General features: G+C 33.3%; 7 protein-coding genes and 1 long non-coding RNA gene across 11 annotated transcripts in view; 6 read left to right on the forward strand and 2 right to left on the reverse strand.

Annotated features, from left to right (window-relative positions):
- LOC102668040 (uncharacterized) overlaps positions 1–1,756 on the forward strand; it is a 1,939-nt gene extending 183 nt beyond the window's left edge. Inside the window, exons 1-3 of the long non-coding RNA XR_419939.4 lie at positions 1–158; positions 296–357; positions 688–1,756. The exon at positions 1–158 is cut by the window's left edge and continues 183 nt beyond it. This is a non-coding gene — a long non-coding RNA (uncharacterized lncRNA). The remainder of the gene's footprint in view (positions 159–295; positions 358–687) is intronic.
- A 3,833-nt stretch (positions 1,757–5,589) lies between these two features.
- On the reverse strand, positions 5,590–7,947 carry PUR3 (glycinamide ribonucleotide transformylase). Its single transcript, NM_001251130.1, has 7 exons — positions 7,820–7,947; positions 7,045–7,587; positions 6,674–6,776; positions 6,415–6,591; positions 6,186–6,312; positions 5,853–5,980; positions 5,590–5,737 (listed from the first exon to the last, which is right to left on the reverse strand). The coding sequence occupies exons 2-6, from the start codon at positions 7,460–7,462 to the stop codon at positions 5,867–5,869; spliced, it is 939 nt and encodes a 312-aa protein (NP_001238059.1). The 5' UTR covers positions 7,463–7,587; positions 7,820–7,947; the 3' UTR covers positions 5,590–5,737; positions 5,853–5,866.
- Positions 7,948–10,574: 2,627 nt separating this feature from the next.
- On the reverse strand, positions 10,575–17,679 carry LOC100808073 (probable zinc metalloprotease EGY1, chloroplastic). Its single transcript, XM_003553996.5, has 10 exons — positions 17,041–17,679; positions 15,913–16,374; positions 15,601–15,741; positions 14,773–14,874; positions 14,299–14,510; positions 13,365–13,415; positions 13,147–13,216; positions 11,263–11,331; positions 10,917–10,967; positions 10,575–10,810 (listed from the first exon to the last, which is right to left on the reverse strand). The coding sequence occupies exons 1-10, from the start codon at positions 17,413–17,415 to the stop codon at positions 10,652–10,654; spliced, it is 1,692 nt and encodes a 563-aa protein (XP_003554044.1). The 5' UTR covers positions 17,416–17,679; the 3' UTR covers positions 10,575–10,651.
- A 9,500-nt stretch (positions 17,680–27,179) lies between these two features.
- Positions 27,180–32,683, forward strand: LOC100808605 (uncharacterized). Its single transcript, XM_003553997.5, has 10 exons — positions 27,180–27,506; positions 27,690–27,912; positions 28,347–28,504; positions 28,627–28,772; positions 28,892–28,954; positions 29,051–29,143; positions 29,833–29,997; positions 30,755–30,846; positions 31,509–31,675; positions 32,168–32,683. The coding sequence occupies exons 1-10, from the start codon at positions 27,416–27,418 to the stop codon at positions 32,482–32,484; spliced, it is 1,515 nt and encodes a 504-aa protein (XP_003554045.1). The 5' UTR covers positions 27,180–27,415; the 3' UTR covers positions 32,485–32,683.
- Positions 32,684–33,405: 722 nt separating this feature from the next.
- Positions 33,406–36,779, forward strand: LOC100809143 (50S ribosomal protein L25). 2 transcript variants are annotated; one of them, XM_003553998.4, is made up of 3 exons: positions 33,406–33,957; positions 34,125–34,254; positions 36,144–36,779. In XM_003553998.4, exons 1-3 carry the CDS (start codon positions 33,535–33,537, stop codon positions 36,362–36,364), a joined length of 774 nt encoding a protein of 257 aa, XP_003554046.1. In that variant the 5' UTR covers positions 33,406–33,534; the 3' UTR covers positions 36,365–36,779. The 2 variants fall into 2 exon arrangements, with proteins under 2 accessions (XP_003554046.1, XP_006604259.1); XM_006604196.4 differs by having other exon boundaries at positions 33,438–33,936.
- Positions 36,780–42,700: 5,921 nt separating this feature from the next.
- Positions 42,701–47,365, forward strand: LOC100809683 (BTB/POZ and MATH domain-containing protein 4). 2 transcript variants are annotated; one of them, XM_006604197.4, is made up of 5 exons: positions 42,701–43,510; positions 44,458–44,803; positions 44,941–45,220; positions 46,304–46,587; positions 46,943–47,365. In XM_006604197.4, the coding sequence occupies exons 1-4, from the start codon at positions 43,113–43,115 to the stop codon at positions 46,576–46,578; spliced, it is 1,299 nt and encodes a 432-aa protein (XP_006604260.1). In that variant the 5' UTR covers positions 42,701–43,112; the 3' UTR covers positions 46,579–46,587; positions 46,943–47,365. The 2 variants fall into 2 exon arrangements, with proteins under 2 accessions (XP_006604260.1, XP_003554047.1); XM_003553999.5 differs by having other exon boundaries at positions 46,304–46,582.
- A 1,575-nt stretch (positions 47,366–48,940) lies between these two features.
- On the forward strand, positions 48,941–51,053 carry LOC102666810 (uncharacterized). Its single transcript, XM_006605133.1, has 2 exons — positions 48,941–49,759; positions 49,941–51,053. Exons 1-2 carry the CDS (start codon positions 48,941–48,943, stop codon positions 51,051–51,053), a joined length of 1,932 nt encoding a protein of 643 aa, XP_006605196.1.
- Positions 51,054–52,921: 1,868 nt separating this feature from the next.
- On the forward strand, positions 52,922–60,410 carry LOC100810218 (cationic amino acid transporter 4, vacuolar). Of its 2 annotated transcripts, XM_003554000.5 has the most exons (14): positions 52,923–53,298; positions 54,047–54,248; positions 54,486–54,570; positions 55,474–55,614; positions 55,702–55,820; positions 55,911–56,007; positions 56,542–56,714; positions 56,812–56,878; positions 57,835–57,993; positions 58,097–58,346; positions 58,878–58,986; positions 59,238–59,350; positions 59,912–59,987; positions 60,077–60,410. In XM_003554000.5, exons 1-14 carry the CDS (start codon positions 53,136–53,138, stop codon positions 60,231–60,233), a joined length of 1,911 nt encoding a protein of 636 aa, XP_003554048.1. In that variant the 5' UTR covers positions 52,923–53,135; the 3' UTR covers positions 60,234–60,410. The 2 variants fall into 2 exon arrangements, 1 of the variants encoding a protein (XP_003554048.1); XR_001386630.3 differs by lacking the exon at positions 60,077–60,410 and having other exon boundaries at positions 52,922–53,298; positions 58,878–59,094.
- Positions 60,411–60,948: the final 538 nt, after the last annotated feature.

Below are 60,948 nucleotides of genomic sequence, written 5' to 3' on the forward strand. Positions count from 1 at the left end.
CCATTTTAGTTGCAGAAGATGAAGAAGAAGAGCAACAATGGAGAAATGGTGTCAGTTCAGTGTTGACAAAGTAGCTAAAGTGATAGAGCACAAAATAAGGAAGAGTCCAAAAATCAGATGATGATGATGATGGGGAACGATTGTACAAAGATCTAACGGTATCAACAATTCATTCTAATATAGTTATCCTCAATTCATCATTCCGTTTTTGCCTTCTATATAAATCAGTTAATTTTTTTTCTAATTTGCCTTTTTATCTCTCTCACACACACATATTTACCCCTTGGACTTTCAGTGGGACACTTATAGGAAGGCACTTGAGTCTTGCTTGAGTGTATAGAAGTTTGAAAGCATATGGTAAACAACTTTCTTTTGCAAATGATAACACCCATGTCTCTATTGAGTGAAAATGCATTCTTATTTTGTTTGCACTGAGTTCTTCCATTAAAATGCATTGCTTACTGGTTAATATTTAGACAACTTGATTCTTAAAATTTTAAAATAAAATGGCACCCATATACGTTCAATCTTGATTTGTACATGTTTGCATCAAGATTTCTAGATTATTTTTCGGTTAGGCTCATTCTAATTCATGATTTTAATTCTGGGTTAGTTGTAGGGAAATCCTGTGTACTAATTATAAATTCCTATGTTGTGAATTGCTTTCTCTCTATCTTATCAATTTAGGCATGGCAGAGAACGCTGAAATCCAATTGGAAGCCCAACCTTGTCTGAAAATTCAGTGAACACCACCATGACTGAGGTAAGGAATCATGTCTTAAATTTAGGTGTGGAATCATGTCTTAAATTTAGGTGTGGGCTATTTATTTATTTTGTATATCTATTCCCATGGTAACTACACACTCTTCCTTTGTACGGTTAATTTTTTTTCTTTAGAGAAGTCATCTCTATTGACTATTTAGGCTATATCTTTTATGTGTGTTCCCCCTATATTTCATTGTTAATGAGAGGAAGTGTACTGACAGATATGGCTGATAAATTGAGTTTGAATTCAGAAGTAAAGCCATTTAGGATGTTAGCTTTTAAGGGAAACCCAAAATCAAGTGGAAAGTCCATTTTCCATATTCATGAGATGCAAGTGAATTAGGAAGTCACATTACAAACTGACTACAGTGAGGGATGGATAGAATGAGTATCTGTCCAAGCAAATGCACCTTTATTTGTCTTGGGGCTGTTGATAAAAATCTGCTGCATAATAGTGTCAGTTTAAAGGGTTTTCCATTGTACGTGTTGTTTTCAATTCTTGATGTTTGTATGATTGGTATAACTTTGTTTCAAACTACATGTTTCTTTCATTATTTGTCACTTTTGTATTTTGCTTCAGGCTTCAGTCCTATGAAGAATAACTACAAGGTTTTAAGAGCAAATATGCAAGAAACTTTATTTTCCAAGATCAGCATATAGTTTAATAATATTTCACTCATTTTCATTCGTATTTCTCTAGACATACGTGTATCACATGAATCTATAAATTTGTTAATATCCTTGCAGAGTTGCAGGCATCTAAACCTTCTTAATTAGACACAGTTAGAATCATTTAGAAGTAACTCAGATGATGATGCAAGTGAAGATTATTCCTGTTATTAAAAGTTCATTTCTTTTTCTTAACTGCGACTATATATATTGCATGCACTTAGACAAATTTGTAAAAGACAGGCAAAAGGATTCATTAGTAATTGACCTTGGTAAGTTACATTTGAATTTGCAGCCTTGACATGTAAGATAGTCATTTTCCATTACCAACTACATGCAAGGTGAAAGATTCTTTTATATATATATATATATATATATATATATATATATAGGGTGAAACTTATTCTAATTGTATTTAATTTGTATAAAGTTACCACATAAGATTGTATCCTATGTGTTATTTTATCTGATTTGAATACAAAGCTTAAGGCCAAGGTCCAATTTTTGCGATTTCAATTGCAAAGATGTCTGCACACTCTTGTTTTTTTTAGACTTATTTTTATATTTCTTGTACATTTTCTCTCTGTTATTTTTTTTCATCAACTTATCTTGCTTTGTAATAGACAAAAATTTCACATAATTAAAATTATATAGACCTTCAAAGTAAAAATATAAATAGAAAGAGAAAAAGAAAAATTAATAAATCCAACATGTAATACAATAAGAAATAAAAAAGAAACATATGAAGAAATATAGGATGAATTTAAAAACATCAACGAGCGGTTGGTTAAATAAAGAAATTGTTCCTGTACTAAAAGATGAAAGCACCCGTACCCAGAAAAGAAGAAAAAAACATGATTAGAACAAAAATGCATTTGAAATTATTAACTCTTTTTTTTTTAATTTTTTGTAAAAACTGAGATAATAAACAAAAGATCATATGTTGACATACCATGTTACCATAATAAACAAAGAGTCATAATTAGTAAAAAAATATATTTATACATAAACATCTATTCTGAAAACATATTAAATTAAAATATGCACATCAATGTACATGGGAGAAATTATTATAATGCAAAAACTTTAACGCTATAAAATGTGAGAAAAATAAAATGTGCAGACACACAAAAGCTGCGCCTGTATTTCTGTTAATAATAATAATAATAATAATAATCTATAACAATATATAATGTAATCAGACAAATTAGAAGTTAAGATATGATAGAATATGACAACAGACTATGATATAATATATAAGAAAAGAGTAAGATAAGCTTTAATATATCAACAGACTATGATATAATATATAAGACTCCATGGACTTAGTTTAAAAATTATTAGTATGTATAATTAATTAAATAGTAAATAATTAATGTATTTGATATGCAAGATGGTTGTTATACTGTTAGTTTTTTCTTTTTTTGAAACAAAGAGACTTTATTACCCCCTTCAAATACTAGTCAATAATACAAGTAGGATGTGTCTCAAAATCTTGAAAGCTAGTGTAACTTCTAGAAGCCCGAGCTAATAAGTGAGCTATTAGATTTGTTTGCCTTGGAGTGAAGCAAACTTTGTAAAGCAGTGAGGATTTCAACAAGGATTTACCGTGCCTTATTATTTCTCCAAACCCGGAGCTATCTATATGCTCCTTATTGACACTATTCGATATTCTTTGGCAGTTCACTTCAATTTCAACGTTGTGGGGGCATTTATTCTTAAGCCACTCTAAAGCACCCGCGAGGGCGATAGCTTCCCCTTCATGCACAACTGGGATAAAGTTCCTGGTTTCTGTCCTAGCGCAGACAAAGCGCCCATTTACGTCCCTAACACAAAAACGGCTGTTGCTATCGGCATCAAGCATAATTGCTTGTACATAGAGCACAACAGCGTGATTCTCATTTTGTTATTCAGTAAAATTGATATGGATCTAATAAGTCAATTATGTTTTAAAATAAATAATGTTATGTAACACAAAATTTTTTAATGTATATTTAAATGTGCATATAAATTTAAATAATAAATTTTGTGACAATTAATTTTGATCTAATAATTAATTTGTTTATTTATATAAATTGTAAATAAAAATCATAAGTTTATTAATATAAATTTACTAATATATTTTTTTGACTTTATTACAATTAATTTTGATAAATAAAAATTATAGGTTTCATAAAAATTCATATATGTAAACATATTAATTATTAGATCAAAATTAATTGTCTCAAAATTATTATTTAAATTTACATGTACATTTAATATACATTACACGTGCATTTATTATTAATTAGTTGACTAGAACGTCATAATAATAACACAAAAGTCACATATTTAATCTATACTTTGTTGTGCTGGATGTACCAACAATTGAGCTGGATAAGCCTAGCAACAACCCTCAAAAACCCATGCCCATGGACCCCTCATCAACAAAGAAGGCTGCATAAACATTACATTTCATGTACCCGTTTTGAGGTGGCTTCCGCTTCACACCAAAATGACAATGACTCCCGCACTTCGTTGCTGTACACAGCTGGGACAAAACTTCCTTTGCACACACAACCACCTGCTCAAATTAGGAGTCATTTGTCTTCTCCCACAAACAAGTATTTCTATCCTTCCATTGACTCCACAACCAAGGTTTTTAAAATTAGATCCATCATTGAATCGAAGAAGGTATGGTGGTTCTCTCCATTGGAACAATAGGGCAGTTATGCTCATTACTAAACTTGTTGAAGAGATAAAATAAAAGTTTCCAGAATTGTTCGTCGAAATCATTAGAATTAGAATAATAATATAAGAATACTCCCTTATATGTTTAAGAGCATACAAGCTCAACGACAATGAAGGCATACAAATTTGCATAAAATGACATGAAAAATTGCTGTTAAATAAAAATTGGTTAATATATATTTTTTATTCTTATAAAATTAACAAAGTTGAGGGCGAGCCCTGGTGCAGCGGTAAAGTTGTGCCTTGGTGACCTGTTGGTCATGGATTCGAATCCGAAAACAGCCTCTTTGGGTTTATGTCCCTAAGAAAAAAAGTGTATGTTTTCTGTCTTTGTAAAATTGAAATATATTTGCAGGAACTAGGTTTCAGTTAACCAAGCCTAGCTCTAAGCCAAACAACACATATTTCAATTTTACAAAACTAAAAACAAGAAAAAAAGTTTGTAGGGATCCAAAACGTGCATTCAGTAATGCGACTCATATCGGCAGTTATAAACCACCAGAAAGTGTTTAACGAACCATTTAAACTGTATTGAACCAATTTCTAGCAGTTTAAACCACGAGAAACAGCGTGTCGCATCTCAATCTACACTTTAAAATGCATGTCTCTCCTTGCCAAAACCAACAACACAAATTCATGGGACTAATTTTGCCAAGATATTCCAAAGTCGGTAGTATCTTAGACTCTATTTCATTTTCCAAGGCTATAAAATTGTTTGCAATGTCTGATTTAGTGGTAAAGTGTAAAATTTATTAGTTGTTTTGTGGAGAACATTTCAATTTTACAAAGATAGGAAACGTACAAATTTTTTTACAAAAACTGAACTTTACCAATTTTAAAGGGAAAAAAACTATTTAGATCTAAATCCCTTTTAGATTTTTCATTCGGTTATTCTTAGTTTTCTTGTGCCTCTGATTATTATAGGCTACTATTAGCATTTTCACATTACCAAACCATCTTCCTATGATCACTTACAAGTTACAATTTAGACGAGTTAACGTTTACCTTGGCTCTTTGTACTCGGATTTAATAGTCTTATTTAGCATTTTGTTTTTAAGAAAATGAAAAAATAACCTTGAATGACAACCTTCCACATTATGAATCAGTTTAATTAAAGTAGTACGAAAATACTTGTAAATAAATGGGTAGCAAAGGACAGGAGCATAGCAGAGAAGCTTTGGCATTCAGAGACAGTTCCATTTGCTTTATACTCGACAGACTCAGTGATTATAAATTAGGATAAAATGTCTAACGGCACATCAAAATTCTTATCCAAATAGTACAGTAGATAATTTCTTTATTATGGAGCGCAATCATGATACGTTAATGGAATCTTGTGAGGGGAATGAAAGACTCCAAAATATGATCAGTGACCAGATTTTAAAATCCACTGAGAGCATATTAACAGTTTGTGCAGAACAGATCAAGAGAAAAGTTTGTGACTTCCTGGTTATAACATTCTTGGATATGTGACATCATGAGTGCACCAGAAATTACCTAATAATTACAATTCATTAACTGTATTTGGGGTGAATGCGAAAATTTCATATGCAAAATCTCCAACCAAAATCCCCTACAACAGAAACAAAAGTCCTATCAGATGCAAGGCTTCATCATAATAAAAAGATGAAGTGGAATATACAAATATTTTTACGACATTCAAAGAAGTTTAATAGTTAATATAATACCATATAAATGATAATCAGCGAAACTCATTGGGGTTTTCTTTGCTTTGGATGAGAGGAACACCATCTTGCCTCCAAACCACACGTTCTTCGCATAAAGCCTCCACCACCTCCACATATAATTGGTGCTCCTAAATTTGGAAATAAAAATAAACAGTAATCAATTCAATCCATCTTGACAGTCTGTCAGGTTGCTAGCCTTTTGCAAAGATGTCAAGGTTCACGAATGCTTCATATCACAAATATATTTGTTGAATTTCATTCAGGATTAAAATTATTCAATAGTTTAAAATGCCACCATTTTTTGAAGCTGATTAAAGATATAGTCTGTATTACCTCTTTGAGAACCCTTGCAGCCAGCTCTTCTACAGTATCATTGGCAAGCACAGGGACAACACGCTGTGCAAGGATACGCCCTGTATCATAGTGTTCATCAACAAAATGAATGGTAGGACCTGAAAACCTAACCAACATAGAAAAATAAAACACTGATTACTAATCAAGAACCAACTACAACAATGTTTCACTGAAAAAACATGCTTCAGATATTTCAATAGAAGTAAACCTTGCTCCAGAAGCAATTACTGCTTTGTGCACTTTCATGCCATAGAATCCCTTGCCTCCAAAAGCTGGAAGAAGTGATGGATGAATGTTGAATATAGATCTTTTGTAAGCTCGGATCAATTCCACTGGTATAAGTTTGAGGTATCCAGCTAAAAGAATAAAATCAACCTCAAATTTCCTGATTAAAAAATGGATTATATGTTAATAATGTAACCACGTAAAGTTAAATACAATTGCAGAAAATGAAGGAAGCATCTGACCTTAGTGTATCAACAAGGTCACTTGGATTAGATTCATCCTTTGATATATGGTACAGTATAACTGGGATACCATTATTTCTTGCATACTCCGCACCTCCACAATCTGGTATTAATATAAAAGAAAGACAGAACAAAGGAACTTTTAGTAGACAAAGGCTCAAAATAAAAAGGTAAATCAAAACATAGTCCAAACATCTCATGTCACACAAAGAAGCTTGCTTCTTCTAGCCATGAGAATAGTAAATATGATCCTTGAAGGCATGCAATCTTAATCCAGTGACTAATATCAACTAAGCAAGAATTTAGCTAAGCAAAATGATGACAGAAAAGGGCAAACATGAAAGTAAACGGGTAGTAAGATAGAGCATTACCACTTTTATTTGTGACCAACACAAGAACATCTCCATGAAGTGATCCCCTTTTGGAGGCCTCATGAATTGCTCTGAAGTTGGATCCTCCACCAGAAACGAAAACTGCTAGCTTTTTCCTTCGCACGGTGACCTGAGCCCTCACCTCATGGCCCTCCTTTGGTTCTGCAGTGCTGCTGCTGCTGCTGCTGCACCATATCCTCTTGCAAGAACTAGAACACACTTCTTTGTGCACAATGCTGATAGGATGGAAAGCTCCACTAGGAACATTGAGATTCTGAGATTGACTAGAAGGATACAACGATGAAGAAGGTAAACGAGGGAACTTTGGAGAGAATTGTTGTTTCACAATTGGAATAGATGGCACTGAAGATGGTTTTGGACAGAATCTGGAAAGAATCTGTTGAGCTTCCATGGACATTTTAATTTGAACAAAAAATCGCAAATCTTAGATTAGTACAATTTCGTTGAAGGGGCCAAAAGGAACGAACAACACAGCGAGCTCTTCAAGATGTTGATGGTGTCCTTGTGTCAAGTTTGTCGAAACTTCCAAAGCATCACAAAGAAAATAGGATCAATTAGTAACTATTGACGGGTAAAAAAAAAGTCAAAAGAAACATAAAACCACACAAGCAATCACAACAACTAAACCCAAAACAATAATTCTCAAAAACTGAACAACAGAAGCACAAATCAGAAACACAATCCCAAATAACAGAAGCACAGTACCAAAATAGACAGCAACAATTATCAAAAACTGAACAACAGAAGCACAAACCTTAACAGTTTCGATCTATAGAGGATTCAGGCTGTGCTTGCATATGAAGCGAGTGGCGTATCGGAGAATGAAAAGTTAATGAGTGAAGTGTTGTGAACGAAGAAGCACACTCTGGGGCTGGGGTCAGCATTCGAAGATGCCTTGAAAGAATCCAGCTTTCACGTGTTCACCACCTATTTGAAAGAATGTTTGAGAAAAGGACAAGTGTTGTCGATTTGAACGAGAGAAAGGGTTCGAATTGTGGAGTGGTATATACAGAGAGAGAGAAAAAATGATATGATAATCATTAAAATTGTTAACTAAATCAGAAAATGTTAATTTATTTTAATTATAAAATGTCATGTATCTTTTTATAATCTTTAATTTATTGTGATAAAATTTATTAAAATAAAATTTAATTTTTAATTATTTTTTGTGATAAAAATATTAAGATAAAAAATTATTGAGATAATATATTTTATTTTTATTTTGCATATTTATTGTTTTCAAATTAAGATATGAATGAATCTTAGCTTAATTGCATATTTCACTATTCAACTTCAATTATTTTATGAATTTTATCACTCACTTTTTTAATGTAAATTTTATTATCCAAATTTTTAATTTTACACATTTTATCGTCATTGACACGTCAAAAAAAATTAAAGAAAAAAAAAATAAAATCACATCTTTTTATTGTCAGCACAATAATAAAATACACAGAAATAAAAAATTTGAATAATAAAATTCATGAAAAAGTTAAGCATAAAAAATTGCAATTAAGTCATGAATCTTTCAGTATCAACTAAACAATTCAATCTATCATTTTAAAAATCTTTAGTTCTAAATTTAATTTAAATATTTTTTAAGAAATTATTAGTAATTAATAACAATATCACAATATTAAAAATGGCCACGTTGATGAAATGCTCACATTCTAATTTTATTTCTTATTTGAATTTTGACGAGACTCAAGAAGCAATCAGGTTTTTAAAAAAGCAATTAATGTGTTTAGAAATTATATTCTAAAAATAATTTAAGAGAATTAATCTTTGCTTGCATAAAAAAAGTAAAAATACTTTTAAAGGACACATATAAATATACCAGTTTAATTAGAATTGCTTATAGTATAAAATATTCAATCATGTTAAGAATACATTGTCAATTAATTGAATTTTGTGCTTAAGATCATTTATTCCAGCTAAAAAAACATTTCTTTTTCCGAAATTTGAAAGATTACCTTTTAAACTCCAATGATTATCCAAAAGCAAGAGCAATACTATGCCAAATGGTATTACTTTTTTTTGGGTACTCCAATGATATCGAGACATGCTAGTTCACTACAGCAAGAAGAGGCCACCATAAAACGACCTTATGCAAACTAAACTACAATTTCCCTAATAAGATGGACATGGTAGTTTTCAAAAAAATTAAAAAAGATAATTTTCAATCTTCTTTTCAAAGCAAAGGATAAAATTGGATGTTTTAGGTAGAGGTGGGTAAACGGGTCCAGGTCCATAGACTGACCCGTGGGGCCCGCGGTCCGCACGGGTTACAGACTAATTTTTTAAAACGGTTCATGGTTATGTCATATTTTTTGGTTTGTCCCGCTTAACCCGCGGACTATACGGGTTTGGCCCGCGGGGTCCGCTGGTTGCCCGCAGCCCGCATTAGGTTTAATTTGTTCGATTTACTCTTTTTCACTTTAAACTTTTTTTAAATAAAAGATAAAGAAATATATTAGATAAGATAAAGATATAAAAATAAAAATAAAAGATTTAAATTAAAAGATGATAAAGATAAAAAAGGATAAGATAAGAAAAATAAAAGATTAAGATAAAAAAAATAAGGGATAACCTGCTAAAAATCTTCTTTTTTGATATTTTTTTGATCTTTTTCTCTTTTAATCTATCATTTTCATATTTGAAAGTCATAAATAATAAAAATATCAATTCTTATCATTTAAGCCAAAAATAATTGTTAAATAAATATTTTTAAAGATATTTCAATATATTTTTATTATAAAAAAATAGCTCATATCATATTTAGTAATTGTAACAGACTAAGAACATTTTTTCTCCTCACGTGTGCTTAACAAATATCGAACTAGGCTTCTTGTTGACAATATATACTAAAAATTGGTTACTAGTATTTGATATGCATGGTAAATAATATGTAATAATTATTGTCTTTTAATCACTTAACTTGATTTTATTCTAATATTTATTATTATTTTGAGTTTTAGGAAAAGAAGATGAAGATATGGAGATGGAGAAGACTCAAACTACTTCAAATATGAAATCATTTGTTGGTAGAGATGTTTAAATTTCATATTTTAGATTTATTGCTTGGATTTTCTTTTGTTAAGACATTATTTATTTTATTGATGTAATTGACTAATTATTGAGATTTTATTTACATTTGTATTGAATTTAATTTGATTGTATTATATTTTTATTAAAATTAAAATTCTTTTAAAACTAGGCCCGCGGATCGGCCCATTTGACCCGCGGGGTCCGAGGGACGGGAGCGGATCAATTTATTTGGTCCGTGTAAGAAGCGAGTCGGATTGAACCAGTCTACTACCAATGCGGACTTATGCGGACGGGCCTTACGCGGGACAGACCGGCCCGCTTACCCACCCCTAATTTTACGTTTTTCGCCCAAAAATTATTTCCTTTGGACGGTACTTTTTGCTCAATAAAAGTAAAGGAAGGTTTTATTACGAGGGATCGCATATAAATTGTAATTATAAATTGTAATTGAATTGGGCTTCTTTGGTAACGATATTACCTATATATTTCACTACTCAATTTTAATTAAAATTGGCCTTAGTGTACACATAAATAAACATCAAAATGCAGTTACAAGACCTATACCCAGTTCCTCTGCAAGCTCATCCCCAACAGGAACAAGAGTCAAGACAACAAGAAAAATAGCAATTGCCACAAGTGCCTTTCTCCATGTTCCAACCTCTGTCACATCATTTAAGCATGGTTTCTCTGGTGCCCTCTGAGCAAAGAGGGGTAAAAAAGAAGAAAAAACACTCTTCAGAAATAATTGCAAAAACAATTAACTTCATCATTTCCTTTCAAATTCAAGACAAGTATTTGTATACCTGACATAACAAAACATAAAGTCCCCAAGGAAGTGAAAGAGGTCCACCAAGCTGTTGAAAAGAGTAAAAAAAATGCAACTTTAATAAAACGGGAAAAGAATAAATTACTATAATAAATCAAGAAATGACTAAACAATGAGGAACTAGGGACTCCAACTTTTTTATTAGTGCAAGTATGCCCTATTTTCTTTTAGGAAAGGACTAGGGAGAGTGTTAGTAAATAGGAATATGAACAAAAGACTGATAATAAATACACATGATAACTCTGAAACTAAATTATATAATGGTTGAACTTTAACAATGTTATTGAACAACTATATATATGCTTTGTTTAATTCAGATATACCACTCCTAATCCAAGCAATGTATACGTTGTTAAACCAAAGCCCACTAGCGCATTTTTTCCAAAAGCACCCTGCAAAAACATGTAACAGAATTAGCATATTCTTTTTACAGCACTAAGGACCTTAATTATAACGCTCATCCCATCATATTAGATAATTTAGAATAATTAGAAAAGGGTGATGGTTTTTACATGCTAGAAACATTAAGATGCCTAATCATATGAATGAGAATATTCATGTGCGTGGAGTCCATATAATCACATCTTACAATAAAAAATTATATATATCTCCATGTCATAGGTTGTAAATTTTATACCTATGCTCAATATAATATCACCTTTTAACATCAAATCATTATTATGTCATAAAAAATAGATATGAAATATGAATTAAAGCTGGTTTGAATTTTGAACTTGTGTGACCCCTGGAGACTCATAAAGGTAAACCAAAGAGTACAAACTCACATCCTCCAATAAAAAATTATACATGTCCATGTCATAGGTTGTAAATTTTATACCTAAACTCAATATAATATCACCTTGTAACATCAGATCATTATCACAAATCATAAAAAGTACATATGAAATACGAAGAAAAGCCGGTTCAAGTTTTAAACTTAGGCAACCCCTAGGGACAAAGGAGACAAACCAAAATGTACAAAACAATCATCAATCATCATTAATAATCAATGAGTCATGGCATGAATCTTACATAGAGAGTTTTATTCTCCAAAGACTTCCTTTTACCAAACTACCATAATAATGTATATGTTATTATTCAAGTGCATGTAAATGGGTCCCTGGATCCCTACAAAAAAATCTGACTAATATGCCATCCTAGTTCCTCATTTCAAGCATTTCCTGTTAAAACTATGTCCCTACTTTACTCATTACAATCTGAAATGGGGAAAGCCATGTCATAACAATGTCCTCCCTTTTAATATTCAGCATGTTCCCCAGAAAGGAAAAAATACAAATAATTAGGTCCCTTCTATATCCCCTATTTATGACAAATGCCCCACTGTTAGCCCTGGAATGGTTACCTATCAAAAATCAGCTCAGTGGTTCCAAAACCACTTTAGACACCCTAACCCTTAATACCATAATGGCCAACACAAGTTGTGATTTTCACGATCTATAAAGATATCTTAAAATATTCACCACCTTCCAATGTGTTCGTAATAGGTCATGACATCAAGAGGCACCAAATATATATTGAAGCCTAACTTTGTTTTTTTGTGTCAATGTCAGAAAAAAATGGACTGTCCTCTTATTTTCTGACTCCTCATTTCGCTTCCCAGACAAGTCATTCAATAAGCCTCATGTTCTTAATTAATCTCATCCTCCCAACTTAGAAAGGGTTGAGTCTTTTAACCCATTGACTGAATTGATAACAGTCAGAAAATAAACAAATTGATAATTGATATTAGAATTAGGAGCTGTAATGATATAAAAAAAATTAAAACACATGACACAATGTCCCAAGTCATAATTTAAAACAGAAACAAATCTAGCAAGCAAGGTTGTTAACTAATTAATTGTGTGTTTTTGGTCATATATCTATAAATTGTTAGCAAGATAAGAAAGGGAGATAAACGGAGCTTTAACTCCTAAGAATGGCATCTACAACAATTTCAAAATGTTCTCACTTCAAAACATTGTTCTTGATTGAAGCTAAGGCCCTAAATGATCATTGCATTTATGTTGCTTTGTCCTATTACAGTAATTGGAATTGATGAATGCTGAGAAGAATTTAGTTTAAAATTGAAAATAGACAGACAATATTTTCCCTTTGACTCAAATATTGTCCCAAATAACTAAGAAATGAAAAATATAGTAAGCAATGTATATTTCACCAGCTAAAGCTTAAAAGGTGAAACAGGATACCTGCACTGCTCTTCCACCATCAAGGCACCCCACTGGAAGCATGTTAAAAGCTTGTATGGTTAAGCCACACCTGAAAAATCATAATAAATAAATAAAAAGGCAGGCATGTTATGGAAAATGAATGATCAAGAAGAGTCTGTTTGGAACCACAAATTTCTTAAATTGATTTGATTTGTCATTGAAAGTAAATTAGATTACAGGAGGAAAAGTTGAATTACCAGCCTGCAATCACAAGAGGGTGAATTGGAACTGTTTCAGCATGCATTGCTCTGCACATTGACATTAGCAAATAGCAATCAGATTAAAAAACATACATACATACATAAGCATCAATTCCAATATACATACTAAGGTAGTGCTTGGCCCAACTTATTTTGGGTTTCTCTTTTGAAAAGGAAAAGTTGGGCTAAACAAAGTTTTCAGAAAAAGAGCTTCTAAAAAAGTAGCTTCTTTAATAAAGAAAAGTTTGAAAAAAAGAGTTTTTATTAAAAAAAACTAGTTTTGGAGCTTTTGGCTTCTACTTCTCCTTTTCCTTCTTTGGGCCTATTTGGATAAAATTTCTCAAGAAACATTTATAGAAGAAGGAAACAAAAAAGTAAAATGAATTAAGCTTCTTCCACAAGTTAAAATTAACTTTCATACAGGTTAAAACTTAAAATCAACTTTTGGAGAAGCTAAGAAAGGTTCTGTAAATCAACTTATGCATGAGCTAATTTTAACTTATGGAATAAGTTTAATTCATTTTACCTTCTTATTTTCTTCTCCTATAAGTGTCTATTAGAAATATATCCAAACAGAGCATTTATTTAATACGGATGCACTAGCCAACAAATTTCAACTTAAAAGTAACTTCTATAAAATTACCAATCCATTTTATATTTAAATTTAAAGCTCTTATTAAAACTTAACCTTAAATAGCTTTTAAGCTCTAAAATACCAGGCCAAACACTACCTAAAACCATGGACTACAATCAAGTCATGTCAAACACTTAGAAACAGCTTGGTTTGGAAAATGCCCTAAATGTAATGATCCATTTTATTCATCCAAATAGTGTATATTAACTAAATGACAGAAAATCACAAGCACTGGACCTATGATTAGCAGATTATATTCTTAATCCATTAAAAAATTGAGGAAAGAAGGGAACATACGCATAACCAAGGGTTGCTCTACTGATCAATCCAAGAAGCAAGGAACCTTGAAACAACAAGCTAGGTACTTGCACCAAATCTCCTGTTATATCTGGATTTGATGAGAGAAGAAGGCCAACAGCAAACATCGAAAATGATAATACAGCACCAGCAAAGGGACCCGCAAGTGATATGTCTACTTGTGTACTTCTATCAGGAAGGATGGATTTAAACTACAATGTCATAGCATTTGTCATATTTAGTAGCAATAGAATAGAATAGATACACAGTTAAAAGATACTATTGATGACTATGTGAATGGTAAATGGATGCATTATATTTACATGATCTGAATAAATGAGATACTTGTAAATCTCTGCAAAAGATCGAGCAAATATAATCCCAAATACTATAAGCATGTTATTATAATAGCTTCAACCAGTAGTCACAAATTCAATACATAAGTGACTGGTAAGAAAAATTAGATAATCTCACCTGTGTAATAGCACCAAAGCTGCCAAGTGTGATGTTTGGAATGAAGAAAGGTATGCTTAATTTTACTTGTTTAGGAAATGCTGATAGAAAGTGTCCAACCTCCTGCATATAGTCATATCCATCAGGTAGAACATATACAAAGAAACAATAAGGGCAATTTATGGAATTTAGTACAAATACATAGAGAGAAAATTAAACAAATAATGCATTGGGCCATTGAGCATAGTCACATAGAAAATAAATAAGTAACCTTCAACACAGCACACATTGCAGGTATTCCTACTTGTACAACACTTGACAGCAAATATATGTATAAAAGTGGATTATATGAATCTGCAAACTAACTGAAACTTCTGGCTGCTGTCATACATTGCCAAAAGTAAGTCAATCATCATAGTTGGCAGCAATACTAGATTGATAGATAGATTCTTATGACTGATTGCATAACAGTATTGTGGAAATTAGAGTTTAGGTAAAGGAAGAGAAAAGGAGAGAATAGAAACTAAAAATTATAGTGTATTAATTTGCTTATAATCCATTATCATAGGTGTCATCTTCACCACAGCACCTCTGCTTATAAGCCACCAACATAAAGTTTACTTGATGAAGCCAATAGTTTAAAAAGTAGTAAGTTTATTTTGATCATTCAGATCCCTCACTTCTATAATGAAGAAACTAAGTCTAATAAAAGCAAAAGACCAGAATCCCAGACAATTCACCGAATAAAACTCACTACAATTTGTTGTAATGCAGAAGATAAAGAAAGAAAGAAAGTTCAATTTTATTACAATTATGTTAAAAAAATGCCAAAAAAAATGAAATGCTTACATGAAACAGAAGAACCCCCAAGACACCATATGCTAAAGGTAAAGCCGAGTCAACAAATGGAAATAGCAGCTCCATATCTGGAGCTTCAACAGCATCCGGATCTGTGAAATATTTCACAACTTCTGGAGGAAGTCTGTTGATCTGATTAACCAAAAAGCATGGCATCAACAAAATATCGAATAATGACAGAAGACAGCGAGACAACAATACAATTATTGACATTTAGAGAGAGAGAGACTATAGAAACAGTGTTGCTCACAAACATTTATCAATCACCATCTGATGTGCAAAGGCTGTCAATCACTAGCCTACCTGAGATGCAATTCCTAGCTCCACTGAGGAACCAATAGTTAGGAGAAATAACAGCAATGCAATGACATATTGCCAAAGCGTCATCGGCCCCGGCTCAGAAACCTCCTTCCGCAGCAAACCAAAGCTCACACGTGGCCCACCGCGTGGATCAGGACTGTCCGCATTGGGTTCCTCCACCATAAAAAGGTTGTACTTATCACCCGTGACTTCAACTAGCTGATTCTGGAGTTTGGCAAAAACATCCTCTCTCTTCCCCCTTAAATTCCCAATGAAAAGAATGCCTTCTCCCAAGTCTCCAAAAGGCTCCTCTTTCGTCACCCAGAAGGTCGAATACCCAAAAAGCTTATCCTTAATCAGCTTTACATCAGCAGGATCAACCTTCTCAGGCCCAAGGAGCTCAATAAGTTTGAAAGAATCAACTTGAAAAGTGTTGTATGCTGGTCCAAGCGATGACAAAGACGACTGAAGAAGTAAAATGATGCAAACATGACAATCAATAATCACAACCGATAATTCACATGCATAAAATGCAACAGAATATATGTTACTAAATAGAAATTGCAGCACTCAAACTCTCCCATCAACTTCATATCAGTCCATGTATTTAAAATTACTGCTTTTGGTTTTATTCTCTAATCATAGTTGAAGTTTTCCCTTGATAATCTTTGTTGACCTTTAATGCAAACTTACATTGTGCGAACTACTGAGATGAAATTCCAATTCTAATTGAAGAACTACATCTAAGTTTTGTCCTTTCAAAAACTCACCTCGAGAAAGGACTAAAGTGAAGTCTTATTTTTGAATTGTGAACTAAAGTGGCTACTTAATCCACATTTGTCACTGGGTTTTATCCACATATTCATTAAAAAAATCATTTTTAAAACAAACTTTAGGGGTTACATAATTCTACAGTAAATAAATTAAATTAAATTGAAGCTACGTAAACATAATAAACTAACGGCTATCTTCAACTAATCCTAGCAATAAATTCAAAAATCATATTCTTTGCAAATAATGGTTTACTGAAGTTACGTAAACATAAATAAACTAATAGCTATCTTCAACTAATCCTAGCAATGAATTCAAAAATCAAATCTTTTTTGTTTCTTTTTGCAAATAATGACTCACCCTCTGAGAAGTGGAAGGAGGCGTCGATTTCTGCGAAGTGAATCCTCTCTCTTCTTCGGGCATCGTCGTCGTAACGTTGGATTTCGAATCGTCGCCACCACTTTCCTCTCCGGCGGCACCAACGTTGTTACTGTCCTTGTCGCCGTCGTCACTGTTGTTGTCATTATTAGTAGCAAAACACCTAAGGCTATCAAAATTGGAGAGCTTCGACTTGCCCCATTTGGGTACTCGCGCGCGTGAGAAGAAGCAGGAGGAGGCGCCCCTCAAGCGCGTGAGCTTATGGCACTGAATCCTCTCCCTGAAGGCGCGGCGAACCGGGTTGGAGCGGAACTCCGAGTTCAGAGGCATGAAGCTGCAACTCGTTAGAGTCCCCATTTCGGAACGAAACGACGGTCGTTCAAGCGAAACAAAAAGCGTTTCAGAATGGCATGGATGGATGGTGTTTTTGACCGTCGTTTGAAGGTTTCGGATGAAACGCTGTAATGTCGTTGAAGGTTTTTTTTTTTTTTTGGTTTGGATGTGGTTGCGGGTTGCGGGTTGCGGGTTGCTGCGGCCTTTGGATAAAAATTATTTTTTTAAATATTCAATTAAATATCTTGTACAAAAAGGAAAAAATTGATTAAATATATCTTTTTTTGCCTTGAATCATACCCATTCAATAACGAACTCTTGCTCGCATTGCAGTTAACAACTCCTTTTATTTAAGTACTAACTACTAGTAGTAACTATGTCAAGTAAGGGGTAGTTTAATTTTAAGTTAAATTTTTAAAAAAATTGAACTTATAAATTAAATACCTATATTCAGCAAAAAAAAATACCAATATTCAATTTAGTAAATTTGTAAAAATCAATAATATGGATTTAGATGATAAAGAATCAAGAAAGATAAAACATTTTTTAAACAAAAAAGAAGTAAAGAATACATTTTTAAAAATTGAAAAATAATTTAGTTTGAGGTAAAAAGGGAAATTTAAAAAATAATTAAATCTTATATTAAATAAAAATAAAATTTTGAAAATTTTCAATGTATACATGATATACAATAAGAGATGCTCTCACGTTTAAAAATACTAACTCAATTTTATAATATAAGTGTATATTATTTGGTTATTATTATTAATTACACTTTTAATCCTCTATAATGGTGTAATTTTAGTTTCTTATATTTTAATTGCACAAAGTTGGTTCTTCAAATATTGTAATTGTGTAATTCTGATTCATCCATTAGTCTTTTATTAAATTTTTGATTGATTTTGTTTTTTAGCACTGGATGATAGTGTAATAGCTAACATGTTGTAACACTATGTTTTTCACTATATATGATAAGTAATTTAATTAAAATACAAGAAAAATTAAATTTAAATTTTTTAAGGGCTTGAATAAAGGGTAATTAATGAATATGGTGAAACAATTATATGTTGTTTATGTGTTGTTATGAGTTTGATGGTTTTTATGCGGTTGAGCTTTTGTTTATAAAAGTTGAGAACAATGGATTAAATTTGTTTTAGAAGATGTTAGAACCAAAGATATGAACCATACTTAATCCCTAAAAAATTTGATGGTTTTGATAATATAATGTATATTAAATTTTGATAGACTATTAGATTTCATTGAGTATCATAAAAACATTATTGTCCAAAGCTATTTTGGCATTGAATTTTCTAACCTTGTGTTTGGATAAGGAATTTTAGATTTTCAGGGAATTTGAAATGCATAAAATTTGAATTACTTTGATTTTAATTTCCTTTATTTTTCAAATGTTTTATTTGGATAAATCAATTCAAATTTCTTTCATTTTAAATTCTTTTTGTTTGGATAGGGCAATTCAATTTTCTCCATATGCAAATTTTCAATTTTATATTTTAAATAGATGAAATTTTAATATTAAACTTTATAGAAAATAAACACAATCTAATTTTGAAATATTAATTAAAAAATATTTTTTAATTTTTAATAATTTATAAATACTGATAATTTTAACTAGGGTTGTTTTGTCTGACCACAACCAGTGATGTTTTTAAACTAACATCAATCAAGGCTATTTTTCGGTCGATATCAAATAAGGATTTTTTGTCAAAGTATGTCAGGAATATTTGTCAACTGACGTCAGTCGGAGCTATTTTTTGGCTAACGTTGGTTGAGTCTATTTTTCAACTGATGTTGGCTGTGTTTTTTTACCAACGTCGACTAGGGTTTGTTTGACTAACACTAGCTAGGATTTTTTCGAATGATGTTGACCAAAACTATTTTTAGCTAACGTCGGCCTAAAAAATCCTAACAAGCGTTGACAAAAAAGTCTACCCAATATCGGCTAAAAAATAGTTTGGTCGATGTCGACTAATAAAACCTACCCGATGTTGGCCGAAAAACATCATTGGTCAACATTGACTGAAAAATCCCTAGTTGAAGTTGGCTAAAAAATAGTCTGACCAATGTCGAACAAAAAACCTACCCAACATCGACTATAAAATAACCTTGACTAATGTTGGCTAAAAAAATAGCTTTGATCGATGTCGACCGAAAAAACTCTAGTGGATATCGACTGTAAGAACCTAGTCGATGTCGACTAAAAATAGTCATGCCCAATGTCGGTCAAAAATACGTAGCTGGTGTTAGCAAAAAAACTCTAGCCAACATCAACCAAAAAACTTAGCTAATGTGGTTAAGAAATAGCTCTGATTGATATCAACCAGAAAACCTAGTCGATGTCAGCAAAATAACAGACGTCGACTAAGAAAATCTAGTTGACATCAGCCAGAACACCCTAGTTGACATCGGCTAAAAAATAATCCTAGTCGATATTGGCTAAAAAATAGCTTGTAGAAGCAAAGCTTCATGGTGAATCAAAGCTGATTCAAAGGTGTTTTGATGATAACAATGATGATAACAAAAGATGATGACAAAGGTGATGACAAAAAGCTCAAAGAACAACTCAAGTGAATCAAGAACAATTCAAGAGTTCAAGATAAGAATCAAGAAGAATTCAAGACTCAAGAAGAAAGTTAAGAGTCAAGAATCAAGATTCAAGGTTCAAGATCTCAAAAATCAAGATCAAGATTCAAGACTCAAGATTCAAGAATCAAGAGAAGGCTTAATCAAGATAAGTATAAAAAGTTTTTCTCAAAAATTGAGTAGCACATGATTTTTCTCAAAACATGTTTACCAAAGAGTTTTTACTCTCTAGTAATCGATTACCAGATTGTTGTAATCCATTACCAGTAGCAAAATTGTTTTTGAAAAAGTTTTCAAATTGAATTTACAATGTTCCAATTAATTTCAAAAAGTTATAATCGATTATAATGTTTTGGTAATCGATTACCAGTGCCTTTGAACGTTGAAATTCAAATTCAAATGTGAAGAGTCACATCTTTTCACATAAAAGCCTTGTGTAATCGATTACACTGATTTGGTAATCGATTACCAGTTATTGTTTATGAATAAATCAAAAGATGTAACTCTTCAAAAGGTTTTTGACTTTTTCAAATTGGTTTTAAGTTTTTCTAAAAGTTATAACTCTTCTAAATGGTTGTCTTGACCAGACACGAAGAGTCTATAAAAGCAAGGCTTTGTTTTGCATTTCAAGCATCTTGAACACTTATTCATACAATCCTTTACAAGCCTTGAATCTCTTTGAACTTCTTCTTCTTCTTTGTACCAGAAGCTTTCTAAAGTTTTCTGGTTTTCTAAACCTTGAAAACTTGTGCTATTCATCTTTTCATTATCTTCTCCCTTTGCCAAAAAGAATTTGCCAAGGACTAACCGCCTGAATTCTTATTGTGTCTCTCTTCTCCCTTTTCCAAAAGAACAAAGGACTAACCGCTTGAATTCTTTTGTGTCTCCTTTCTCCCTTGTCAAAGAATTCAAAACGACACAGTCTGAGAATTCTTTTGATTCTTCCCTTTCCCTTATACAAAAGTATTCAAAGGACTAACCGCTTGAAAATTCTTTTGTATCCCCATTCACAAAGTATCAAAGGTTTAACTGCCTGAGATCTTTGTCGTAACACATTGGAGGGTACATCCTTTGTGGTACAAGTAGAGGGTACATTTACTTGGGTTGTTGACTGAGAACAAGAGAGGGTACATCTCTTGTGGATCAGTTCTAGTGGAGGATACATCCACTAGGTTCAAAGAGAACAAGGGATGGTACATCCCTTGTGGATCTTTGCTTGTAAAAGGATTTTTACAAGGTTGAAAGAAATCTCAAGGACCGCAGGTCGCTTGGGGACTGGATATAGGCACGGGTTGTTGCCGAACCAGTATAAAAACTCTTGTGTGTTTGTCTCCTTCTTCCCTACTCTTTTACTTTTCGCTGTGCATTTTAATTTTCGCTTTTACTTTCAGTTAAGTTTCTCTTCTACTCTTTATTCACTTAACAACATAGTAAAAGCCTTAGAAGAGTAAATTTTTAATTAGTAAAGGTTTAGGAATAATTAATTCAACCCTCCCCTCTTCTTAATTATTCTGAGGCCACTCGATCCAACATAACTTTGACTGATGTGAGCTAGAAAAATCTAGCTGACGTCGACTGAAAAATCCTAGTAAGTGTTTACTCAAAAGTTAGTCATGACCGATGTCAGTAGAAAAAATCTAGCCAACGTCAGCCAAAAAAATCATTGATCAACATCAACAAAAAAAACTTGGATGACAACGATAAAAAAAAATCCTTGGCCAACATTAGCAAAAATTTTCCGTGACTGACATTAGTGAGAAAATAACCCTAACCAACATCATCTAAAAAAATCTTAGCTGATATCGGCAAAAATAGCTTTGGTTGACATCATAAAAAAAATTTGTCCGAAAAAACCTCGGTCAACGTCAGTGAAAAACAACTTTTGTTGATGTCGGTCATAAAAACTTTGGTTACCCGTAGTTGTGAGTGTTGAGCGAGAAAGAGTCACGAGCAAGAACGTGAGTTAGAGTGAGCATCTCCGAAAAAAAGAATTTCAAATTTTATATTTTTTTAGAGAATTTGAAATTCCATTGTTTTAGTCAATCAAAATGATTCATACAAATAGCAAAAATTAAATCTCATTTCAAATACTCTATCCAAACAAGCTATTTTATTATGAATCCTTTTAAATTCCTTGAAAAAATGAATTTCTCTGCTAAATTGCTCCATCCAAACACACTTTAACTTTAACCATGTCTTTAATCATATCATTTATGTATGCAACGCAAATTTTCAAACTTTGTTACTTGTTTTTTAGCATCCAACACACTTTAATTGAACAAGCGTCCAAGAGTTTTATGAAATCTAGCATCCAACATGCCAAGTATCTTTGAATGTCTAATTGGAGCTAAGAAACTTACACAATGTTTTATGTTTATATTTCTTTTCGTCCAATCATTAAAGAACACATTGTACATTAAACGAGGATGATTTGTGCTTAAAAGTTTATGTACCTTTTGTTCCCTCTTCTTTTTTAAATCATTTGGATTTCAAGTATATGCTAAGGTAGGATAAAAAAACATATTATCTGCAAAATCATTTTCGTACAAGTAGTGGAAACAATATGGATATTGTTTAGAAAACGAAAAAATACTGTTGTTTTTTTTCTCTCTCCATCCCAAGTTATCATGTTGCAAATAGGACAAGCTCTCTGAGAGAATGAATATCTTTGCAAGACTTTGATCCCTACAATGGTCACATTCTTAAGGCATATAAAGGAATAAGCAAGCATAATAGAAAACAATTCTTGCAATTTGATATCTTGAAGTACTTCCATTAGTGGTATTCAAATCCAAACTGATCCAAAATAAAAATAAAAAACCACTAAAAAAAACCAAAAATCAAACCAAACCAATTCTTTTTGGATTTCTTTGGATGCTTTTTTTCTCAAATTGTCTGGTTCGATTCAGTTTGCGGTTTATATTTTTGAAAATGATCCAAACTGCAATATTTGTACTAACACTTATATTATTTTAGTGTTCTGCATTTTATGTGTATACCACTTGAGTTTCACAATATTTTGTAATGTTGTGTATATAAACCTTATACAATGCATACTACTTTCTTTTTCATATGACATTTTAAAGATATGTTTGGTTTAAAATAGTTGAAATTTTGTAGATTTTTATTATATAAGGTTTAGCATATTAATAAGTTTCGTAGATTGTTATCAACAATTTTTAATGTAATTTTATTTAAAATATGAAAAAATTATATAAATTTTAATAAAATAATATTTTAGTAAAAATCGCAAAAATCGAACCAAATCAATCCGCAAAATATTGGTTTGGTTTGGTTCTAATTTTATTTTAAATGAAAATCGAACCGCATGTGTTTTTTAAATTTGGTTTGGGTGACTTTTGTTGGATCAAGTGGCCTCGGAATAATTAAGAACGGGGGTGAATTAATTATGAACGTGTCTTGACTAATTAAAAATTAATCCTTCTTAATGTTACTATATTCAATTAGGCTTTACTACTAAGTTATGAGAAGGTAAAGAACAGAAACAATAACTTAGACAAAAGTAAAGCGGAAATAAAAAGTGCTTAACGGAAACGTAAAGAGTGTAGGGAAGAAGAAAACAAACACAAGGTTTATACTGGTTCGGCCACAACCTGTGCCTACGTCCAGTCCCCAAGCAACCCACGGTTCTTGAGATTTCCAATAACCTTGTAAAATCCTTTACAAGCAAAGAGCCACAAAGGATGTACCCTCCCTTGTGTTCACTATTACAACCAAGAAGCTACTCGCTTCTTACACAGAATTCTCAAACGATTAGTTCTTTAAATTCAGTGTTTGGGCAAAGAATTCTCAGACGGTTAGTTCTTTGAATTCTTTGTTTGGGAAATCAAAAGAATTCTCAGACGGGTAGTTCTTTGAATTCTTTTGGCAAGAGGGAGAATGAAAGAATCAAAAGAATTCTCAGACGGTTAGTTCTTTGAGTTCTTTTGGCAAGAGGGAGAAGGAATGAAGAAGAAGAATAACACAAGTTTTTGGCCAATGATCTTTTCTTGAATATAGAAAGTATTGAACAAAAACTCTTAGAAGAATGCTTTGAATGAATGAAATAAATCTGTTTAATAATAAAAGGAATCTCTTCTTAAAATTCATGCCATGGTCACATATTTATAGTCATTTGATGACTTAAGTTAAAAGTTTGTGACTCTTGGCAATTTCTTTAAATCTAGTCACTTTAAAAGCTGTGACTTTTTTGAAAACTAGTTACTTTAAAAGTTGTGACTCTTTTTGAAAGCTAGTCACTTTAAAAGTTGTGACTCTTAAAAAATCTTCAGAAACTAGTCACTTTAAGAATTGTGACTTTTGGTAATTTATTTTTCAAAATAAGTCACTGGTAATCGATTACCATCATAGTGTAACCGATTACACATAAACAAATGTGACTTTTCATGTTTAAATTTGAAAATCAAAACGTTTAGAAACACTAGTAATCGATTACATATATTGTGTAATCGATTACACAAGTTTGAAAATGTTTTATCACAAGTTTTGACTCTTGAAATTTGAAATCTCAACGTTCAAAAATATTGGTAATCGATTACATGATCATAGTAATCGATTACTGCTTTGTAAATCAGTTTGAAAAGAATGTTGACTACTGGTAATCGATTACTAGAGAGTAAAACTCTTGGTAAAAAATTTTCTTAGAAAAATTCTCTTGAACAAAATTGTGCTATTCAATCTTTTCTTTTGAAAAAATCTTTTTATACTTATCTTGATGCTTTTCTTGAAGTTCTTGCATATCTTGAGTCTTCTCTTGAATCTTCACTTGAATCTTGACTCTTCACTTGACTCTTGATTCTTGATTGAACGTCTCTTTGATTCTTAAAACTTGTTTTGACTCTTGATTCTTGACTTGAGTCTTTGACATCATCAAAATAAACTTGGTAAGCTTTGCTTCCACAACTTTTCAAAGAAAAATCAAACCAAACCGAGCCACGAACACCCCTAGCTTCCATTATACTATGATATAACTCTCATATTGGATGATCACATATTGAGAGTTTAGTGTGCTATTATTTGCTTATCAGAGTTTTTCTTTAATTAATTTTCATTGTATATCTGCTCTTTAAGAGTTATTTAAATTGTATTTGATTCAAATTATTATTTGTAAGATCATTAGTGACTTAGTGATCAAAGAATATTTAGGTATTTGTCAGTCTTAGGATGATATTAAGGTGTGTCAAAAGTGACCTAGAGAATACTTGTTGTAAGCCATGAGTGACAAAATAAAATACTCTTTTTGCAATTATTTTTTTTATTAGTGGGACATTTCTAAGGTTGAAGGAGAACGGGACAACTCACAATTTGAGTGAACTAGTATAAAACATGTGTTTATACTTATGCTCTTGCGTTTTAACTTGTTTTCTCTTGCTAACACCCTTTGGTTGCACAAATTCATTGCTCACTTGGTTTTGTGAAAACTATTTTAACACTTTGGACAATCCTTTGTAAACTCATTTTAAAAATTTTATTTAAATTTGGTTTTGAAAAATGTTTCATATTTGAGAAAAAAGGTTTTAACTCCTTTCTAGTGTGTTTCTTTTATTTCAATTGGTATTGAAGCTCGACCTCTTGGATTGAGTATTCAATAGTACAGAGGAACAAAGATCTTGAGCAGATAGATGAAAAACGAGGGACAAGATGTCAACATGCCACGTGAAGGGTCAACTGAGCAAGCTATTGTCAGGTATGGACAAATTGATGGTGGTGAGTAGAACAATTATTTTGCTGATCAGGAAAGTCATTGAAGCTACAAAAACGACAATGACAATATCAATCCAAAAACATAAGAGCTTGACCTACCCATTGGAATGTCACACACTCGATGCCTCCCACCCCCTATTCCTTAAGCCTTAGCCAATGTCACAAATCTTAACTTGTGACATACCAAACCGTAGCCTTCCTCTTTGCAACCACTTATCACCTTTTGTCTAATTGGCTACTCCAAGTTATAAGGCTCTATGGTACGTTCCCTTAGACTAAATCCTTAGAATTTCATCTTATGAGGGTCATTGTCACCCTTACATGCACACTTACACAAAAACTCTTGTTTGTAATTATCGATTCCTTTTATTTAACTACAACTTAATAGTAATTGTGTCATGAAGGGGTACTTTAATTTAAGTTAAAATTTTAAAAATAAAACAAAGAAATGTAGAGGGATCAAGTGACACTAATGTAACTTATACCAACTAATACATCATTCAACAACTTTCAATTGATAATTTTATCTCAAAATTCAATAATGGATTGAAAGTTCCTTTCATAAAGATCACATTTATCAAATTATATATTAATAAAAAAATTATTTGATACCTCATTCATATATATCAAAATTGTCATAATATTATATTTTTTTTAAAAATATAATCAAATATGAATCATTTAATTACCTTATTATTAACATCCAATTTTCATAAATTTTGACACAAATAATCAATGTAATATATAATTATAATTAAATAAAGATCTACCAAATTCACATGTTATATAAAGTTATTGAATTGTTAATAGTTGATGTAAGTTATATTGGTGTCAATCATTTGATCTCTCCTCTAATTTTGATTTTTACAATTATAATTTTTTATTCTTATTGGTCTGTTAAGTGTCGACTAAAATTGTTTGAATGAAAATGGCCTGACTCATTTAATTCATATTAATTATAAAGGACGTTGACGACTTTAGAAGAAAAGAATTAAACAAATATTTTTTTTAACTATATAATAAGGACCAAATGAGACATTTTAAAAAGGAATACCATGATACTCTCTTTCACACTTTTATCCTAATTGACGGAAATATTTTAAAATTATTAATTTTGATAGATTTAATATTTAAATTAGAGGAGAAAATCATTAAATGATAGGTACAATTCACAAAAAGAGATGATTTTTTTAATTAAATTTTAGTCGATCACAAAGAGATTGTTGAAAAAAAAGTGTTAACTAAAATATTGTTAACATTTCTCAATTTTAAATTATAGGGACTAATATTGGGTCTATAAATATTAAAAGGATAATTAAATCTTTATTTTATTTTATTACTAATTACTTAAGTTCAGCAAAGAAAATATTAGTAATTACGTAATAATTATTGGCAATAATTTTGAAAAAAGGAGTGAAAAGGGCACGGGCTGTATTTGTAGCGGTACCGTAACGTTACTTACCCTCTACGCATTTCCAAAACCAATTTCCCCGCGTAAGAGGAAAACATTGTCGCCTTGAAACAACGCAACGCTGCGAAAAAGAAAAATAAACAAATATATAGTTGTAAATTACTTTAAACCCATTCAAACCCAAATCAAAATATGCCCTGTCACTCGCACCAGCGAAAGCAAAAATCGAATTGAAGGCAAAGAGCGCGGAGCGGAGCGTCGTAGTTCAGAGGCTCCCATCCCATACCCATGAGATCCTTCTCCTCTTCCCTCTTTCTCCTTCTCTTCTTCTTCTCTTCTTCACTCTCCAATCCCCAAAATGCCCCTCTCTCACTCAAAGGTAAGAACCACGCCCTACTTATAGTATAGGGCATTTTCTCATCATATATTAATGATTCCTAGGGTTCCTTCTCCCCTTTTCAAATTCCACTACAAAACCTCGGATTTTCAAAATGCGTGTTCACCATGCTTAGTTTAATTACTACTTTGTTCTTACTTGATGTTATTATTACTACTACTGCAGGTGTTGATATTGAAAGGCCGGTTTTGGAGTTCTCCCCTTCCGTTCTTCCCGGTATTTCGGGTTCTCTAGGTGTTAAGGACGCTTTACGATGCGAGCGTGTTCGGGTTTCGGGCATCTCGAGAGTGAAACTTGGGAGCTACGCTAATTCGTACCATGTTACTTTGGCTCCCTCCGTTTCGATCCCCGAGAAGTTGCATAGCAAAATTCAGGTTTGCTTCCACAGGTAAGCACGCGCAACTTGGAACAGCAGAACATAGTTTATCAATTTTGCGGATTTCGTGCTTTAGTTTGATCCCACTGGTTTAATGGTTTAATTTTGTTACATTCATTATACAATGTTTAATGGAAATACTGACACGACAGTACATTAGATTAGAGTATCATGCCAGTGTTTCTGTTAAATATTATGATAAGTTAATTGGTATTAGATGAACTAAAATTGCATAATTAAAAATTGTTGGAGGATCAAATTTGTGAAAAAATAGTTTGGAGCTAAAAATCACGAAATTGAGCAAGTGGGGGAGCAAAAGTGCGATTAAACCTTATTTGCTGTCGTTGCATGTACTTTGCTCTGGTACATGCTCATTGTCTTCCTATCATTGTTTCAACTTCTTGTGAATTTGAAATTGCCATTTCTTATATACAATGTATCTGCAGGAATGAAACAGTTGGATGGTGTCAGTGTGAGAAAGATGAGTGGAGGGGGGTGCAGAAGGGGGTCTGGAATGCTGTTATGTCACCTTATGAAACGAGATATGTTGATGTGAGGATCAATGGAGAAATATTGGGTTCTGTTACAGTTGCTATTGAAGAAGGTTAGTTTCTTCCAGCTTATTTATTTATTTATTTTGGGGGGGAGGGGGTTGTTCTTTTGTTTTCTCTATGATTTTTTATGTACTTTTGGTGCTAATTTTTGTATGTTATAAAAATGTTGCAGATTTTCAGCAATGGCGCCTTGTTTGTCTTGCAGTAGGATTGATACTGTTGTTGTTGGCTCCAACTGTTAGCAGATGGGTTCCGTTTTATTATAGCACTTCAATGGCTATAGGGATCTTTCTTGTCATTATAATCCTTCTTTTTCAGGTATATAAATTACTCCCATATCATATATGGGTTTCATTTTGTTTCACTGCTTCCAAGTTCCCCTTTATTGTTTGACAATTGCCATGTTTTCTAACTAATTTCTTCTAATTATGATGTAGGGCATGAAATTAATGCCAACTGGAAGAAAAAATATCTTCTACCTTACCATATATGGTTCAGTGGTGAGTTTGATTTAATTTTTGGCCATTGCTTGCTTCATATTTTCATATTTCATGCATAGATTATTGTGCTTAATATTATTACTTGTGTTGTTTCAGGTTGGAGCTGGGTCATTCCTTTTGCACCAATTTTCTTTGATCTTAAATTCAATTTTTCAGAGTCTTGGGATGAGTGAAGAGATGCACAATCCAGTAAGTATAGCAGTCCATTTCTACTTTAGATAACTCAGTGCATATACAATGCATGCTGAATGGCTAACATCTATTTATTTACATGTCTGGATTTCTAATCCTTTTTGTTAGATTTTTCTTCAGACCTATTATGTATGATTAGCTAACATTTTGGAACTCATTCTATACATTTTGTTTTTGCAGTCAATGAGTCATTCTTTTAATTTCTTCCCCTTGTTTCCGATCTTCAGAACATGTTGTGCTAGCTTTTTTGTTCATTTAGAATAACCTTTGGTACACGATATTTATTTCTCTTTAGGTTAGCAAAAAATTTTGGTCAACAGAAATTAGTTGCTATAGAGGTGGGAATGATTTCCTCTTTTCCAGTATAACAATTTAATTTTCTGGAACAATCTCACCCTTTCTATATATACTTGTTACCTTGATGCTTGCTTCATCCATCACTTACCAATGGTTAGTCCTTGATCCATGGTTACCCACTTACCCTCTATCTATCACTTTACACACTCTCTTACCCTCTTTGTGGTCCTCTGTTTAATGCTGCATAATTCTTGATTGCTGGAACTCTGGCCATCTTTACTTGTCTCTTGGACATATATTATCATCAACTGTTTCCCTTCCTATGGGATTTGGCTTGTGTATCAGACATCTTCAATTCTCTCAAAATAATTTTGCTTGATGCTTTTCAGGTTGCTGTTTTTGTAATACTGGGCATCATCTTGGCTGGAGCTGCTTTAGGCTACTTGATCGTTAGGAGGTTTGTTATTTCAAAAGAAGATGGTAGTGTGGATGCTGGGGTTGCTCAGTTTGTGAAATGGGCTATGCGCATTATTGGATCCACTTTCATTTTGCAGGTTTGTAACAACTATCAAGTATTCTAATTTTTGTTTATAACTGTTGAAAATATATTTTAACTTTTAAGGGTGTCAATGTGTCAGTTTGGTATATTTTAAATTTACGTCATAAATTAAACTTGATAAATCAATAAAAAAAAATCAATATTTGGATTTTAGAATTGGAAAAATTTGATATAGCCATTCGGGTAAAAAACAATGAAAGCTGCAGAATATTTTAAGCGTAAACAGATAAAATATAAAAAATAGCTAAAAGATGATTGAAAATATGATATACACTGGTAAAAGGGGTCTGTTCCTTTTGATTTGATAATGAATGAAATATAGCATAGTAGTGAAATGATTATTTTGAAAACCTAAATGAATGAAAATGATGTTAAATATAAAATATAAATAATAAAAAAATAGTTATGACTTTTTAAAATGTCTGCACAGATAAATTTAAAAAATAAAATAGTATAGGTTGTTAAATTTTGTGAAATTGGTATAGCTTGGTAATTTTATATGAAGTGGCATGGTTTGGTAATAATGTCATTGCTTTTCTTTTTCAACTTGATTTTCACATTTAAGTTTGTTGGATCCATGAATAGTTGAGTTGGTGCTGAGATGGATATGTTTATCTGTATTTAAAATTAGCACTTTATGTTTATTAAAACCCTTCTGTAGCGATGTCTAACCATTTTGGTCTGTTACATACTTCTATTTTAAAGGATACTGTTCACTTCACTATTTATTCTGATTTTCATTTTTCTGTCAGAGCACTCTTGATCCTCTTCTAGCAATTGGAGCTTTGATCTCTTGTGGAGCTGCTTGCAAACTTATTTCTGCCATAAAATGGCTTTGTGGATGGTAAGTATGACTTCACTTTGCGCTTTATTTTATTTTTTCATGTAGAATCATTTCTACCGGACATGTTTGTCATATTTGCATGTTTTCATTCAATTTATTCTTCCAGGTAACCTGAATGTTTTTTTCACCTTTCACTTTTAAGTCTGGCTATATTGTTAGTTTTGTCTGAGGAAAAATAGATTGGATTACTGTCATGATGCTGACAATTTGTTAATAAGGCATTTTGGACGTTTCCATGCATTGTTATATTTTACTTTCGTAGAATTTAAATGCACAGAATCATATTGTAGGAAATGGTTACTGATTAGATGGTTGAACATTGTAAACAATTTTGTCCATTTTACTGTTGAGGGCGAGCCCTGGTGCAACGGTAAAGTTGTGCCTTGGTGACCTGTTGGTCATGGGTTCGAATCCGGAAACAGCCTCTTTGTATATGCAAGGGTAAGGCTGCGTACAACATCCCTCCCCCATACCTTCGCATAGCGAAGAGCCTCTGGGCAATGGGGTACGAAGTTTTACATTGTACAAGAACCAAGAGAAACCCACTAGGCCGAACCTAGTGGTGGGGAATGGGTTTCTTTTTTCATCTCATTGTTTGTCAGAGAAAATACATGAACCTTCAAGCTTTTCACATCTAACTATGCCATTATGATTTAATGTAGGTATGAAACTTCAAATGACGACTATTCGCTGCAATGGATGAGAGGAAGACGCGGTCGTGCGGAATTCCTTAGCAAGTCAACCCCTAAAGGGAAACATTGGAGTAGCCCTAAAGGAAAATTGTGGAATAGCCCTAGAAGATCAGCATGGTCTGACTCTCCTGTCAGAGGTATTGTTTCATGTTCCAATCTTTTGATATATATGATTACTACATTTGTCCAAGAAAGATTTCATATTCTTTCTGCAAATTGAACAAGATCCTCAAATCTTCTGAATTTTGTTTTCTGCTTCTGAAATTTTCGGAAATTCTTTGTACTTAGTTGCTTCTGCATACAAGATGACCTATTGTGAGTCATCATATGCTGATTTCTTTTTTTCACTTTCAGTTATTTCATTTTTGGCATGAATTAAACAAACACTACAAAATCAGTTTCAGTGCTGGATCTTTTCATTTTCAGAATGAATTGTGTTTTCCAATAGGCCCTCAGTCCAATGTCCAAACAGCCTTTTGTTGGTGCAATTTTTTTTTAATAATGAACTTGGGTGAAGTGTTATAAAATGTTTTTTTTTTCCAGATATTTTACACTTATTTAAACATATGAAGCTTCTGGAGAAATGTTTTTATTGCAATTTTTTTATCTGATTCATTTATCTGTTGCAGGTGTTGTATCACCATCTTCCGGGATTTCGTCACAATCTTCAGGGACTCAAGCAGGGCAGAATTATTATTCAACTTTCCACAAGACCCGGAACAGAAAGAAGTTCACAAAGCAAGAGTGGGATGAGTTCACAAGAGAATCCACTAAGCAGGCTCTAGCAGAATGGGCAGCTTCTCCAGAATTCACTGATTGGATCGTTGAGCATGCAGACCGGATACAAGTCCTTCCAAGCGAGAGTTCGGATGAGACAATGGGAAGTGAATCGGATTCCACAGATCGAGGAAGTGGAAGAGGATTTGGGCTTTTTAATTGGCAGTGACTTGAGTATAAATTAGAATGTACTAACAAGCGGAAATAGTGAGTTAGGGAGCAATGGCAATAGTGTTTTAGCCTTTTAGGTAGGAATTTAGGTTTGCTTGCTGTAGCCAACTCTGTAGATAGTTTTATTAGTTTGCCTGGATTTTCCAAACTGCAAAGCCTGGGCAATCTTACGAAATTTATTGTTATTGGTTAGTTAATTTTTTGCCATGTTTTTGTTGCTCGTGTTATTTTTAGTTTGTAGTAGTGTGTAATTCTTCTTGCACTGTAAAATCTTTATCAGTTGGATTTCAATTGCTTTTATCAATGTGTCTTTGGATAGAAATGTTAACATGTTATACCTTGAAGCTTTCTTTGTTTCAAATTTTAGGGGTGCTAGTTAACATGTTTTTAAGGTTAATTTTGAAAACAAAATAATCATGTAACCAAATCTATCATTTCTTTTAACATAATAGGAGTGTTATTTTGCAAACCTTAAAATTTTAAGGTATATACATTTTTAAAATTTAAAAATTAAGTTGTCCGTAACCAAAATACCATAATGCAAAATCACATTATTTACTAAAATATATATTAAAGAAAGTGTCTAGCATAGTGTGCTAGATTTCTTTTTTATTGGACATCTTATATACAATACTCTAAAATGCTTCTTTTTTTTTAATTCCCAATGCATAATATCAACAAATACAATTAATTTTATACCAACCAACTTAACCATTATTATAATAACAACATCCACAATTAAATTTACAAAGTTTTGCACTAATCAATTTAAAAAATATACACATATAATAAGAAGTATTAAATTTACAAAGTTTTGCACTAATCAATTTAAAAAATATACACATATAATAAGAAGTATTGAAATTATTACTAGTAAGTCGTAATAAAAAATTATTATTCTGGAGATCACACGCATGTCACGTGAAGAACTCCATTTGGTTTAGTTTAGGTGCTAGTGAAGTGAGTGAGCGAGCAAGTGAGGCTCCCCAGCCACTTTCCCAACCCAAAACCTCTCTTCAACCCTTTCTTTCTCCAATCCCAAACCATCATGTATCTTCCCCGCCACCACATCCTCACCAGACTCTCCCCTTATCGCCGCCACTTCTCCCACTCCGCCGCCGCCGTCCTCCGGCCTCCGGGGCCGGAGCCCCTCACCTACCTGGACGGCTTCCCCCGCCCCGATCCCAAGCACGACGAGACGATCCTCGCCATCCCCCGCGCCGACTCCGGCAAGAACATCTCCGCCAAGGAACGCCGCGCCGGGCGGCTTCCGAGCATCGTGTTCGAGCAAGAAGACGGCCAGCACGGCGGCAACAAGCGCCTCATCTCCGTCCGCACTGACCAGATCAGAAAACTCGTCAACCACCTCGGCCGCTCCTTCTTCCTCTCCCGCCTCTTCCACCTCCAAGTCCGCGCCCACTTCGACTCCGAGGATGACTTCGTCGAGACCGTACGCGTCTTGCCCCGCGCGGTTCGCTCTTTCTCATTAGTTATATTCTTATATTATATGTATCGTTTTGGTTTGATAACTGATCCTGTGCCTGTGAATTTGATGATTGTTGTGATGCAACGCACGTGTTGAAATTGATGATGATGGTTAGTGTTGAACTTTTGAAGATCCTCTCCCTCATTTCGCAGATTCATTTGAAAGCTGGGACGGATGCGCCGTTGAATGTGACTTTTATTAGGGCTCCGTCGAACGCTCTGTTGAAGGTTGACGTTCCTCTTGTGTTCAGAGGAGAAGATGTATCGCCTGGACTCAAGAAAGGTTAGCACTATTGGAGTCTCATAATTTTCTATGTAATGTTAAGGCATGTTTGGAGAAAAAATGAATTGTGATTCTTCTATAGTTAGGATTTGTTTGGATAAATTACTCCATAATTGCACTTCTAGGAGAAGAAATTAAGAAGATAAAATGAATTGAGTTTCTTCTACAAGTTAAAATCGACTCATGCACTTAATTTTTATAAAAGTTGGCTCATTTAATTTCTCCAAAAGCTGAGGTGCATAAGTTGCTTTTAGCTTATGAAAAAAGCTTGATGCATTTTACCTTCGTATTTTCTTAGTATAGAAACTTTCTTCAAAAGCTGAGGTGAATAAGTTGATTTTAACTTATGGGAGAAACTCAGTACATTTGACCTCGTTTTCTTCTCTTATCAAGTGTTTATGGAGAAGTGTATCCGAACATGGCCTAAATTTATGATATTCACTCGCCGCATGATGCCACCTCTTCCTCATTTCTCTCTACTTTTTATGGTGTGAAAATGTGTATGTAATTGTAAATATTCTGTTTGAATTGCACATATTTTTTCTATAAATTTTGGAGGCAAGGAGAGAAGCTTGAGCTTAAAGTTTCATTAGATATTTATAAACTCAATTATCATTGGCATAGTCTATCAACTTGATGGAAGTCTTCAGGTCTGGATAGGTTGAATTTAATGCTTGTAGGTTTCATGTGAAGTTGTGAATGCAATGGATTTTGTTTTTTTGTGTATGAAGAGTTCGGATTTGTGTTTCATTTGGGTGACTATGCACACCAAATTGTGGCTTAGTGGTATGGAATATGGATAATCTTTTTGATGATAATTGGTAGATAAATAGGTCTAAGGCTGAGTTTTTTATTAACTGAGTGAAAAGGCTCTATGGAAAGAGGGATGGTCAAGTGCTTGAGGCTCCCACCATTGTAAGGTCCGAGTGTAGTGGCTGTGTCTGTGACTGAAACGCATGACTACTAGGTTGCTAGGTTTTGAATGACCTTACTATTATTGATGTAACGCTGTTTAAGAATGATCTCCTATTAATATGCCAGTTTCTGAAGTTTATCCTGTATAATGTTTATATAAGGTAAAATGGATGATCTTTAAGTCATTTAGTTCTTTGTAGTATGTGCTACTGTTAATCTGATGGCAAATTGTTTACAGTAAAGATATTGCCATTTGGTATTTTAAAATATGCAATTTTTTTCTTTCTAATAGTTTCAACTAGGGTCAAGTTTATTTTGAGTAGCACTAGTAGACATGTCCAATATCTCCTTTTTAATAATTTGACTGATTTGTTTTCTTACTAAATATCTATTAATTATCTGTTGTTTGTAAAGCAAAACTGGTCTTCTGTTCTTCTGGTATGTATACTCAGATTATGAACTATTTGAATTCCGTGGGCAATTATAAGCATTTATTCTAAATTTTAGAAGGCTGATCTGCATTTAAAAGACTATGGTTGAGAATATTATTTGGCAACTCACAAGATGCTTGTGTAACTAGTAGATTTATAAAACAAATTAGAGTATTGTCTTATTTAGGTGCCTGATGTGGGATAGTTACTATTACGAGGATAGAAGATTAGTTCTGTAAAATAATTGGAATTTAAGATTATGTTAAAGCTAATATGCATGGGAGTTATTTTGCTGCAGGCTATATGCTTATGTTTAATCATGCAAAGTGAATGGCTGATAACTAATTATTGAACATTTCTCTCTGTTCTGCATGACACCTACTTATCTAATGGATTACATCTGTGCTACCTGGATGTATGGATATTAATGCCTTTAACATTATGGAAATAAATTTATGACAAAACATTCTGTTTTGCTCATTGTTTTATGTGTATAATGTTTTACTTTCTTGAGTATTATTCAACACATTAGAAATTTGGCAGGTGCTTCTTTGAATACCATCAAAAGGACTGTCAAGTACTTATGCCCTGCTGACATTATTCCCCCATACATTGACGTTGATCTAAGTGAGTTGGATGTGGGCCAGAAGTTGGTCATGGGAGATCTCAAAGTTCATCCTGCTTTAAAACTTCTTCAGTCAAGAGATGAAGCTGTTGTTAAAATTATGGGCCAAAGAGTTTCTGAACTACAAAAGAAAAAGTAACTGCTCTTTGTATCTTTGGGGGTTATTGCTGCTGCGCTGAAGCATTTTACAGCTAACATGTATCGTTCATGGTCATTTTATTAGTTGATTCATGGCAGCAGTGAGGGACAGTTGTAGAATTCCAATGTTAGTCTTTTGTTAGGTTCCTTTTCTGTGCCTATTCAGTTCCTTCCCATATTTCAATTCTTTGCTTCTGCCGTTTCTTTTGGCAAAAATGAATACCTAGGGGATGAGAATATGAAGTTGATGCGTTGAGTTTTTGCATGCAATATCGATTGTTCTGTTTTGGGTTATTGGGTACAAGCAGAGAGGGTTACTACCACTGATGTCCTCATGTCCTTGATAAATAAATACTTCACACCGCCTTTCTAGAACTCCAGTTTGAATTTAAAGTATCTGGCAGTTGATTTATGAAGTTATAAATTTATTTACATTTAGTCAATGTTTGCCCTAATATTAGTTTTTGTTTTTTTGTCCATGTTCTAAAAAGTGTGCGTGTAGATAAATTGTTCATAATGATATGAAATTCAATTGCTGCAAAGTGTCTTGTAGTTTACAAAATTAGTTCTCTTGCATTCAAAGTTTGACCTTCGTGTGGAAGTAATCTATCAAGGTAACCCGAGTTGGTGCAGAAGCAAATGTCCTAAAATAAAGGAATGGATGCGCTGTAGTGACATTTCCACTGCAAAGAATCTTTACCTTTCATTAAATTTTATTAATATAATATTTTTTTATTATGAAATAAAAGTTTTAAAAAATCAATGGTGAGATTTTAACACTGCAGAGGATCATGTTTATCATGTTTTTCCCCATTGCAGAGGATCTATTCCCACTAAACTAGCTATTGTCCTAACAAGTATACAAACATCTATGTTTGGTATGGGTTTATGCTTAGCTTGGATCGTGTTATGGGTATGTTTGTGTGTGCTCATGTATTATGTCTTTTATTAGATTAGCTCCAACCCTATATGATAAGACATGCATGCCCATGATTAAGGTTTTATTTCATCTCTTAAACAAGTTTAGTAATAAGCATAACGGTCTTATTGTTTTGAAGGAGAGAAGAACCTATGATTAGTTTTTCAAACGAACAATTTCAATGAAACCTTTTAATTTCTTATTTTACCATGTTCAAATTTAAGTTCAAACAATGTAGGTTAAAGAACTAATAATGTTGTAAGCATAAAAATTGGGGGATATCAAATTCTCATGTTGTGTCAAAATCTAGGCATGTAGACAAAGAAATTTATTGTAACAATATGCTCAAAGGCCTTTGTATTCAACAAATACTGTTAGTATGACCAAGCTTAATGAATGAGGTAAGAAATATGTCGGTATGAATATAAAATGAAATTACAATTATGTTGACTCTAAAAATAGAAAAAGTTTTTTCGTGAGTTGTAGGAAAATGAAGGGAGGTCAAGAGTGTCTTTTTGCCTGTTTTTGAAAAAGATGTAGGTGGGAAGAACAAAAAATTTGGTGTGAATAGAAACACCTATGAGTTAAGCATGTAGGTGCACAAGAACATGTATCGGGTGGTTCGAGTTTTTCCTGATAATCAAAAGTCGAGTACGAGTATGAATATGAGATTACTATACTCATCCCGACCCCGAACCCGGACTTGCCCCACCACTTAAAATTTTTAGAATTTTTGCATAATTTAATCAAAAGGCCTAGAATTTTTATTACTTGTTAATTTTATTTTAGAATTTTTACATAATTTAATATTCTTTTCTTAACGATTTTTGTAGACACATGCGCTATAATAAATTTATTGACAAGTAGTTAAAAATAAATGTTAAACAATCAATTTATTTTTTCTAAAATCAAATTTTTAATATTTTCTTTACAAAAAAAATATTTTTCTAATTTGAATCGGGTACGAGACGGGATCGGGGATACCCGATACTCGACCGGTATGAGGATGGGATAATAAATTTTAACCTATAGGATATCGGGTACAGGTATGAGAACATATTGGGGAGTCGGGGGCGGGGATTGGAGAAACAATACTCATCCCCACCCCATTGCCATGTCTACCTGCCATTTACCGAAGCTCAAGAATAAGCCATCTTTCAATGGAAAATATTTTCTTACCAGCTTATATATAGAAGTCTTCAAAGAAAAAATCAGATATGACACGAAATTAAACAATTTTGTAAACTTGATCTTCTAAGCTTTTCATTTTAATGTTCTTTGAAAACAAAGCTTTTTGTCTACGCTTAAGTTTCATATCCACATTCAATTGAATTATCGAGCAAACCTTCATTTTTTTGTGAAAGTCTTAAGAGATCTAGTGACAAAGAATACTTGATTGTATAACTTTGCGTTATAAGCTTGAATTGTTGGTGAAAAAATCTTTTGTTGTTTCCACTGTTCAAAATCATGATTGATTGTCAATTATGAACTCACAAATTTCAAAATGATTACTAACAACGATCAATAACAAACTCATGAGTATATATGTCAAGAACAAGATAAACTTGAGACATGTAAAATTTGGGCAACAAAATTGACAAGTATTTTTGTAAGATAACCCCAAGAACTCAATGAGAAAAGAAAAACGGAAAAACACTCTAGAATGTGAAAGAAAGTACCCTTTTTATAAATATTAGCAAAAATACAAATACTTATGCTTGTGTGTCCACATTTTTATTACACTAACTTTAATTTATTTATAACAATATTTAAAAGATATCATTGAAATCATAATAAAAATTATTCATGAAACATCTCATGCGAATATACATAGAGAGAGGAAAGTGAATGGGTAAATATGATAAGTGATATGATGTAATAAAAAAAATAAATAAATAAAGATTGTGTGCATACGATTTTGCTTACCAAGTATCTAAAAATGACAACTCAATCAAAATATAGTCTCCATTCATTTATCTATTTCAAGTTTTTATATTGATAACCTTTTGGGAAATTTGTTTTCTTTCTTTGAGCCATGTAAAATTTACAAGTCAACTATCATTGAAGATGAAAAGCTTTGGCTTTATCCTATATATCTTCCATTTCATTTGAAAATGCATTAAGGAGAACCATCGCATGCACTGCAACTGATCAAGTACACACTGTATACTAAAGATAAACAATTGGGAATCAAAATACTATTATGGCATGTATAAAATACAACACTATATAAAAATCATATACATACAAAAAATACTAAGAAGCATTAGAATCAAAAAAGGGTGTTGTGGTCTAAATAGTGAAGAAACAATTGATTGAAAACAAAGCTCTAATTAAGTCTCTAACAACTCTATCTTGAATTGCATCAAATAACTCGGTAGATAGATTCATGGATGGATGCACAACCACCACGCAATATTTTGTCACGAAATGTTCAGAAATAACAGCCGAATGTGCCAGTAAAAAAAAAAGAAAGAAAACAACCGAATGTGCTGTTATGAATTTGACCTACCCTTGTTCCATCACTTTTGTAGACTTATCCTTCTCAAAGCTATTAAGCCACCTATTTATCTCAGGTTTCAAAATTGAACCTTTCATGCTGCATGAGTAAAAATGTAAAAAATGTTTCAGAAACTTAGAATAAAATTTTTAAAGAAATAAAAACATTTGGTTCATTTGGAATAGGATTAGGAAGAGGGGGAAAGACAGAGTTTTAGTCTTTATAGTATCCTATTTGCCCTTCGATCTAGTGCTATCTACAGTGAAAGATAAACTTGCATTTGATATGATCCAGTTAATCAGTAAAGAATGGTTTCAACACATCAAATGGAAATGCTCGTGATGGTGCATTGGTGCCTCTCCACTAATGAACTGACCAATTTCCAGTGAGAAGAACCATATAAAATATATATAAGGAACTACCTCTGATTTTTATCCTCTTAAAAAAAGCATCTTTTATGAATTTATGAAACAACCTCATACAATAACGTACGCAACAACAAAAAATAATTAATGATTACAGTGCTGGTGCATTCAGATTTTGGAGTCGTGGATTTGGTGCCGCTCTGCCTTCGTTGTTCATTGTCGAACAACAAATAAGGTCCATGCTGAACATGAATAAAGACACTGCCACAAACTTGAGGCAGAACTTTATCCAAGTGATGAATCTCCACAGTTCTTTCATTCTGAGATATAAATTGCGCTAACTATTTTTATCACGCTTAATAAATAAATTTGATGAGATAAAACCTTACTTAGTCCTTTTTTTATATCAAAAAGGATAAAAACTTATAAGAGAATGCTTGATTTATATTAAAATATTATAGAAAATATTTTTATTGTATAAGCATTTGATAGGCATAAAAACTTACAATCACATGAATAAGAAAAGTGTTATTATTCAAAGTTATATAGAAAGAACTAAACCAAAGATTATAATATCCTATTGAGCTTTTTATTTGAAATGGAAAATACAATTAAGAATATCACAGGTACAGTTTAAGAGATATGGACAAAAGCAAATTTCTGGTTTCATCAATAAGCAAAATTTGATTTTGTAACGAGAAATACTCCACATTTTCTTAATTTTCTCTTGGATCCCCTGCGACAATTATTATTTCTCATTGCAAGAGAAAATTAAGAAAATAATAATAACCAATCAAGAGAAAAAGAAATAAATGTTATAAATCCCACTCAAACAAGAATGTAACTGCCCATTAAATAGGAAGCATATGTAAACGGGATCCAAGCTTCAATTGGTTGATCAGAATGTCTGAATTATTGTAAACCGTCTTTAATTCTTACGGATAAAAAATAATATCTACGTCCAAGTTGTATCCAAAACAACCTAAGTTTAAAATATTAACTAAGCAATATCAATGATTTACATACAAACTCAAGTGCACATGAAATTACACATGCACAACTTTTCAAAAATCTATCAAGAAAAATGCTAACATGTAGTAACCCACTCAAGAACAAACTTATTATATGCAAAGAAATAGGAAAGAATGATAAGTGAAATATATGAAAATGATGCACTTCCTATACAATTTTAGCTTCTCTTTCATGACAAAGATCAATTGATTCTTCAAGGTAAGAAAAAAATAAATTAAGGGTGATGACACACAAGGTCTTTAAGTTCTCTTAGTGAAAATTTATGTGTAATAAAAAAATGAGTATCACACATGAGAATCTTCAAAAAATTTATTTTTATAGACCTTGAACAAAAATAATCAATTATATACTAGAAATAATCGATTAATTTGTTCTTATCAACACTTGAGTATCATGAAGAACATTATAATTAATTATTTTTCCAAATAATTGATTTACTGTGAGAATTTGATTGTGCTTCAAAACTAAATAATTGATTATCTTAAGTTGATAATTAAATATCATCTACCAGCCTTAAGCAATTATGAAAATTAGAGCCCGAGATAATCGATTAATATATTGTTCTTAGATTGAAAACTTAAGAATTTTCAAAACAGTTTTCGTCTTGATTCAATCCTTAACAATATATAGCCATGGATCTTTACTAAAATATCAATATGGAAAAACTGAAATGCATTTCTAACCTATGATGCATCACACATATTCGAACATATAAAGTAATAATCATATATCCTAGTTAGGTTAGAATTCATTCTAACTTGAGCTTTTACAAATTACATAACATATCATTGAAACTAAAGCACAATATATGTCTTCATTCTCTACACTTTTTTAAAAAAAATATTTAAAAAGTATACGTACACAATTCAATCCCTTTCCATTAACTAGTCTAATGTTGTTCTTGAACAAATAAAGATTTTAAATATACAAGAACTAAAAAAATCTATTTTATGGAACTAAAAAATCATTTAAGTTCATGTATATTTTATTTGTCAATCTTGTGGGAGGACATCATAAGACCTAGAAGTCGATGATACTTTTTGGGACGAAAACTAAAGTTGTAAATGAGTAGAGTTTGATTTAGTTTTAAATTTCACTCAAATTTAATATGAATCTTTATTTTTAAATTGAATTGTGAACATCTCAAATTTTATATGATTTAAAATTAAAGTTATTTTTACATATTTTTATTTATTTTATCCAAAAATAAAATTAATTTGAAATTAATTAAAAAAAATTAATTATATCAATTTAATAATGTGAATATATTAATTAATATATATGTTAAATTTATAATTATTTTACATGTTTTTATTTATTTCTTATATAAAATAATATTAAATTAATTAAAAAATAATTATATCAATTTAGTAATATAAAGCATTTAATATATAAATAAATAGATAGATATAAATTAAACTGGTTCAGAAATCAATGAAATCAAGTTATATTTAACTCAAGTAGGTCAACTCGTTTATTTGACTTATTTAAGTTCAATTTATTTGATTAGTTAAACAAAAGAATTGTGAGATCAAGTTTCGAATTAAGTTGAAATTGGTTCCGTTCATCATCGATCTATCCCGTGCCCGTGGAACATTGAAGAATCAAGATCAGATCAAACTAATAAAAGAAAAGAAAAGAAAATATCTTCAAATCATTAGTTTCGTTTCATTTCATTCCTCCTCTTTCTCTATACTATTTACGTTTCAAGTAAAAAACAAAAAAAAGTTGAAGGAAAGCCAAAACTAGATTAGATTAGAACCAAACCAACAACAAATCATCTATCTATCTCGCGCAGATCCATTTCCCTTCACTTTCCCGGGAGAAAAAGAAACCTCCGTTTCGCGAGAAACCCCGTCCGTACATGGTCTGTTCACGCGGATCGGGTTGATTGACCACCACCACCACCACCACCACCACCATCGCGCGTGAGATGCACACCGCGAGCAGGAGCAACGGCGGCGGCGTGCTGGCGTCGCGGACGAGTTCGCGGTCGGTGACGGAGACGGTGAACGGGTCGCACAAGTTCGTGATAAAGGGATACTCCCTGGCGAAGGGGATCGGAGTGGGGAAACACATCGCCAGCGAGACGTTCACGGTGGGAGGGTACCAGTGGGCGATATACTTCTACCCGGACGGCAAGAACCCCGAGGACAACTCCGCCTACGTCTCCGTCTTCATCGCCCTCGCCTCCGAGGGCACCGACGTCCGCGCTCTGTTCGAGCTCACGCTGCTCGACCAGAGCGGGAATGGTAAGCACAAGGTTCACAGCCACTTCGATCGCTCGCTCGAGAGCGGGCCCTACACTCTCAAGTATCGCGGCAGCATGTGGTTAGTTTGTGCGTCAACGCTTTCTTTGTAGTTTAGGGTTAGGGTTAGATTGAATGGTTATGTTTTCAAGGGACGGTGAAATCGAGAGTAATATGATCTTTCTACTCTTTAATTTTAACTCTGATATCTCTTTTGGTAGTTCCTGCATGGCTCTGAATGACATGGTAGATGTGTTTTTGGTGCATAAGGAAAGAAAGCAAAAGAGTGTGGTTAAGTTGCACAACTCAATTGCAATCTCAGAATGTCTTGGATAGTTCTAATGATGCCTGCATAGTGGTGGTGCTATTGGCTTGGATGGTTTATCGATGATGATATGCCATAAGCAGAGTTGGAAAACCTTTTGATACACCAATTCCCAAACTAGTTTTGAGGCCTTTTGTAAATTCCCATGAGCTTTGTTGCAAATGTAATATCATAATGTCCAAATGTAGCCTGCAAAGTTATAAACCCACTGACCCATACTATCCCGGACAATACCACCAAAGCCAGCACACTTGGGAGAATACGACAAGTTATCATCAACATTAAGCGTTTGAAACAGTCAGACGAATCTTGATATATGTTCTTTCTTGATAGTTTCTCCTTTTAAAAAAATAAACGGTTCAATATGCTTTTTGTCCTTGAAAATATCTCAAAATTTGGTTTTAGTCCTTGTATAATTTAACTCCCTGTTTAGAAAAAGTGATATGGCTGTGTTTCTGATAAAATATAGGGACTAAAAATGTTATAAGGAGTAAAGCCAAAATTCGAGATACTTTCACATACCAAAAACGTATTTTACCCTAAAATAATGAGTTTAATGCTATTAGTTGATGATTTGCATATTCTAACACGCCAATGAGAGCCCTCTGATTTTTGTGATATGCTTAGGATGTCTTATTAGCTGTTTTATCGGCTTTTGTGATGTGTGTTATGGAGTGATCAATAATGCACTGGTTGTGTGTTAGGGGGTATAAGAGATTTTTCAAACGGGCTCAACTTGAGGCGTCAACTTTCCTCAAAGACGACTGCTTGAAGATAAACTGCACTGTTGGTGTTGTGGTGTCGTCCATTGATTGTTCCAAGTTAAACACAATACAGGTTCCCGAGTCTGATATTGGGGCACATTTCGGGATGCTGTTAGAGAATGAGGAGGGATCAGATGTTACTTTCTCTGTCGGTGGAGAAAGGTTTCATGCACATAAGCTTGTTTTGGCAGCTCGGTCAACTGCATTTGAAACTGAGTTTTTCAATGGGATGGAGGAGGATGATCATGACATAGTTGTTACTGACATGGAACCAAAGGTTTTCAAGGTAGTACATTAATTAAAAATGCCCTTTTCTCTCTATCCTTTTGAAGTTATTTTCAACATACATGCTAATTAATTCAGTTTCAGTGTGGTATATTATTTGCTTGGTTGTCTAATGTTTTGTGTCTTATTGTTGAGCAGGCTTTGCTTCATTTTATTTATAGAGACACTCTAATAGATGATGAAGAGCTCTTTATGTCACGTTCATCATTCTTGCCTTCGGTTTCTGAATCATTTGCAGCAAAGTTGTTAGCTGCTGCAGAAAAGTATGGTTTGCCAAGACTTAAGCTGATGTGTGAGTCTGTACTTTGCAAAGACATCTCTATAGATTCTGTTGCCTATATTCTGGCTCTTGCTGATCGTTATCGTGCAACAGAATTGAAGTCTGTCTGTCTACAATTTTCTGCTGAAAACCTTGTCGGTGAGTTTTCCTGCTCAACTCTCCCACCCAAATCTACACTTGAATCCATAGTCAGGCACTTTTTAGTTATACATCCTCATCATTTTGGTGTCCACATTATTTGTTATTTGACAAAACCACTGGATCATACACGCTACACATAAACAAACTCATTCTTTCTCAGGTTGCTGCAAATTTTCACCACTGGCAAACTTGGTTGTATTAGGTTTTAATTCCCAGTATTATTAACATGTGAAGCAGCACCCTCTATCTTGAATCTTGATTAAGTCTCCTTCATAACAAATAATTAATGATTTTATCCATTGTCTACAAGAAAATAAAGATTATCCATCTTCCAAAAATGTAAATGCTTTTACTTAGTGTAAAAAAGGAACAAGTAACAAGAGACACACCCTCATCTTTTCCACCTATCCTACATCTTATTTGTTTTACTGATATTTGATAGACGACTGTGATTGAAGATTTTTTTTTTTTGTTCCTGTGATAATTGAGGAAGTGTCCTTTTCTGGAAAAGTAAGTTCCTTACATTGAGTGATTGTATAATTCCCATATTTTTTTGAGCTGAATGTACAGACATATTTTGACCCATTTAATAATGAGAAAAGATTGCGGAGGCACCAAATTTAGTTTCTATCATGAGTATCATCTATGTCTTGCATTTCCTAATTTTCAATGCTCTACCTCGGGAATTCTGTTGAAAAGCCTATCTCTAGATTTCTTTATTGTACTTCACCTCATACTTTTTATTCTGAATTTAATTGATGGCCACTCAACAGTCTTCTCAATCTAATAAAGATGTATCATTCATAAAATGGATCCAAGAAAGAAGGTTGATTCAGCCACTCCAGTTGTATTTGCTCTGTAGTCTGTAGTTACTAGTAATATGTACCTCCCAAATTTGTAATTGTATGCATAATTGCATGTCCATTTGTGCTCCCTACATTTTTCAATCAAATATGCTCTCCCTAAATTTGTCTTCTAGGACTTCCATTTTCAATATAACCTAAACATCATTAAATGATCAAGCCGAGACCTCAGATGTATAGGTGTTGAGTCTCATTGTTTCTTTATTCTGGCCTGCAGCTGTGATGCAATCTGATGGTTTTGAGTATCTTAAGGAAAATTGTCCCTTGCTGCAATCAGAACTGCTAAAGACTGTGGCTGGATGCGAGGAGGAATTTAGTGGAGAAGGAAAGTGTCGAAGTGTGTGGGCTCAATTTTCTGATGGTGGTGACACCAATGATAGGAGTGTAAGACAACAAACCTGGGAAAATGGTGTTGAAAGAAGTCAAAGCTTATGGGTTCACCTTTCGGATGGTGTTAACAACAATGATAGGAGTCCAGGGCAAGAAGCCTGACAAGGTAAGGTACCATCATTTGTCTGTTAGGCTTAAATGGTAGATTAAAAGTTACTACTGCAGGGATAAGATTAACAATGTAAAGAAAGAAGGCTGAGATACTACCGCCATTGTAATATGTCTTATAAATACTGTTTTTCTTTGATAATATGATTACAAGGATGTAGTGGCAGCAATAAGTAATAACATTGATCATTGTATGAAAGTTTGTTGGGAACATTTTCATGAAGAAACTGGCCTTGCTTTACTTGGTGTTTGTATTACATGAAGAAATTTATTTTCGGGCTATAATCTGATCTTGTCTTGTTTCTTCAAAGTTCTATTCAATTCAAAAATGACGAGAACCATAAATCATTCTATGCAGGGATTCCGTTGGGAGAAGTTAACGTGTCATTTGTACAGGACCAACCTGCAGGGATTCCTCCATTGCATGCAGTGTTGTTTTTCTTTTCTTTTAACGGGGGATAGTGGTTGACTGGTTGCGAATAGTAGATTCATCTTGTAACGTTAGTGATGTATCTTTTAACATCAATGAATGCTAGCAAGTTAACAAAATGAGATGAAGTGACAAAACAAAAGTTCTTGGTTACCTTTGGTTGTATCTATAGATCTTTTCTCTTTTAGGGTTGGAGGTTGTACACCCCGTTTGCTGAACACAGGACAACTCATTTATGATTGCTGTAGCTTTACACCGTGGGAATCTTCATCCTTGTGAATTGTGAAACCTATGGATCAAATTAGACTTGTATATAGCCATTAAACCATCAATATAATGTGGCTTTATCTACCCAATAGTTAAACTATAATTGTATGAGTTTAGTTATTATTATCAACCTAATAGTTATTATAATTGTATGTTAAATATATATATATATTATATATATATATATATATATATAATACCAAAAAAGAAAGTTTTAGTAAAGGAATTTGTCAATCCATATGGAGGGATTCCTCTGTTTCTTGGGATTATGTCCCCTCATCTCAAGCTGCTGGGGGTCTGCTATGCTTGTGGAATAATGCAGTATTCCTGGTGGATAGGAAGGTGAAAGGAGCTAAGTTCCTAATGCTAGAGGGAAGGTGTGTTAACAGTAATCAGAAAATGTTCGTCGTCAACGTGTATGCCCCCTGTGACCTAGCTGGGAAGAGATTACTGTGGGATGATTTGAAACAACTGAGGGTATCTAATCCCCCTGGCCTTTGGTGTTTCATGGGGGATTTTAACAGTATTAGAAGCCAAGATGAAAGACTCAGCCTATCCCAAAGATCTGCTGACACTTTGGGTATTTCTGAATTTAATCAATGGATATCAGACATGGATTTGCAGGAAATCAAATGTGCTGGCTGTAGCTTCACCTAGATTCGACCCAATGGTAGTGTGAAAAGCAGGCTTGATCGTTTTCTGGTCTCGGATTAGTGGCTGCTTTCCTGGCCAGATAGCTGCCAATATAATCTACCAAGGGATTTCTCTGACCATTGTCCCATCATTATGCAAACTAAAAAGGTAGATTGGGGCCCTAAGCCTTTTCGGGTAGTTGACTGGTGGATTCATCAAAAAGGGTATCACAGTATGGTGAGAGAGGCTTGGAATAGTGACCAGTAAGGTGGTTGGGGTGGTATTGTGCTTAAGAACAAGCTGAGAAACTTGAAAATGGCAATAAAGCATTGGAGTCAGGAGTATGGGAACATAAATGCTAAGGAGATTCAGAAAATCCAACAGAAGCTAAATGATGTGGAAGACTTAGCATCTACCAGAATTCTGTCTGAAGATGAAATCAAGGTTAGGAGATCCCTGCAACAACAGCTATGGGATGCTTCCACTGCCTATGAATCTTTATTGAGGCAGAAATCTAGATCAAAGTGGTTACAAGAAGGTGACAGCAACTCGGCTTTCTTTCATAAGGTAATCAATTTCAGGAGAAATTATAATGCTCTCCAAGGTATTCTCATAGATGGTCTGTGGGTCCAGCAACCAGAGGAGGTGAAGAAAAGAGCTGTGGATTTTTTTCTCAAGAGATTTACTGAGCAGAATCCCTCTAGGCCTACCCTTGATGGAGTTCAATTCCCTTCTCTTGATCAAAGGCAGAGGGAGGGTTTGATCTTACCTTTCTCAGACCAGGAGCTCAAGGAAGCAGTGTGGAGTTGTGGTGGAGATAAGTGCCCTGGGCCGGACGGTTTTAATTTCAATTTTATTAAGGAATTCTGGGGTGTGCTGAAACCAGAGTTCAGAAGATTTGTGGATGAGTTCCATATCAATGGCAGTTTCCCTAGAGGCAGCAATGCCTCTTTCTTGGCTCTTATCCCTAAAGTTAATCATCCTTAGTCCCTAAATGATTATAGACCAATATCCTTGATAGGCTGCATGTATAAAGTGATAGCTAAACTTCTAGCAAACAGGTTGAGACATGTTATACCTGTCTTAATTGACGAAAGGCAAACAGCTTTCATTAAAGACAGACATATTCTTCATGGCACTTTGATTCTTAATGAGGTGGTTGAGGAAGCTTGTAGGAGGAAGAAACCAGCAATGATTTTCAAGGTGGACTTTGAGAAGGCTTATGACACAGTCTTATGGTCTTTCCTGGATTATATGCTGCATAGATTGGGCTTTTGTCATAAATGGAGAAAGTGGATCTCAGCTTGTCTTCACTCAGCAACCATTTCTATCCTTATTAATGGCAGCCCTACAAAGGAGTTCACCCCATCTAGAGGCTTGAGGCAAGGGGACCCCCTAGCCCCTTTACTCTTTAACATAGTTGGGGAAGGCATTTCAGGCCTAATGAGGGAAGCAGTCCGGAAGAATCTCTATAGCAGCTACAAGGTTGGTATGAAATATGAGCCCACAAATATTCTGCAGTATGCAGATGATACTGTTTTTGTGGGTGAGGCGTCATGGGATAATGTCTTGGTATTGAAGGCCATGCTAAGAGGTTATGAACTGGTCTCGGGCTTGAAGATTAATTATGCTAAGAGTCAATTTGGTGTTATAGGGGGTGATGTTACTTGGACCACTGCAGCAGCACAAACTCTGAATTGTAGACAATTGGAAACCCCTTTCACCTATTTGGGTATTCCAATTGGGGCTAAACCTTCCAGCAGTGTTGTATGGGAGCCTTTAATCAGAAAATGTGAGTCTAAACTATCTAAGTGGGCCCAGAAAAACATTTCTATGGGAGGTAAGGTAACTTTAATCAATTCTGTCCTTAATGCTGCACCAATATACTTATTATCCTTCTTCAAGATCCCACAAAGGGTAGTAAATATTTTGGTAGCCTTGCAAAGGAATTTCCTAGGGGGGGGGGGGGGACAAAGACCATAGGAAAATCTCCTGGGTAAATTGGGAGAATGTTTGCCTGCCCAAGTCTGAAGGGGGTCTAGGGATTAGAGACATCTCTAAATTTAACATAGCCTTGATGGGGAAGTGGATATGGGGCCTAGCTTCTGATCTGCAACAACCTTGGGTCAGGATTATCAAATCTAAGTATGGAGGATGGCCTGAGTTTCAGTCAAGCCGTGTTCAAGGAGGGCATTCAAGCTGGTGGAGGGACCTCAGAAAGCTTTATCACCAGGATGATCAAAATGTTTTTCATCATTGCTTGAGTTGGAAGGTTGGGAATGGGGATAAAGTCAGCTTTTGGAAAGATAAGTGGTTAGGGGAAGGTCCTACTCTACAACAGAAATACAATCAGCTGTTTCTAATTAATAGACAGCAATCTGACCTTATTTCAATGATGGGCTATTTCTCTCATGATACATGGAGATGGGACTTGAAATGGAGAAGGAACCTGTTTGACCATGAAAGTGATCTAGCTGTCGATTTTATGGAAGAAATAAGCTCTTTTCATTTTCAGAGAAATGTTAAAGACATCATGACCTGGAAAGCTGATCCTAGTGGTGTCTATTCCACGAGGTCAGCATACAAATTCATGATAACCCCCTCTTCCCCAGCCTTTGATCTGAGATCCTCAACTTTATTATGGAAATTGAAGATTCCCCCAAAAGCTGCAGTTTTCACTTGGAGGCTTCTTAAAGACAGGCTCCCTACTAGAGCTAATCTCTTAAGAAGGAACGTGGTCATTCAGGACACTGTCTGTCCCCTCTGTGGTCTAGATCAGGAGGAGGTGGGCCACTTATTTTTTAATTGTAAGAGGATTGTAGGCCTGTGGTGGGAGTCGATGACATGGGTTCAGGTTCAGGGACCTCTCCCAGCTACTCCAGTGGACCATTTTCTGCAATTCTGTGATGGTTTTGGAGCTCACATAAACCACAGCTCTTGGTGTGGTTGGTGGGTTGCTCTGACCAGTACCATTTGGCAGCATAGGAATCTCCTCATTTTCCATGAAAAACCTTTCGACCCATCTAAAGTCATGGAAGATGCTTTGTTCCTAGCTTGGTCTTGGTTAAAAGCTAGACAAAAAGGTTTTAACACTAGTTTTAACCAATGGTCTTCTCATATCTCAGATTCCTTCGGTTAATTCGAGAGGGTTAGCCTTTTAGTTGGGTTTGCTTGGGTTTTTTGGAGGGCAGCACTAGAGGTGTTTTGTATCATCTATTCCAGTACCTCTTGTACTATTTTTTCTATTTTAATACATATATATTATTTGCCTTCCAAATATATATATATATATATATATATATATATATATATATATATATATATATAATGATAATTTTAATATATATTAATGAAGTAGTGAACAATTATAGATTGAATTTATAAATATCAAAATTCCCATATTATCCGTTAAGTTTCCAACATTATATTTAGAACATGTTTGGTTTCCAGTTTAAGTTGGGCACAAATTTCGAGATCAAATTCAATGACTTAACACAAACAGAACGCAAAAGGGAGGGTAGGGATGTTCTTGCAAATCTCTTATTGGTTTCAACATTTGTTTATAATGGTTATACAAAACATGTACTTGTTAGTTTAGTTAAGGGTAAAAGTAAATGTCCAAGAGTTGGTTTGTAACTATTTAATTTTTTCTAAAATTAATCTTGGTTTACAAAAATAAATGATTGCTCGGGATTTTTTTTTCCACCATATGTCTCTGGTGAAGACTAATTGTATAATGTGTTTGGCAAATTAGCTTATAAACTAGTTAAAAGTTTATAAGCTAAATTATGAATGTGCTTGGGGTTAAGGGGTGCGTGTGTTTTGAAAAATTAGTATAAATTCATTTTACACAAAACATGTACTCAATCTTTTCATATAATATTTATTTATTGTCTTTTTAAAGATTAAATTATATATTCAAAATTTAAACTCAAAAATTATTATTTAATACAAATACTTCTATGCTAGCTACTCATTGGTTGTTTGACTTTTTTTTTTTTTTTACCAAAATGAGTAATTTGGTAAAAGTATTTACTAATATGGATCTTTTATAAAATTATTTATCTATAAGGATATTTTTGTCAATTAGGACTTATGAGATGTCACTTTGAGTGATGTCTTGTATTTTTCGTTTGTCTTAGCAAGAGATGTCATTGGATTGACTCATTCTTTTTTTGATGATGTTTTGTCGGTAGAAGAAGTGTCATTTTATGAGTAGCCAACAGGAGACTTTACCTTGCTATGCTTCATCCTTGTATGGAAAATAGGTATTTTTGGTCAAGTCGACTTTAAAAAAGAAAATTAATAAATACTTGTTTAATAATTAAATTTCATGTCATCATTTTGATTCAAAACACCAGTGCTTGATTTGATTGTTCTTATTTTTTGTTATTAAACTCACTATTTTTTTAAATAAAAATAGTGATATTTTTTTAAACTCACTATTATTGTTCGTTATTTTTATGATTTTATATGAAAAATGATGATAAAATTTTATAAAATCCTAAAATTAAGAAATAAGATAAAAAACGACAATTTTATAGTTATTAATAACAATGAATAAGTTTAAAATGAAAATATAAATAAATCAACCATAAAATTTTCTTTTAAAAAATAAATATATTTAGTGTCAGTTTTTCTTTTTAGAATCGGTTTGTCCAACACTAAATATCTATTTTTACAATTTTTTTTTTAAAAACACAAAATCCAAGTGGTACCTCCAGCATTTTATGTAACAAATATCACATAAGACAGTTAAATAATTTTGTAAAACACATCCACTTTAGTAATTAATTTTATGAAATAACCCAGTAAAAAATTCTCGATTGTTCTATATATTATTTATTCATATCTTATTGTCAATAATTTTTTAACTATTTATCATCAATTTGCGTAGTTATCCGAAACAGAATGTTGTTAATAATAAAATTCAAAGGGGACAAAAAATCTATTGGTGCAGTGTTTATTTTATAATATATTAGCAGGCAGCCAGGTACACAATCATTTATATATTTACAATATTTCTTAGTTCGCACCATTGCAACACGCAAGTGTTGTTGCTGATTCAGTTCGATCCAGTCTTGTCTCTTTATCTCTGCAGAACCTAAAGGGTGGTTTTTTCCGGGCACCAAAATTTGTGGGGTTCATCAAAGTTCGCTCCTTTCTGCAAAATAAATTTGGCCCAAAAGTATAATCAATACTTTGTATTTCATTTTGGATAATGATTGTGGAGGACGAAAATTGTGGTGTTGGTTCTGGGGGAGGAGGAAGATGGTTGCGGGGTTTTGGAAGCTTGATTAGGAGGAAGCAAGTTGATTCTGTTCATGTCAGGAGACATGGTCAATTGGCTAGGAAGTTGTCAGCTGTTGATCTCGTTGGAATTGGTAACTACTGTTCTATTTCTATACCACGGCTTCCAAAAAAGAAGGAAAAAAAATTAAACTAGTAACTGTGATTGAATGAATTAAGTGGATGTTCGGTATATATGATGTTGTAGTGTGTGCTTCTGTCTGTTAGACTGTTATGACTTACTACTTATGAACCAATGATTTTGCTTTTATCTTTTTTATTCTTTATATTTTTTATAAAGTTAATGCAGCTAGCCCGTATCAAAAATTTAGTTTTGCCCTTCATGATGATTTTGGTGAATAAACCATCAATTTCGTCCTTGAAGTATCACTCCCTCTTCTTAATAGTCCATAAGTAATAGAAGTATTTAAGTAACCCCTAAAGTCCTGAAATTGGTGTATTTTATTAGGGACAAATTTGAAAGGTTTTTTAATATTTGGAGGATTTCTTAACATGATTTGCAATTCTTTTGGGACTACTTGAGTAGTTTGTTTGCTTGTTTGTTTTTTAAGGAACATTCTAGACAGAGGGTAGGGTAATTAAGGATAAAATTGATGGTTTACTTGATTTTTGTTTATTATCAAGAAACATTGTGGCCTAGTTATCATGACATGTGCAATTGCCAACTTTTAACTTATGCAGAATGGCATGTATGATCCATGTGTCTGACCTTACCTAGTGGGATAAGGCTTTGTTGTTGTAGTAGTGTATGTTTGTTGGCTTTAGCTTCTTTTTCCCGAACATTTACATTCCTAAAGGTAATTGACTGTTCTTGAAAATCAGGGGTTGGAGCTACCATAGGAGCTGGAGTGTATATTCTCATTGGAACAGTTGCTAGAGAGCAAGCAGGACCAGCACTTGTGATATCACTTCTCATTGCTGGAATAGCTGCTGGACTGTCAGCTTTTTGCTATGCTGAGCTTGCATGTCGGTGTCCGTCTGCGGGGAGTGCTTATCATTATACATACATATGCATTGGAGAAGGGTAAGATACAATTTTGGCTATTTTGGAACAAAACTTAATTTATAATGGTTAATTGAATTCAACCACTCATGAGTGTTGAAGAAATATTTTGTCAAGTTATCAACATTAACAGAAGTACAAAACAACTATGTAATGCTTATTCTGCAGCCAACTGATACTGCGAATGGTTATGTTTTGTTTATTTGTTTCTGATCATTGTCAGTGAATTAGTGATTTAAACATTGCTATTGATCTCAGGATTGCTTGGTTGGTCGGTTGGTCTCTGATTCTAGAATATACAATTGGTGCTTCGGCTGTTGCTCGTGGCATAACCCCAAATCTGGTGCGTTATATTGTTTTTGCCTTTTTTATTAAACTTGAATCTTTGCATTCTTTTTCATTTTCATTGCACCTTTGTAATTGGGAATGTACAAAAGGAGTAATTACAAGTTCTGGGTATTGGTTGACATGGGTATCCTGAATGTATTTTCACTTGGTCTACTAGATTTGCAAACTTAATGTGTGATCTGCTTGGAGTTTTAACACATGATCTTAGTAACAAGGTAGAAAAGGTGATTCTGAGAATCAACAACACTAAATGTTTGGGTTACTTGTTTTTATTTTTATTTTTTATGCTGACTCCAGTGAATAATGAAATGGATTCAGCTGACCTTGTGTAAAGTGATGAGTTCTGTCAAATATTAAGATTTTATATTATTAAGGGACTTCCGAGTACTCACTTTATATCATTCCTCCTCAAAAATGCTGGGCAGAAACAGTGGACAAAGCATAGGCCCACTGATTATTTGTGCTGGAATTTAATTTAACAGTGAGAACTTGTACTGGCGGGATGATTTCAAGTTTGATGCAATGTTAGAGAATTACTTACATAAAAGGTTAAGCTGTTTTGTAAGGTTTTAGAAATGACTTTATGTATGTATGCGTTGATGCCAAGTTGTATTTAGGAGATTTCTTTTGCTGTTCCTTTTATTGTTAACTCTGTTTATTTTTGAGTTGTTTTGAGTCACACCTAACTATGCTCCTTTGTCATTGTTTAAATAAATAAAAGAAATCTGCTTTCGTTGCTTCATGTGCCAAAACCATGTTTTCCTTTAGGGAGGCTCAATTTTTTCTAATTGGTGACATATATAGTTTATCCAATAAGCACAACATACTTAACAATTTGGTTTTCTATTGCTTAACAAAAAAAATGGTTTTCTATTAATTCTGTTCTTGCTTATTGCAGGCCTTGTTTTTCGGTGGAGAGGACAACCTACCTTCATTTTTGGCTCGACATACCTTACCAGGTCTTGAAATTGTGGTTGATCCATGTGCAGCTGCATTAATTCTTCTTGTTACCCTACTCCTGTGCCTTGGAATCAAGGAGGTATGACTTCTCAAATAAAATACTTACACAAACACCACTTTTCTTTTCTTTTTTACTTATCTATTTTTCCTAACATTAATGTTTCAGAGTTCAATGGCACAATCCATTGTGACAACAGTAAACGTCTGTGTCATGCTTTTCATCATTTTAGTTGGTGGATATCTAGGCTTCAAGTCTGGATGGGTTGGATATGAACTCTCCAGCGGGTAATGGGTGTGTTTGTGTCTGCATTGTTCAGTTCATGATCTATAACATACCTTTTGTGATATTTGCTGAAATTTCTCTTTTTATCTCAGGTATTTTCCTTATGGAGTGAATGGGATGTTTGCTGGGTCTGCGATAGTTTTCTTTTCATACATTGGTTTTGATTCAGTGAGCAGTACAGCTGAGGAGGTAAATATTCATTGGGGGAACTGACCTTTTAAATCATGACTTATTTGTGTCAGCAGAAACTAAATGCAAAGCACATCAAATAAGAACACATGAATTGCTATTTGCTGAAGAATGCATTTAGTATTTTGAATAAAAACCTGACTCTTACTGTGAAACAATTTCATTACTCTAGTCAGTGTTAGACTGGAGTATTCCTTTGAAGCTGTCACATTCTAATAACACAATGGTCACTGGCGTTGCTTTTTTTTTTTTTTTTTTTGTTCCTTTGCTTCTAAAAGTTTATACACACACACACACACACTTGTGAATGGCTACTTGTTGATCTTTCTATGGAACACTAACAAAATGAGAATCAAATTATTTCTAGAAGATCTATATCTATTTCTTTTCATGTGTTATGGATATATCAATATTTCTCTGTCTAGTAGCTTGAGTATCTCAAAGGCATCATGGCCTTGAATTTGTTTTTTATAGTGAATAACATTATTTGCTTGATGATTCTTTTGCAAAGGTTTTTGTTTTGTCATCATGCAGGTAAAAAATCCTCAACGAGACTTGCCAATTGGCATATCAACCGCGTTAACTATATGTTGCGTTCTGTATATGCTTGTAGCAGCAGTTATTGTTGGCTTAGTACCATATTATGAGTTGAACCCTGATACCCCAATCTCCTCAGCATTTTCTAGCTATGGGATGCAATGGGCAGTGTAAGGTTTGCTGTGGCCCACTATTTAATTGTTTAGGCTACAAATATATGGATGTCTCTTGAATATTATGCTTCAAGCTCCATTTTACCTCTGACAGGTATATAATAACAACTGGAGCTGTTACTGCTCTTTTTGCCAGTTTGCTGGGTTCTGTGCTTCCTCAGGTACATAGACAAGTGTATAAGATTTAATTTATTTATTTAGCATCAGTGTTGATCATTTTACTTAGTTATGGTTGTTAGATTTTGGTTTTGAATTTTCATGACTTTTCAACTTCATTTAAACCCTACTTTTTTTTACTCATTTATCTTATTCTCATTTTGTTAGTACAATAATGGAAAGCTTCCTATGCCTCTTTTAATCCTTGTAGAGTAATTTTATCCTCTTGTTTAGCAATTTGATTTACCTGTTGCCTTCTTCACATATTAAAAATATTGGAAATAACTTTTAAAATCATCACTTTGCTATATATATAAAATGCTGTTGATCCATTTACTCTTTTTCATTTTTTTCAAAAAAAAATTCTGACACTATCCCTGCTTATTGGGAAACAAATTAATCCTCAGTAGAGTAATTCAAGGGTTTTTTTATTTTTTTACTTCATATCATACTATTTTTCTCATTTTCTCAAAACAAATTTTTGACACAAATTTCTACTCAAGGAAATATAGATCATTTTTTGACTTGCAAAAGCATGACTCAATTCAAATGCATTTCTCGTCTACCTTGCTGGTAGTTGAAATGTATGTCAGTATCTTTTGTGTTGTTTCTCAGATTTAGTCTTTGTTACAAATTGTGTGACTTCCATATGCTTAGTGTGTGCTCCAAAAGTTTAGGAATGACATGGCATCAATTTATTTTGAAACTCTAAAAGTCACCATTTCTTTATTTTTATGTATAGTTTTTTCTGCTTTTACTAGAATATGTCTAATTTTGCAATCCTATAGTGTCAGCATGTATAGCAACTAATAGAGGTATCTTTTAGTTGACTCCTGAATATCATGTATAAATCTGTATATACATGTGTCTGTGAATTAGATATGCTAGATATATAATAGTTATTATAAGTTGTCTCTTGCACATGATAAATGTATCTTTCCATTGGATATATGTTTTGCAGCCACGCGTCTTTATGGCAATGGCTAGGGATGGTTTATTGCCTCATTTCTTCTCAGACATCCATAAAGGCACACAGATTCCTTTGAAAAGCACTATTGTCACTGGTGTCTTTGCAGCTACTCTTGCATTCTTTATGGACGTTTCTCAATTAGCAGGGATGGTGAGTTAAGTTGTAAAATAAAGACAGTAACTAGGCATATGCATCTTTCTTATAATATTATAAACATAAATTTGTTGTTATATTCATTGCTTTGAGAATACAGGTTAGTGTGGGAACACTGCTTGCATTTACCACTGTTGCAGTTTCAGTTTTGATAATCAGATATGTGCCACCTGATGAGGTACCCATTCCATCTTCACTTCTAACATCTGCTGATCCATTATTGAGGCAATCTAGTGGTGATATTGGGGAAGATGGGTCCGTAAGTCCAGTAGATCCTGCTAGTTATTGTGAGAATAGTCACCTAGAGGCTCTGCTTGGGCATCCTTTAATCATAAAAGAAGTGACCAAAGGTAATTATTGTTTGAATCTTCTGTCCTTCTTTTGGAATGAATTTTAAAGAAAATTTATAGGGTGGATGTATCTACATTTCTTTTGTATGTAGATAAAAGACACCTTTTATTGGTTTATGATTGCCTGTCTAAATTAGTTAGGCTGAATAGAACATTGACAGAAATAATCTACCAATGCTCCTGAATCATTTGAGACAATGATGGTCTGTAATTGTGGACCACCCAACTTGATGGTTTGGTCCCTTTGGGGATTTTCTCATTGGCTCAAAAGAGTATCTTGAAAGGCCAATGAAGAACAGCCTACTAATGCTAACATTTTGTTGAAGTTTTTTTTTTAACTATCTTCTCTCTCTTAAACTTGTAAATTTTAAAATTTTATTTACATAGAACATGCCTAGTTTCAACCTATGTAATGAATTTTCTGTGAAAAAGTTTTGGTATATATTTGGTTTCTTTGTATCAACCTCTGCCTCCATTTTCTATGATGTACTAATTTAATTAAGAAACTTGGGTTTGGAGTTGTTTGAACAGATGAACAGAATGAGAAAGCTAGGCGGAAACTTGCTTCATGGACCATAGCCCTTCTATGTATAGGCATTCTCATAGTTACCAGTGCGGCTTCAGCTGACTGGTGTCCCAGGTCTGTCTACTTTGACAACCCTCACTATTTTTGAAGTTGTGGATGGTCAATGGTGTTGTTTTCAGGAATGCTTTTCAACTGAATATGGCTCTGCAATTGCTATTTTAGGTTGATTTCTATTCAATAAGTATAAAATCACACTGTATACATTTTGGAAAAAAAAAATGGTTCGAGTTAGCAATTTGATTGTCTTCAAATTCATCAGTTGTGCTTTATCCTTACTTCAGTTCTCTTTTGGTGATGCTATTCAGGATTTTGCGCTTAACGTTGTGCGGAATGGGTGGTATTCTTCTTTTGTGCAGTACAATTGTACTGGCCTGCGTAAAGCAAGATGATACTAGGCACAGCTTTGGACACTCAGGAGGTATGTGCAGTAGATAAGTCTATGGTCTTGTTTGAATAAACTTCTCCATAAACACTCATAAGAGAAGAAAATAAGAAGACAAATGAATTGAGCTTCCCTCATAAGTTAAAATTAACTTGTGCACTTTAGCTTTTTGGAGAAGTAAGATGAGAGAACTTCTATAAAAGTTAAGTGCAGAAGTTGATTTTAACTTGTAGGAGAAATTCAATTCATTTTACCTTCTTATTTTCTTCTCTGTGTAAGTGCTTATGGAAAAGTTTATCCAAGTAAAGCCTAAATATCTAAGCCCATCACACTTTGATGGATTGATTAAACTCATTTTAGAATGAACCACAAATGATGTAGCTAGTTCTTATTTAGAAGTTTCCTCTCTGACAGCTAATAATTACCTAATCTGCAAGTATCAACAAAATAATGATTAAATTATTTTATTGAGTTTTCATCATTACAAACTTGCTATCCAGTGTATTTTGAATACTAGTTGATTGCATTTCTTCTCTTAATGTCATACAAGATTTGGTTAAAATCTTTTCCAATGGTTTTGATACCGTGTATTTTCAGGTTTTGCCTGCCCATTTGTTCCATTCTTACCTGCTGCATGTATTCTTATAAACACCTACTTACTAATCGATCTTGGGTGAGAAATCTCTTGACAACCATGCCTCCTTTTTTGTGTCACGCATGACATGAGTACCAACTTCTAATCACTCGTATATTGTGTTTCAGAGTTGCTACATGGCTGCGAGTTTCGGTATGGATGTTGATAGGAGTACTTGTATACTTGTTCTATGGCCGCACTCACAGCTCACTGTTGCATGCAATCTATGTTCCCTCAGCATATGCTGATGAAATCCATCGATCTCAAGCAAGTCATCTTGCCTAGTATTTGCACGGCAGCTACCAAAGTTACCACACTTCAGGTCTATATCCATTTGTTACATAATTGTGACATATTACATTACATGGCTTACACCAATTTGTAAATATCCTATTCTAAACCAATGCTTTCTTTCCGCTATCAGACGGATGATTACTATGATTATTTATTTGTTTATTTAAACAAGTGGCCATAACCGGATGAGTCCATCCTTTTACAAACTTCTCCCTATGAGGCATTAACCATGTATAGTAAACATACTCACGAAATACTAAACAACATGCGCACAGGTTTATAAAAGTTTTCAAGCATTGCTCATACAATTGTTCATCAGAAAGATTGCATTAACCTTGCCCCAATATCAATAATAGTGTTTATCAGTATAAAATCGAAAATGGGGCGTGGCCAAGTGGTAAGGCAACGGGTTTTGGTCCCGCATATTTGGAGGTTAAGCATCCATCAGTCTCCCACTCTTCTGTTTAAAAAAAACAAAAAAATAGAGGCACTTCACATACTGATAAAATTTTATAGTAGCCACATTCCTATTATATTATTAATATAATAATATTATTAATGTTGATATCTTAAATTTTATATTATATGACAAAATATGATTTTAGCCTTGTAAATTTTTTAAGGTTCGAATATGGTTTCTCAAAAATATAGCCTTAAGGTATAAGAGTGACAATATATTATAAACGTGACGTCATTTTAATTAAGT

The sequence above is a fragment of the Glycine max genome, chromosome 19, assembly GCF_000004515.6.
Source record: "Glycine max cultivar Williams 82 chromosome 19, Glycine_max_v4.0, whole genome shotgun sequence".
Classification (NCBI taxonomy): Eukaryota; Viridiplantae; Streptophyta; class Magnoliopsida; order Fabales; family Fabaceae; genus Glycine; species Glycine max.

Excerpts from the sequence above, each read along its gene's own strand:
- PUR3 (NM_001251130.1), bottom strand. The coding sequence starts at position 7,462 with ATGTCCATGGAAGCTCAACAGATTCTTTCCAGATTCTGTCCAAAACCA. Across the intron at positions 6,777-7,044 it reads GTTGGTCACAAATAAAAGTG|ATTGTGGAGGTGCGGAGTAT; the intron begins GTAATGCTCTAT and ends TATTAATACCAG. Across the intron at positions 5,981-6,185 it reads CTGCAAGGGTTCTCAAAGAG|GAGCACCAATTATATGTGGA; the intron begins GTAATACAGACT and ends TTCCAAATTTAG.
- LOC100808073 (XM_003553996.5), bottom strand. The coding sequence starts at position 17,415 with ATGGGGACTCTAACGAGTTGCAGCTTCATGCCTCTGAACTCGGAGTTC. Across the intron at positions 16,375-17,040 it reads CTCCTTCCACTTCTCAGAGG|TCGTCTTTGTCATCGCTTGG; the intron begins GTGAGTCATTAT and ends TTACTTCTTCAG. Across the intron at positions 13,217-13,364 it reads CCTCTTGTGATTGCAGGCTG|GTGTGGCTTAACCATACAAG; the intron begins GTAATTCAACTT and ends ATGATTTTTCAG.
- LOC100808605 (XM_003553997.5), top strand. The coding sequence starts at position 27,416 with ATGAGATCCTTCTCCTCTTCCCTCTTTCTCCTTCTCTTCTTCTTCTCT. Across the intron at positions 27,913-28,346 it reads ATTCAGGTTTGCTTCCACAG|GAATGAAACAGTTGGATGGT; the intron begins GTAAGCACGCGC and ends ATGTATCTGCAG. Across the intron at positions 28,955-29,050 it reads TTACCATATATGGTTCAGTG|GTTGGAGCTGGGTCATTCCT; the intron begins GTGAGTTTGATT and ends GTGTTGTTTCAG.
- LOC100809143 (XM_003553998.4), top strand. The coding sequence starts at position 33,535 with ATGTATCTTCCCCGCCACCACATCCTCACCAGACTCTCCCCTTATCGC. Across the intron at positions 33,958-34,124 it reads TACGCGTCTTGCCCCGCGCG|ATTCATTTGAAAGCTGGGAC; the intron begins GTTCGCTCTTTC and ends CTCATTTCGCAG. Across the intron at positions 34,255-36,143 it reads ATCGCCTGGACTCAAGAAAG|GTGCTTCTTTGAATACCATC; the intron begins GTTAGCACTATT and ends GAAATTTGGCAG.
- LOC100809683 (XM_006604197.4), top strand. The coding sequence starts at position 43,113 with ATGCACACCGCGAGCAGGAGCAACGGCGGCGGCGTGCTGGCGTCGCGG. Across the intron at positions 43,511-44,457 it reads AAGTATCGCGGCAGCATGTG|GGGGTATAAGAGATTTTTCA; the intron begins GTTAGTTTGTGC and ends GTTGTGTGTTAG. Across the intron at positions 44,804-44,940 it reads TGGAACCAAAGGTTTTCAAG|GCTTTGCTTCATTTTATTTA; the intron begins GTAGTACATTAA and ends ATTGTTGAGCAG.
- LOC102666810 (XM_006605133.1), top strand. The coding sequence starts at position 48,941 with ATGTATAAAGTGATAGCTAAACTTCTAGCAAACAGGTTGAGACATGTT. Across the intron at positions 49,760-49,940 it reads ACATTTCTATGGGAGGTAAG|TCTGAAGGGGGTCTAGGGAT; the intron begins GTAACTTTAATC and ends TGCCTGCCCAAG.
- LOC100810218 (XM_003554000.5), top strand. The coding sequence starts at position 53,136 with ATGATTGTGGAGGACGAAAATTGTGGTGTTGGTTCTGGGGGAGGAGGA. Across the intron at positions 54,571-55,473 it reads GTGGCATAACCCCAAATCTG|GCCTTGTTTTTCGGTGGAGA; the intron begins GTGCGTTATATT and ends TGCTTATTGCAG. Across the intron at positions 56,879-57,834 it reads TGGGTTCTGTGCTTCCTCAG|CCACGCGTCTTTATGGCAAT; the intron begins GTACATAGACAA and ends TATGTTTTGCAG.